Source organism: Eleutherodactylus coqui, chromosome 4 (assembly GCF_035609145.1).
Source record: "Eleutherodactylus coqui strain aEleCoq1 chromosome 4, aEleCoq1.hap1, whole genome shotgun sequence".
Lineage (NCBI taxonomy): Eukaryota > Metazoa > Chordata > Amphibia > Anura > Eleutherodactylidae > Eleutherodactylus > Eleutherodactylus coqui.
In genome coordinates, this window is record NC_089840.1 from 189,863,251 (window position 1) to 189,935,339 (window position 72,089).

Sequence of the window (72,089 nt, forward strand, 5' to 3'; positions counted from 1 at the left end):
GGGTATCTTCGATGAACCGGACCGAGTGGGGTTGGCGGTTTCGCGGTTGTTGGCGCTGCGGCAGGGGTCGGCTTGTGTGGAGGATTATTGCTCCAACTTCAGACGCTATGCGGGGGATACGGCATGGAACGATAGCGCGCTGAAAGACGTTTTTCTGCAGGGCCTCTCGGACGCAGTTAAAGACCTGTTAATTTCCCATCCCGTTCCCGGGTCCTTAAGGGAGGCTATGGAGCTAGCAGTGAAGGCAGACAGGAGGCTCAGGTCTAGGAAGCAGGACAGGCAAACCCGTAGAGTCAGGGAGGTCGGTTATCCCGGTCCCTCTTCCTCCTTACCAGTCCCTGTGTCCCAGCCGATGGAGGTGGATCCGCTGGACCCCAAAGAGCGACGCCGGATCCGTTTGTTGCACCGTCTCTGCCTCTACTGCGGGAAAGCTGGACACCGGGTGATAACCTGCCCACTGAGGGCTCAACGCTCGCAGCCGGAACCGGCGGAAAACTCCGAGTCCTAGGCGATTGCAGGGAGGATCGCCTAGGACTTCAGGTACTTCCTAAACTTTTGGTACCGTGTCATGTTAAATTCCGGGATTTTTCCCGATCAGGGCGGGCGTTTATTGATTCTGGAGCAGCCGCCAACTTGATAAGTCTGTGTTTTGTCCGTACTCTGATGGCGGAATTTGTGGCGCTGAAGACGCCAATTCATTTTACCAGTATTGATGCTACCCCCCTCTCTACAGGCCTGGTACGATGGAGGACCCCAAGATTACAGTTCACGGTGGGGATCCTCCACTCGGAAGAACTGTCCTTCCTGGTTATGGAGAAAATGTCGGTTGATGTGGTGCTTGGTATGCCCTGGTTGGCACTGCACAATCCCCAATTTGATTGGTCCACCCGGGAATTGACTCATTGGGGATCATCCTGTCATGACCACCTGTCTACCATAGCTGTGTGCTCCGCAGATACGGTGCTCATTCCGGAGTATTTGTCAGACTTCCAGGATGTATTCTCCAAAAAACTGTCTAAGGCTCTGCCTCCTCATAGGGAGTGGGACTGTGCTATTGATCTGATTCCCGACAGCCCCATCCCTAAGGGAGCCATTTTCAATCTGTCAGGCCGTGAGCATGAAGCCCTCAAGTCCTATGTCTCGGAGGCTCTGGCCAACCGGCATATCCGGCCGTCCAGGTCCCCTGCCGGGGCGGGTCTCTTCTTTGTAGAGAAGAAGGACGGGACACTAAGGCCTTGTGTGGATTATCGGGCCCTGAATAAAATCACTGTGAAGAACCAGTGCTCCTTGCCCCTAATTCCTGACTTGTTGAATCAGGTGGTAGGGGCCCACTGGTTTTCCAAACTGGACTTGCGGGGGGCTTACAATTTAATTCGCATTAGAGAGGGAGATGAATGGAAGACGGCGTTCAACACCCCGTTAGGACATTTTGAATGTCTGGTCATGCCTTTTGGACTTTGTAATGCCCCCGCTGTGTTTCAGGGTTTTATGAACGCGGTCTTCCACGACTTTCTGGGGGTATTTCTGGTCATCTATCTTGACGACATTCTGGTGTACTCGCCTGACTGGGACTCACATGTGCGGCACCTGAGGTTGGTCCTGACCCGTTTGCGCGAGTATCAACTTTTCGTCAAGTTAGAGAAATGTACGTTTGGTTCTAAACAAATATCCTTCCTTGGTTATGTAATCTCACCCACAGAGATTCAGATGGAGTCTGATAAAGTAGCAGCAATCTCCCAATGGGTCAGACCAGACAACCTCAAGGCTCTTCAGCGGTTCTTAGGTTTTGCAAATTTTTACCGCAAATTCATTAGGAATTACTCAGTTATTGCTCAACCTCTGACCGACCTGACTAAGAAGGGGGCCAACTTGGGTAAGTGGTCGCCTGCAGCCCTTGAGGCCTTTAGCCGTCTAAAAAAGGCATTCACGACTGCCCCGGTGCTAATACAGCCGGACGCACAACTACCCTTTTTTATTGAGGTAGACGCGTCTGAAGTGGGGACAGGAGCAGTATTGTCGCAGGAAGTCAGTGGGAGGTCTGGGTATAGCCCATGTGCGTTCTTTTCACGGAAGTTCAATTCAGCAGAGCGCAACTACGACGTGGGTAACCGCGAACTATTGGCTATCAAATGGGCCCTGGAAGAGTGGCGACACCATCTTGAGGGTGCTAGACACCCAATTACCGTATATACTGATCACAAGAATCTGGTATATCTCGCCAATGCTAAAAGACTCACAGCTCGTCAAGCCAGGTGGGCGCTGTTCTTCGCCAGGTTTAATTTCGTCGTGACATATATCCCAGGAGAGAAGAACGTGAAGGCGGACGCCCTGTCACGGAGTTTCGGGGTACCGGATAGTGAGACCATGACTCCCGAGAATATCTTAGCCCCCGGCGTGGTGGTGGCAGTTGTGGAGTCTAACTTCGTCCCTCAACTACAGGATGCTCAGCAGGACGCTCCTTCGGGGGTGCCGGAGGGCAGATGGTTTGTGCCTGAGACCCTACGCCCTAGAGTCATGGATGAGTCTCACTCGTCGGTTCTCGCCGGGCATCCAGGGTTCCAGGGGACCCTGGAGCTTTGTTCCAGACACTTCTGGTGGCCAGGCATGTCTCAGGAGATCCGCAACTTTGTGAGGGGTTGCTCGGTCTGTGCTCGCAATAAGAGTCGGCGGCGTCCTCCGGAGGGTCCTCTGAGACCGCTACCGGTTCCTTCCACCCCATGGTCGCACCTATCAGTAGATTTCATCACTGACCTTCCAGAATCCCAGAAGTGCACCACTATCTTAGTGGTGGTCGACCGGTTCTCCAAGATGGCACATTTTGTGGCGTTAAAAAAGCTACCCTCGGCAAAAGAATTCGCCACGATTTTTGTAAAGGAAATAATTCGCCTACATGGGGTTCCCCAAAATATTGTATCTGATCGCGGGGTTCAGTTTGTGTCGCAGTTTTGGCGTGCCTTCTGCAGAAACCTGGGAACGTCGCTTTCCTTCTCTTCAGCGTTCCACCCGCAGACTAATGGTCAGACTGAGCGGAAGAACCAAGATTTAGTGCAATATTTACGGTTGTTTGCCAGCGAAAAGGCTCATCAGTGGGCAGAGTTCCTGCCCTTGGCAGAGTTTGCACTAAACAACCGCCTTTGTTCTTCCATTGGGGTGTCTCCATTTTTTTGTGTATACGGTCAGCATCCTCGATTCCTTACAGCAGTCCCTACCCCGTCGGTCTGTCCTGCAGCGGATGTCGCCACAGATACGCTTCAGGGGGTATGGAAAGAGGTACAGAGGAACTTGGAGGCAGCGGGGGCCCGTATGCAGTTGCGTAGTGGGAAGAGTCTGTCTGTGTCTGAACCTTACAGGGTGGGACAGAAGGTATACCTGTCTTCTAAAAATCTCAAATTGCGGGTTCCGTCCTTGAAGCTGGCGCCACGTTACGTAGGGCCGTTTGCCATCACACGTGTGGTGAACCCTCTCGCCTACGAGCTGGGGCTGCCACCCACATGGAGGGTTCACAGGGTATTCCATAAGTCGCTATTGAAACCTTTTGTCCCTTCGGTGATGCCCACCTCCGGTCCCCCTCCGCCCACCCTGGTCCGGGATGAAGTTGAATACGAGGTCCAGGAGATACTGGATTCTCGTCGGTGTCGAGGAACCCTACAATATTTGGTGGCCTGGAAGGGGTTTCGACCAGAAGATCACTCCTGGGTGGCCGCACGTGATGTTCACGCTCCCGTGTTGGTACGGCGGTTCCACCGTCGTTTTCCGTATAAGCCTGGTCGAGTTTCCGGGGGCCCGGAGGTCCCCCGTCAGAGGGGGGGTAATGTTACCATGCAGGGCGGCGCTGGTTCCCACGGCCGGCGCGCGGCGCTCCGATGTCGGCTCCGGCGTCCCAGAGCTCTGCTGTCGGGGCTCTCCCGGCGGCGTGGAGCAGCCAGCGTGCAGCGGCGTGGGCGTGTCCGCCCGTAGGGTGCCGCCCGCTCTCCTCCACCTTCCTTATGCAACAGTGGGAGAGTCGGCTCCTCCCTCTCTCCGCCCCTGGGCGGAGGCTTTTAGTTAAAAGGCTGGCAGTGACCTGAGCTCACTGCCAGTTATTGGTTCTGCTAGCCTCTAGTCAGGTCTGTCCCAGTCTGTGCTAGTGGCTCGTCAGTAGCCTGTCTGTTTACCTGTGAGCTCCATCTCCAGACTTACTCTGCTTGTAAGTTTTGTTGGTTTGTTCCACCTGCCTCTTCTGTCGGCACTCTGTCCCCTGTTAGTAGTTCCATCTAGGTAGTCGCCAGGTCCCTAGCCAGCGCAGGGACCGCCGCCCAGTTGTCCGCCTGGGGTTAGCCAGGACCGAGGCAAGTAGGCAGGGACAGTGGGGTGTGGAAAGATCAGGGCACCCCACCTGGCGCTCTGGGGGGCAGAGTGCCGTAACAGTAAATTTTTTGACATGCGGAAAAAACGCACGTTAAAAACACCAGTGTGACTGAGCCCTTAGGGTCACTAAGGGTCATAAACAACTAAACGGCTAACAACAACACTTAGGATATACTATAAATGTTCTTGATGGGAATATACCTTGCGGCTCTTGGAAGTTGTTTAGTGTGGTAATGCGGTCCTCAGACCAGAAAAAACTTGTACATGCAAAAACATTTGTGTCAAATTCCACCATGTGAATTTACTAGAGATGAGCGAGCACCAAAATGCTCGGGTGCTCGTTACTCGGGACGAACTTTTCGCGATGCTCGAGGGTTCGTTTCGAGTAACGAACCCCATTGAAGTCAATGGGCGACCAGAGCATTTTTGTATTTCGCCGATGCTCGCTAAGGTTTCCTTGTGTGAAAATCTGGGCAATTCAAGAAAGTGATGGGAACGACACAGCAACGGATAGGGCAGGCGAGGGGCTACATGTTGGGCTGCATCTCAAGTTCACAGGTCCCACTATTAAGGCACAATAGCGGCAAGAGTGGGCCCCCCCCCCTCCCAAAAACTTTTACTTCTGAAAAGCCCTCATTAGCATGGCATACCTTAGCTAAGCACCACACTACCTCCAACAAAGCACAATCACTGCCTGCATGACACTCCACTGCCACTTCTCCTGGGTTACATGCTGCCCAACCGCCCCCCCTCCCCCCCCCCACAGCGCACACCAAAGTGTCCCTGCGCAGCCTTCAGCTGCCCTAATGCCACACCACCCTCATGTCTATTTAGAAGTGCGTCTGCCATGAGGAGGAACCGCAGGCACACACTGCAGAGGTTGGCACGGCTAGGCAGCGACCCTCTTTAAAAGGGGCGGGGCGATAGCCCACAATGCTGTACAGAAGCAATGAGAAATAGAATCCTGTGCCACCGCCATCAGGAGCTGCACACGTGGGCATAGCAATGGGGAACCTATGTGCCACACACTATTCATTCTGTCAAGGTGTCTCTGCATGCCCCAGTCAGACCGGGCTTTTTAATTCATAGACACAGGCAGGTACAACTCCCTATTGTGAAGTCCCTGTCGACCGACAGCATGGGTGGCTCCCTGGAACCCACCGGCGGTACATAAAAATATCCCATTGCAGTGCCCAACACAGCTGAGGTAGTAATGTCGTGCTTAATGCAGGTGGGCTTCGGCCCACACTGCATGCCCCAGTCAGACTGGGGTTCTTTACAAGTGGACAGATGTAGGTTAAACTCCGTGTGCACCTACAGCATGGGTGGCTCCCTGGAACCCACCGGCGATACACAAAAATATCCCATTGCATTGCCCAACACAGCTGAGGTAGTAATGTCGTGCTTAATGCAGGTGGGCTTCGGCCCACACTGCATGCCCCAGTCAGACTGGGGTTCTTTACAAGTGGAAACAGATGCATTTATAATTCCCTGTGGACCCACAGCATGGGTGGGTGCCAGGAAGCCACCGGCGGTACATAGAAATATCCCATTGCAGTGCCCAACACAGCTGAGGTAGTAATGTCGTGCTTAATGCAGGTGGGCTTCGGCCCACACTGCATGCCCCAGTCTGACTGGGGTTCTTTACAAGTGGACAGATGTAGGTTAAACTCCATGTGCACCTACAGCCTGGGTGGCTCCCTGGAACCCACCGGCGGTACATAGAAATATCCCATTGCATTGCCCAACACAGCTGAGGTAGTAATGTCGTGCTTAATGCAGGTGGGCTTTGGCCAACACTGCATGCCCCAGTCTGACTGGTAATATGTACCTTAACAGTAACAGCGTTGGTGGGAAATGGCCTCGCCGCCATCATGTCTTTGGGAAGCCTCTGTTTCCACACCCCAGAGACATACCATTAGCAGCGGTATAGGCAGAGCCCATAATTAGTAACATTTCAGTCGTAGCATTAGCGACAGGCCCCACTAACATATCACTAGCAGCATTATAGGGGGAGCACAGTCTTAGTTCCATTTCAGTAATAGTAGCAGCCTACACAGGCCCCAGTAACAATTCCGAAGCAGCAGTATAGGAGGAGCACAGTCTTAGTTCCATTTCAGTAATAGTAGCAGCCTACACAGGCCCCAGGAACAATTCCGAAGCAGCAGTATAGTGGGAGCGCAGTCTTCGTTCCATTTCAGTAATAGTAGCAGCCTACACAGGCCCCAGGAACAATTCCGAAGCAGCAGTATAGGAGGAGAGTAGTCTTAGTTCCATTTAAGTCATTGTAGCAGCCTACACAGGCCCCAGGAACAATTCCGAAGCAGCAGTTCAGTGGGAGCGCAGTCTTAGTTCCATTTCAGTAGCTGCAGTATAGCCAAGGCCCAAGTTACATTTATGTAGCTAAAGTGTAAGCCAACCCCACACACACTTCTGTACCATGAGTGCAGGCGAAGAACATACAAATTGCTATGATTACACTGTAGGTGAGGGCCCAAATAAATTGGTGTACCAACAGTACTAATGTACCTCAGTAAAAATTGGCCATGCCCAACCAAGATGGCAGGTGAAACCCATTAATCGCTTTGGTTAATGTGGCTTAAGTGGTAACTAGGCCTGGAGGCAGCCCAGTTTAACGAAAAATTGGTTCAAGTTAAAGTTTCAACGCTTTTAAGAGCATTCAAACATACAAAAATTGTTTAGAAGAATTAGATGAGTGAGCCTTGTGGCCCTAAGAAAAATTGCCCGTTCAGCGTGATTACGTGAGGTTTCAGGAGGAGGAGCAGGAGGAGGAGGAGGAATATTAGACACAGATTGATGAAGCAGAAATGTCCCCGTTTTGGATGGTGAGAGAGAACGTAGCTTCCATCCGCGGGTGCAGCCTACGTATTGCTTACGTATCGCTGCTGTCCGCTGGTGGAGAAGAGAAGTCTGGGGAAATCCAGGCTTTGTTCATCTTGATGAGTGTTAGCCTGTCGGCACTGTCGGTTGACAGGCGGGTACGCTTATCTGTGATGATTCCCCCAGCCGCACTAAACACCCTCTCCGACAAGACGCTAGCCGCAGGACAAGCAAGCACCTCCAGGGCATACAGCGCGAGTTCAGGCCACGTGTCCAGCTTCGACACCCAGTAGTTGTAGGTGGCAGAGGCGTCACGGAGGACGGTCGTGCGATCGGCTACGTACTCCCTCACCATCCTTTTACAGTGCTCCCGCCGACTCAGCCTTGACTGGGGAGCGGTGACACAGTCTTGGTGGGGAGCCATAAAGCTGTCCAGGCCCTTAAAGACTGTTGCACTGCCTGGGCTGTACATGCTGCTCGATCTCCGCAGCTCCCCTGCTACCTGGCCCTCGGAACTGCGCCTTCTGCCACTAGCGCTGTCGGATGGGAATTTTACCATCAGCTTGTCCGCCAGGGTCCTGTGGTATAGCAACACTCTCGAACCCCTTTCCTCTTCGGGAATGAGAGTGGGAAGGTTCTCCTTATAGCGTGGGTCGAGCAGTGTGTACACCCAGTAATCCGTAGTGGCCAGAATGCGTGTAACGCGAGGGTCACGAGAAAGGCATCCTAACATGAAGTCAGCCATGTGTGCCAGGGTACCTGTACGCAACACATGGCTGTCCGCACTAGGAAGATTACTTTCAGGATCCTCCTCCTCCTCCTCCTCCTCCTCCTCCGGCCATACACGCTGAAATGATGACAGGCAAGCAGCATGGGTACCGTCAGCAGTGGGCCAAGCTGTCTCTTCCCCCTCCTCCTCATCCTCCTCATGCTCCTCCTCCTCCTCCTGAACGCGCTGAGATATAGACAGGAGGGTGCTCTGACTATCCAGCGACATACTGTCTTCCCCCGGCTCTGTTTCCGAGCGCAAAGCGGCTGCCTTTATGGTTTGCAGGGAACTTCTCAAGATGCATAGCAGAGGAATGGTGACGCTAATGATTGCAGCATCGCCGCTCACCACCTGGGTAGACTGCTCAAAGTTTCGAAGGACCTGGCAGATGTCTGCCAACCAGGCCCACTCTTCTGAAAAGAATTGAGGAGGCTGACTCCCACTGCGCCGCCCATGTTGGAGTTGGTATTCCACTATAGCTCTACGCTGCTCATAGAGCCTAGCCAACATGTGGAGCGTAGAGTTCCACCATGTGGGCACGTCGCACAGCAGTCGGTGCACTGGCAGATTAAACCGATGTTGCAGGGTGCGCAGGGTGGCAGCGTCCGTGTGGGACTTGCGGAAATGTGCGCAGAGCCGGCGCACCTTTACGAGCAGGTCTGACAAGCGTGGGTAGCTTTTCAGAAACCGCTGAACCACCAAATTAAAGACGTGGGCCAGGCATGGCACGTGCGTGAGGCTGCCGAGCTGCAGAGCCGCCACCAGGTTACGGCCGTTGTCACACACGACCATGCCCAGTTGTAGGCTCAGCGGCGCAAGCCAGCGGTCGGTCTGCTCTGTCAGACCCTCCTGCAGCAGTTCGTGGGCCGTGTGCCTCCTATCTCCTAAGCTGAGTAGTTTCAGCACGGCCTGCTGACGCTTGCCCACCGCTGTGCTGCCACGCCGCGCGACACCGACTGCTGGCGACGTCCTGCTGCTGCTGACACATCTAGATTGCGAGACAGAGGTTGAGGAGGAGGAGGAGGAGGGTGCTTTAGTGGAAGAAGCATACACCGCCGAACATACCACCACCGAGCTGGGGCCCGCAATTCTGGGGGTGGGTAGGACGTGAGCGGTCCCAGGCTCTGACTCTGTCCCAGCCTCCACTAAATTCACCCAATGTGCCGTCAGGGAGATGTAGTGGCCCTGCCCGCCTGTGCTTGTCCACGTGTCCGTAGTTAAGTGGACCTTGCCATTAACCGCATTGGTGAGGGCGCGTACAATGTTGCGGGAGACGTGGTCGTGCAGGGCTGGGACGGCACATCGGGAAAAGTAGTGGCGACTGGGAACTGAGTAGCGCGGGGCCGCCGCCGCCATCATAGCTTTGAAAGCCTCCGTTTCCACAAGCCTATATGGCAGCATCTCCAGGCTGATCAATTTGGCAATGTGCACGTTTAACGCTTGAGCGTGCGGGTGCGTGGCGGCGTACTTGCGCTCACGCTCAAACAGTGGCGCTAGCGACGTCTGAACGCTGCGCTGAGAGACATTGCTGGATGGGGCCGAGGACAGCGGAGGTGAGGGTGTGGGTGCAGGCCGGGAGACGGTCGTGCCTGTGTCCTGAGAGGGGGTTGGATCTCAGTGGCAGGTTGGGGCACAGGGGGAGAGGCAGCGGTGCAAACCGGAGGCGGTGAACGGCCTTCGTCCCACCTTGTGGGGTGCTTGGCCATCATATGTCTGCGCATGCTGGTGGTGGTGAGGCTGTTGGTGGTGGCTCCCCGGCTGATCTTGGCGCGACAAAGGTTGCACACCACTGTTCGTCGGTCGTCAGGCGTCTCGGTGAAAAACTGCCAGACCTTAGAGCACCTCGGCCTCTGCAGGGTGGCATGGCGCGAGGGTGTGCTTTGGGAAACAGTTGGTGGATTATTTGGTCTGGCCCTGCCTCTACCCCTGGACACCGCACTGCCTCTTGCAACCTGCCCTGCTGCTGCCCGTGCCTCCCCCTCTGAAGACCTGTCCTGTGTAGGCGTTGCACACCAGGTGGGGTCAGTCACCTCATCGTCCTGCTGCTCTTCCTCCGAATCCTCTGTGCGCTCCTCCCTCGGACTTACTGCCCTTACTACTACCTCACTGCAAGACAACTGTGTCTCATCGTCATCGTCCTCCTCACCCACTGAAAGGTCTTGAGACAGTTGCCGGAAGTCCCCAGCCTCATCCCCCGGACCCCGGGAACTTTCCAATGGTTGTGCATCAGTGACGATAAACTCATCTGGTGGGAGAGGAACCACTGCTGCCCAATCTGAGCAGGGGCCCGAGAACAGTTCCTGGGAGTCTTCCCGCTCCTGAGCATGTGTCATTTTCATGGAGTGAGGAGGCTGGGAGGAAGGAGGAGCAGCAGACAGAGGATTCGGATTTGCAGCACTGGACGGCGCAGAACTCTGGGTGGATGATAGCTTGCTCGAAGCACTTTCTGCCATCCACGACAGGACCTGCTCACACTGCTCATTTTCTACTAAAGGTCTCCCGCGTGGACCCATTAATTGGGCGATGAATGTGGGGACGCCAGAAACGTGCCTCTCTCCTAATCGCGCAGCAGTCGGCTGCGACACACCTGGATCAGGAGCTCGGCCTTTGCCCACACCCTCACTTGGGCCTACGCGTCCTCAGCCGCGTCCACGTCCCCTCGGCCTACCCCTACCCCTCAGCATGCTGTATTACCAGTGATTTCCAAGCTAGGAAAGAAATTGGCGCAAGCCTGCAGCCAAAGTAGAATTTTTTCCCTTGTTTTTCAAAGGACAAGCCACACTGCGTGTATTCAATGAATACTACTAAGTTTAATAACTGTGTTGTGGCCCTGCAAATGTGTCAGAGAACTGCAGTGATGCAAAGTTATTGGCTCCAGCAGATCAGGGATTTCCCATGCAGGAAAAAAATTGGCGCAAGCCTGCAGTACAACGTATCTGGCTGCGTCTGATTTTTTTTAACGTTCTGCACGCAGCACACACGTACCCAGAGCCCTTAGGACTGACAGAGGCAGGGCAAATATACTTTTTCCCCTTTTGTTTAAAAGGAAAGGCCCACTGTGCCTATTCAATGACTAATATAACTGTGTTGCGGCCCTGCAAAAGTGTCACAGAACTTTACTGTTAGAGAGTTATTAACTGTGGCAGAGCAGGTATTTCCCAGGCAGGAAAGAAATTGGCGCAAGCCTGCACTCAACCGTAGCTGGTTGTGTCTGATTTTTTTACGTTCTCCACGCAGCACACACGTACACAGAGCCCTTAGGACTGTCAGAGGCAGGCGAAATAGAATTTTTTCCCTTGTTTTTCAAAGGACAAGCCACACTGCGTGTATTCAATGAATACTACTAAGTTTAATAACTGTGTTGTGGCCCTGCAAATGTGTCAGAGAACTGCAGTGATGCAAAGTTATTGGCTCCAGCAGATCAGGGATTTCCCATGCAGGAAAAAAATTGGCGCAAGCCTGCAGTAAAACGTAGCTGGCTGCGTCTGATTTTTTTTAACGTTCTGCTCGCAGCACACACGTACCCAGAGCCCTTAGGACTGACAGAGGCAGGGCAAATATACTTTTTCCCCTTTTGTTTAAAAGGAAAGGCCCACTGTGCCTATTCAATGACTAATATAACTGTGTTGCGGCCCTGCAAAAGTGTCACAGAACTTTACTGTTAGAGAGTTATTAACTGTGGCAGAGCAGGTATTTCCCAGGCAGGAAAGAAATTGGCGCAAGCCTGCACTCAACCGTAGCTGGTTGTGTCTGATTTTTTTACGTTCTCCACGCAGCACACACGTACACAGAGCCCTTAGGACTGACAGAGGCAGGGCAAATATACTTTTTTCCCTTTTGTTTAAAAGGAAAGGCCCACTGTGCCTATTCAATGACTAATATAACTGTGTTGCGGCCCTGCAAAAGTGTCACAGAACTTTACTGTTGCAGAGTTATTAACTGTGGCAGAGCAGGTATTTCCCAGGCAGGAAAGAAATTGGCGCAAGCCTGCACTCAACCGTAGCTGGTTGCGTCTGATTTTTTTACGTTCTCCACGCAGCACACACGTACACAGAGCCCTTAGGACTGACAGAGGCAGGGCAAATATACTTTTTTCCCTTTTGTTTAAAAGGAAAGGCCCACTGTGCCTATTCAATGACTAATATAACTGTGTTGCGGCCCTGCAAAAGTGTCACAGAACTTTACTGTTGCAGAGTTATTAACTGTGGCAGAGCAGGTATTTCCCAGGCAGGAAAGAAATTGGCGCAAGCCTGCACTCAACCGTAGCTGGTTGCGTCTGATTTTTTTACGTTCTCCACGCAGCACACACGTACACAGAGCCCTTAGGACTGACAGAGGCAGGGCAAATATACTTTTTTCCCTTTTGTTTAAAAGGAAAGGCCCACTGTGCCTATTCAATGACTAATAACTGTGTTGTGGCCCTGCCTACACAATTCTGTGCCTGTAGTATCAATGCAGGGTGCAATGCTCTGCACCGCCGATTTTGAGAAAAAAAAAAAAAAGCAACACAGCTAACAGCAGCCAGCACAGTACTCCACACGGTTAAATGTGGCCCTAGAAAGGACCGTTGAGGTTCTTGAAGGCTACACTCACTCCTAACACTCTCCCTGCCTAAGCACCACTTCTGTCCCTAATGCCGGGTGCAATGCTCTGCACTGCCGATTTTGAGAAAAAAAAAATTTCTCCACTGCTAACAGCAGCCTGCACACACGTAGATGTGGCCCTAAGAAGGACCGTTGGGGTTCTTGAAGCCTACACTCACTACAAACACTCTCCCTACAGCAACTCCAATAGAACAGCACTTTCCCTCAGCTAACTCACACGGCATCTGAGGCGAGCCGCGGGAGGGGCCGAGTTTTTATACTCGGGTGACATCTGATCTCCCCAGCCACTCACAGCAGGGGGGTGGTATAGGGCTGGAACAACACAGGAGGAAGTTGTAATGCCTTCCCTGTCTTTCAATTGGCCAGAAAAGTGCGCTAACGTCTCAGAGATGAAACTGAAAGTAACCCGAACACCGCGTGGTGCTCGTTACGAGTAACGAGCATCCCGAACACGCTAATATTCGCCCGAGCATCAAGCTCGGACGAGTACGTTCGCTCATCTCTAGAATTTACCTGAAATGATGCCTGTAAAATGTCCCAATAAAAGGAAAACTCCAAAATCTACAAGATGCACGTTCATATCTGAGGCTTCTAATTGAGTCATGCTGCACACTAGGGCCACATGTGGAATATTTCTAAAAAATTGCAGCTTCAGGGTAACTATTACTGAGATTTGTTTCTCTGAAAACTCCAGCTGTGATACAGGAAAAATTGTTTAAAATTGAAACTCTGCAAAAGAAAAAAATTGAAATGTTTACATTTTACCTCCACTTTGCTTTAATTCCTTTGCAACACTTAAAGTTTAACTAACTTCCAAAACGTGGTTTTGAATACTTTGAGGGTTTTAAAATAAGGTGATTTATAAGGGGTTTCTAATTTACAGTTCCCTCAAATCCACTTCTAAACTAAATTGGTCACTGAAAAAAATTGAGTTTGGGAATGTTCTTCCAAATTTGAAAAATTGCTGCTCTACTTCTAAGACTTGTAACATCCAGAAAGAATAAAAAGAAAGTAAAAAAAAATGATGGATACATGATGTGAACATATGGTAAATGTTATTTATTAACTATTTTGTGTGCTATAACTATCTGTATAAGGCCAGTTTCAGACAAATGTATTTTACCTCTCTATTTGGCAGACTAGAAAAGCTAATGTAAATCAAAAGGATTATTCCAATGGCCATATTTTTCACAGCCAGTTTTTAAAAATGTAGCATGAGCTATTTTTTGTGCATTTGCCTCCATATTTGTATTATTTTATATTGGGCAAATACAGATCCATACTTGCCCAGTAGAAATCAAAATATATGGAGGCAAGTACTAATCACATAGTAGTGAAATACTGATGACATACAGTCGTAATTAGAGTTGAGCAAACATACTCTACCGAGCTTGATGCTTGTTCGAGTATTAGCGCACTCGATAGTGCTCGTTACTCGAACAAGCATCAAGCCGTGTTCGACCCCGCCCCAGTTTTTGGCTCCTCCCCGCTGTAACATGCCTGTTTTGGACCCTCCCCGCCGTGACGCAGGGCACGTCATTGGCAAATATTGTGTCAGGCAGGAAGGAAAGAGAGAGAGAGAGACGAACCTAGAAAAAAAAAAAAAAGCTCGGCACGCGGCGCCCCACATACAAAAATGCTCGAGTCTCCCATTGTAGTCAATGGGGTTCATTACTCGAGTAGAGCTCTCGAATTTTATGAAAAGCTCGACTCGAATAACGCGGACTCGAGCATTTGGGTGCTCGCTCATCTCTAGTCGGAATATAATCTGAAACATGTCTGTGCTACTCATTCATATAACGGTTGTATGGCAATGTGCTTGTCTCTAGCCAGCTCTAAAAGCAGAAAATGAAAAATGCTAGTTTTTCTACATTTTCTCTAAATTTTGGATTTGTTTTTTGATCAAAAATCTTTTATTGAGACAGAGATGACAAGGCAGTAATGACATTAATGCATGGGTATGCAACACAAGAGGCTGTGCATTAGAAACCCAAATTCCTCTATAAATTATTTTAAATTAAACAGGAATATATCAAATCTTAAAAGAAACTAAAAACGTGGGCAAAGGGAAGGGAATAAGGAAAAGGATAAGACAAGGGGAAGGGTTGGATTCCGATGATGGGCCAATAAGCGCCACCCCCATATGGGAACGAGAGCAGAAGAAATGATACTTTTCAGCCTAGAGACCAGAAGGAAGAATAGCCATCAGACTGATAGAGTGGGAAGGTTAAAGTGCAAGTCCTATGCTGTGGCAGACTCCGAAGACACCCACTTTCCAAGTTAAGGGGATGACCTGGAATCTAACCAAAGCTGCCACAGCATGTAGAACCCTGTGATATCCATATCTTCATCTGTTCTCATCTCTTTGTACTGTATAAGGGTATTAATTGCTTCAACCCAATGAATTCTAGTTGGGGACACACTAGATTTCCAAAATCTGGGAATAATTTTCCTGTCCGCCTGGACGATAAACGTTTACAAATCCTTCTTTACACTAGCATTGTGAGAATAGTAGATGGGCCACATATGTGTCCAACCAGAGGGACGCTACTGGAGAACACTCCCATCAAGTATGAAACATGTTACCCCAACCCCTAGAGCATCTCCAACACATGAGGAAGAACTGAACAAACATTCTGTGTAAGCTCTTTGGGTTCTATACCAACATGACAGAATCTTAATAATTGAGTTCCTGAAGTCTGGAGAAGGGTGTCTTCTTATGTGATAATGTAAAAGCTTTCTGCTGGAACCTCCCAGGGGGATGCTGACCCAACTCGTCCTTCTAGGCCTCCACGAACTCTGGACGTCTGTCCCCCATCTCCCTGCAGCATCTTATATAAAAGAGAGTTTAGGTGATTGGGAGAGTCTCTGGTGATGCAAATTACCTCGAAAGGGGTGAGTGTTTTAATTATTCATGCACCAGGTGTCAGGGAGTCCATGGATACTCTCAGCCGGAAGTATTTCATCCAGACCCCAACAAAGAACTCCGCCAAGGTTCTCAGCCCCAACGTGTCCACTATGTCCCTCAAGTGTAAAGAAGGGATTATTAAGGTTGTTCGTCCAGGTCATCAGGCAAATTAATCCCAGATTTTGGAAATCTAATATGTCCCCAACTAGAATTCATTGGGTTGAAGTAATTAATGTGGCTAGATTGTGGTTAGATTCCAGGTCATCCCCTAAACTTGGAAAGTAGTTTTCTTCGGAGTCTGCCATGGCATAGGACTTGCACCTTACCCATCCCACTCCATCGGTCTGGTGGCTACTCTTCCTTCTGGTCTTTAAGCCAAAGAGTCACAATCAATTTAGCAAAGAGCTTTATATCTATGTTTATGAGCAAAATGGGATGATAATTGCCACAAACTGAAGCGTCTTTTCCTGATTTAGGTAATACCAACAAGTGAACCTGTAGGGCCTGAGCAGGGAAGACACATCTCCCGGGGATCACGTTAAAGGACTGGAGAAGAAATGGGGATATTTCATCTTTGAATAGTTTATACAATTTAGAGGTGAAGTCATCTGGTCCCAGGCTCTTGCCTGTTTTTAGGTTACCTATTAATTCCAATAGTTCAGTGGATTCAAAGTCCTCTTCTAAACTCTTGGACAATCCTGGATCTATAGGGTTAGGGGCAAAACTATTAAGATATTCACCTATCCTATCTTCATCTGACTCTCTGATTACTAAGAGGTTCTGTTTGATATTGTAAAGATTGTTGTAATAAGAGTGGAATTTTTTTAGGATCTCCAAAGCAGAATGAGCAACACTCCCTCTATGAGACTTAATCTTGGGAATGTGGGTCATAGGGGCTCTGGGATGTAGAGTCCTGGATAGCCACCTCCCACACCTATCCCCATGCTCAATAGAACTTCTCTACATTCTATTTCTAAACCCAAATGACCTCTGATCCAATATAGAAAGAATTTGTTGCCATTGTGTGAAAATTTAGGCCTTTGCTGTATCCAAAGGATGCCTTTTGTTTCAAGTTTTTTTGGTGTGGAGCTCATTATGGGGGCTATTTAGTTTCTGAGATCTAGCTTTTTTAAGGTGAGCCCCGTGGGAAATAAAAGGACCTTAAGACACATTTGAGAGCCTTCCATTTAACAGGAAAATCCTGTATTATCATCCTTGTGAGATTCCTCGAAATCTGATATCACCCTTTTGATGTCGCCGACACAAAGGGAGTCATTAAGGAGATTCTTATATAGTCTTCAGAGATTTATTTTGGGTTCTGCCTATCCTAGCAACTTCCCCAAAGATTGGAGTGTGGTCTGACCACATAAATAGGCCTATGGAACAAATCGGATAATGGTTTGGCAATTTATGGGAAACTAGGAGATGCTCTATGCGAGTGTAGCTATTATAGGCAGTAGAGTGGAAATTGAAGTCCCTGACACCCGGGTGAAGAATCCCCCACATTTTTACCAAATGCAACCTCTCCACCTTTTTTTTTAGAGAGCATAATGCTGAGTTGCAGATGGGAGACTTACACGACGAAGAGTCTACCTCAGTGTCCATCATCATTTTGTGATTAAGGTCACCTCCCAGGATTATACTGGATCTACCCAGAAAGTTGACCAGTTTTCTCAGAAGGGAGACCCGAATTAAATCTGCTCCTGAGTAGAAATATACATTAGCAAATGTTAAAGCGGAACCCATAACCTCATGCTTAAGAAAAATGAATCTACCATTTTGGTCGGTGATGTGGTCGATAACCTGGTGTTGTAAGGACTTCTGCAATGCTACAGAGAACCCTCCAACTTTCTTGGATGGATGGCAACTGTTGAACCGGAAGGTGTAAAATCTTCAGGCAATACCTGGAATGTTGTCCACACAAAAGTGGGTCTGCTGTATCATGGCCACCATAATTCCCTGATGATAAAGGATTTGGTTCCTCTTCTCCCGGGCATTCAGACGTTTCGCATTGTAGGTGCATAGGGTCACATTGGCCATTGAAGTGAGCGGATGGCATAAATGAGAGAGGGCCTGCAACCCAAGTCCCTATGTGGGAGGGCGGTGAGTAAAGACGGGGAAGGGAGAGAAAAAGTCAAACACTACCATTGATTTCAAAAGGGTTTCTCAAATATGTACTAAAATGCTAAGTTTTTAACTCTGCGTTTTTCAAGCGCTGTCTGTTCTATTTTCATGCATTTCTGCATTTTAAAACGCGATACCATGCACATTGAAATGAATGGGGTGCATTTTCAGTGCTGCTAAAAATGCGGTAGAATGTGGTTACCACATATTTGACTGCGTTTTTTCAGTTTTGGCATTATCAGCTTGCTTGGCTGCGTTTATAACTGTGCTGAAAACGCAGTCAAACACTGTCAAAAACGCATGTCAATGCAGCTGAAAATGCAGTAAATGCTGCGTTAAAAAATGCAGTGTATTTAGAAGCTCATGTGAGAGAATGGCATAAGATAGCTGCTGCTTCCTGTGTCTCATCTGCTCTCCTCCCTGTTGTGCTGAGCTCAAAATCTTCCACTCCTGACATCACTACTCCTCCTTTACTGCCACAGCTCCCTCCATCCCTCCCCCTCGCCGGCACCATCTTGGACTCTACACAGCCACTGGTCGGGACTGAAGGAGGACTGAAAAACTGCTCCAGCCGTCCTCTATTCACATCAGCAGGGTGCCTGGGGTGCTCTCCTGCGTCCCATGACTAAAATTTTGAGCTGATAAGAACATTGGTAAGTTAATTTAGTGCCATTGCCGCTGAAGCTCTCCCTCTTAGCGTCTTACATGGCCATCGGCTAGCTCCGCCTCCACATATTCACAAAAATTTACCATGGATATAAAGCGAAATGCATCATGAAAAAACAATCGCAGAATCACTTGAATAAGTAATAGTATACCAAAGTTGTTACCACACATGTCAGATTTGAAAAATTGGGCTTGGTCACAAAGGCCAAAACTGGTTTGGGTAGTAAGTGGTTAATATAGAATACAGGAGAAAAAGCTTTGTTTACCTCTACTGTATATAAAATCAGTAGTAAGTCCCCATAGAGCACTAAACAAGCCATATAAGCACTTTGTACAACTAGATGTACAGAGCCGCAATACGTCTTTATGCATGTGCTCTTATTTATGTGGTGTATGCACATATAAATACAGAGTGAGATTTTGGTTTTGTTGTAGTTTCAGAGGACAAGGATAGACAAATATATCAAGCAGATTTTCTGCACCAAGGCCCATGAGCCTTCAGTTATGCTTTGGCTCATCTAAGTCACTGTGTGTGTATACATACATACATCCTACTGAATTGGATTTTCTGCGACTGTCACACCACAGATGCTTTAGGTCACAGTTTGCAACGTGACACCACTGAAAATAATTAGTCGTAGTGTCAAATGTAATCGTAGCCTAAAGCCCCAATTTACATGGTACGAATGTCGGGCAAACGATGCCCAACACTCGTCCCCGCACATACTCACTCTCGTGCTGCTGCACGGGAGCTAGTATCATTAGCTCACAGTGGGAAGGCTGGAGAAGATTTCACTCCTCGCCCTCCCCTGCCCCTCTCCATTCACTTAACACAGCGGCTGTTCAGTACTGAACAGCTGCTATTTACACTGAACGATCAACGTTCATCTCATCTTTCTTTGTTTATGCAGCATAAAGAATGGACAATGAGCTGAATGATGATACCTTCATGAAAAATTCCCTCAACTCAGCGAGGCAAAGATTAAAAAGTTTTTGTGGGTCCTCAGATTTGAAATCTAAGATGTAGTCTATGACTTGATTTGTTACAGGTATTAGCTATAGGCCTATTACTATTGGCATGCATTTCGTGATGTAAACAATTATTGCAGATTACAAAAAAAAATAGTCGTGTTGAGCCCATAAAAATTGATAAGAATTGACTAATTTTATTTCAGTAACATGACTTTTGTAAACATTTGTTGACCAGTGAAATCATTAAAACCTAATAAATGCAATAAAAAAATAAAAGTAATATAATTAAATCTGTCAGTAGATCAACAATAAATATTTGAGAATAGTGTAAATAATAAAAAGTGGAGTGGATACAATTACATTGGTATACAAAAATATCAGTAGAGAATCAATAAAAATAGCATACAGAGACCTGGGTTGGGAATATATATATATGGACTTAAGAATAATGATGCCCAATATTAGACTAGTATAATGATAAAGGGGGCTGTGGGTATAATTGCTAGGATAAAATATAAGTAAATATAGAAGGATTGAATTTATTAAACCATGTAGGAAATTGTAGATCCAGTAGGGCAATCAGGAAACATCATGGGGAAATAAAGAAAGGGGAAAAAATAAAACTAAATGTTCTCCAATACCTCATTTAAACCATTTGGGAACCGGGTATTTAATAGGAAGATCCAAAACACCTTATTTGTTTTTAATCTAGAAAAATCCCCTTGTGAATTTTTTTTTCTAGCGGTGTATGACACATCTGTGAAGCTGATAACTGAAGCGAACTGGGACTGGAGGCATTTCAACCTTCTTAATAATAAGCTGTCTATACCAGGTGGGTCCTTTACCCCTATCGTTTTCTATATAGATTTTATTCTCCTCTCCTATCCAGTCTTTCATCTAACAATTTTTTCTTTCAGTTTTCATAAATCTGCCTCTATTGAGTGTTCACAAGACTTTTTACAAATATTGAGGAATTTTTATAATTCGTGTAGGCTGTTTGGACTGTTTTAACATGTCACACATTCTTAATAATGTATTTTTATTACAGTGCATGCTTTTTACATGTTTGTTTTGTTGCAAGGATTTCTCACATTGTGGTGCTTTTATGATTTTCACTCTTGGGGGTTACCAGTAGAGATGAGCGAACGTACTCGTCCGAGCTTGATATTCGTGCGAATATTAGGGTGTTCGGGATGCTCGTTACTCGTAACGAGTACCACGCGGTGTTCGGGTTACTTTCAGTTTCCTCTCTGAGACGTTAGCGCGCTTTTCTGGCCAATTGAAAGACAGGGAAGGCATTACAACTTCCCCCTGTGACGTTCAAGCCCTATACCACCCCCCTGCTGTGAGTGGCTGGGGAGATCAGATGTCACCCGAGTATAAAAATCGGCCCCTCCCGCGGCTCGCCTCAGATGCCTTGTGAGTTAGCTGAGGGACAGTGGTATCGTGCTGGAGCTGCTGTAGGGAGAGCGTTAGGAGTTAGTGTAGGCTTCAAGAACCCCAACGGTCCTTCTCAGGGCCACATCTAATAGTGTGCAGTACTGTGTTAGCACTGTATTTTTTTTTTTTTTTTCAAAATTGGATCTGCAGAGCATTGCGCCCTGCAATAGGGACAGATGTGGTGGTTAGGCAGGGAGAGTGTTAGCAGTGAGTGTAGGCTTCAAGAACCCCAACGGTCCTTTCTAGGGCCACATCTATCCATGTGCAGTACTGTCCAGGCTGCTGTTAGCAGTGTTGCATTTTTTTTTTTTTCTCAAAACCGGCTGTGCAGACCATTGCACCCGGCATTAATACTACAGGGATAGAATTGTGTAGGCAGGGCCAGAAGACATACATTATTCATTGAATAGATGCAGTGTGGCTTGTCCTTTGAAAAACAAGGGAAAAAATTCTATTTCGCCTGCCTCTGACAGTCCTCAGGGCTCTGGGTACGTGTGTGCTGCGTGCAGAACGTTAAAAAAAATCAGACGCAGCCAGCTACGTTTTACTGCAGGCTTGCGCCAATTTTTTTCCTGCATGGGAAATCCCTGATCTGCTGTAGCCAATAACTTTGCATCACTGCAGTTCTCTGACACATTTGCAGGGCCACAACACAGTTATTAAACTTAGTAGTATTCATTGAATAGACGCAGTGTGGCTTGTCCTTTGAAAAACAAGGGAAAAAATTCTATTTCGCCTGCCTCTGACAGTCCTCAGGGCTCTGGGTACGTGTGTGCTGCGTGCAGAACGTTAAAAAAATCAGGCGCAGCCAGCTACGTTTTACTGCAGGCTTGCGCCATTTTTTTTCCTGCATGGGAAATCCCTGATCTGCTGTAGCCAATAACTTTGCATCACTGCAGTTCTCTGACACATTTTCAGGGCCACAACACAGTTATTAAACTTAGTAGTATTCATTGAATAGACGCAGTGTGGCTTGTCCTTTGAAAAACAAGGGAAAAAATTCTATTTCGCCTGCCTCTGACAGTCCTCAGGGCTCTGGGTACGTGTGTGCTGCGTGCAGAACGTTAAAAAAAATCAGACGCAGCCAGCTACGTTTTACTGCAGGCTTGCGCCATTTTTTTTCCTGCATGGGAAATCCCTGATCTGCTGTAGCCAATAACTTTGCATCACTGCAGTTTTCTGACACATTTGCAGGGCCACAACACAGTTATTAAACTTAGTAGTATTCATTGAATACACGCAGTGTGGCTTGTCCTTTGAAAAACAAGGGAAAAAATTCTATTTCGCCTGCCTCTGACAGTCCTCAGGGCTCTGGGTACGTGTGTGCTGCGTGCAGAACGTTAAAAAAAATCAGACGCAGCCAGCTACGTTTTACTGCAGGCTTACGCCAATTTTTTTCCTGCATGGGAAATCCCTGATCTGCTGGAGCCAATAACTTTGCATCACTGCAGTTCTCTGACACATTTGCAGGGCCACAACACAGTTATTAAACTTAGTAGTATTCATTGAATACACGCAGTGTGGCTTGTCCTTTGAAAAACAAGGGAAAAAATTCTATTTCGCCTGCCTCTGACAGTCCTCAGGGCTCTGGGTACGTGTGTGCTGCGTGCAGAACGTTAAAAAAAATCAGACGCAGCCAGCTACGTTTTACTGCAGGCTTGCGCCAATTTTTTTCCTGCATGGGAAATCCCTGATCTGCTGTAGCCAATAACTTTGCATCACTGCAGTTCTCTGACACATTTGCAGGGCCACAACACAGTTATTAAACTTAGTAGTATTCATTGAATAGACGCAGTGTGGCTTGTCCTTTGAAAAACTAGGGAAAAAATTCTATTTTGGCTGCAGGCTTGCGCCAATTTCTTTCCTGGCTTGGAAATCACTGGTAATACAGCATGCTGAGGGGTAGGGGTAGGCCGAGAGGCCGTGGACGCGGCCGAGGACGCGTAGGCCCAAGTGAGGGTGTGGGCACAGGCCGAGCTCCTGATCCAGGTGTGTCGCAGCCGACTGCTGCGCGATTAGGAGAGAGGCACGTTTCTGGCGTCCCCACATTCATCGCCCAATTAATGGGTCCACGCGGGAGACGGTTATTAGAAAATGAGCAGTGTGAGCAGGTCCTGTCCTGGATGGCAGAAAGTGCTTCGAGCAAGCTATCATCCACCCAGAGTTCTGCGCCGTCCAGTGCTGCAAATCCGAATCCTCTGTCTGCTGCTCCTCCTTCCTCCCAGCCTCCTCACTCCACTACAATGACACATGCTCAGGAGCGGGAAGACTCCCAGGAACTGTTCTCGGGCCCCTGCTCAGATTGGGCAGCAGTGGTTCCTCTCCCACCAGATGAGTTTATCGTCACTGATGCACAACCATTGGAAAGTTCCCGGGGTCCGGGGGATGAGGCTGGGGACTTCCGCCAACTGTCTCAAGACCTTTCAGTGGGTGAGGAGGACGATGACGATGAGACACAGTTGTCTTGCAGTGAGGTAGTAGTAAGGGCAGTAAGTCCGAGGGAGGAGCGCACAGAGGATTCGGAGGAAGAGCAGCAGGACGATGAGGTGACTGACCTCACCTTGTGTGCAACGCCTACACAGGACAGGTCTTCAGAGGGGGAGGCACGGGCAGCAGCAGGGCAGGTTGCAAGAGGCAGTGCGGTGTCCAGGGGTAGAGGCAGGGCCAGACCAAATAATCCACCAACTGTTTCCCAAAGCACACCCTCGCGCCATTCCACCCTGCAGAGGCCGAGGTGCTCTAAGGTGTGGCAGTTTTTCACAGAGACGCCTGACGACCGACGAACAGTGGTGTGCAACTTTTGTTGCGCCAAGATCAGCCGGGGAGCCACCACCAACAGCCTCACCACCACCAGCATGCGCAGACATATGATGGCCAAGCACCCCACAAGGTGGGACGAAGGCCGTTCACCGCCTCCGGTTTGCACCGCTGCCTCTCCCCCTGTGCCCCAACCTGCCACTGAGATCCAACCCCCCTCTCAGGACACAGGCACTACCGTCTCATGGCCTGCACCCACACCCTCACCTCCGCTGTCCTCGGCCCCATCCACCAATGTCTCGCACCGCACAGTCCAGCCGTCGCTAGCGCAAGTGTTGGAGCGCAAGCGCAAGTACGCCGCCACGCACCCGCACGCTCAATCGTTAACCGTCCACATAGCCAAATTTATCAGCCTTGAGATGCTGCCGTATAGGGTTGTGGAAACGGAGGCTTTCAAAGCTATGATGGCGGCGGCGGCCCCGCGCTACTCAGTTCCCAGTCGCCACTACTTTTCCCGATGTGCCGTCCCAGCCCTGCACGACCACGTCTCCCGCAACATTGTACGCGCCCTCACCAATGCGGTTAGTAGCAAGGTCCACTTAACTACGGACACGTGGACAAGCACAGGCGGGCAGGGCCACTACATCTCCCTGACGGCACATTGGGTGAATTTAGTGGAGGCTGGGACAGAGTCAGAGCCTGGGACCGCTCACGTCCTACCCACCCCCAGAATTGCGGGCCCAAGCTCGGTGGTGGTATGTTCGGCGGTGTATGCTTCTTCCACTAAAGCACCCTCCTCCTCCTCCTCCTCCTCAACCTCTGTCTCGCAATCTAGATGTGTCAGCAGCAGCAGGACGTCGCGAGCAGTCGGTGTCGCGCGGCGTGGCAGCACAGCGGTGGGCAAGCGTCAGCAGGCCGTGCTGAAACTACTCAGCTTAGGAGATAGGAGGCACACGGCCCACGAACTGCAGCAGGGTCTGACAGAGCAGACCGACCGTTGGCTTGCGCCGCTGAGCCTCCAACAGGGCATGGTCGTGTGTGACAACGGCCGTAACCTGGTGGCGGCTCTGCAGCTCGGCAGCCTCACGCACGTGCCATGCCTGGCCCACGTCTTTAGTTTGGTGGTTCAGCGGTTTCTGAAAAGCTACCCACGCTTGTCAGACCTGCTCGTAAAGGTGCGCCGGCTCTGCGCACATTTCCGCAAGTCCCACACGGACGCTGCCACCCTGCGCACCCTGCAACATCGGTTTAATCTGCTAGTGCACCGACTGCTGTGCGACGTGCCCACACGGTGGAACTCTACGCTCCACATGTTGGCTAGGCTCTATGAGCAGCGTAGAGCTATAGTGGAATACCAACTCCAACATGGGCGGCGCAGTGGGAGTCAGCCTCTTCAATTCTTTTCAGAAGAGTGGGCCTGGTTGGCAGACATCTGCCAGGTCCTTCGAAACTTTGAGCAGTCTACCCAGGTGGTGAGCGGCGATGCTGCAATCATTAGCGTCACCATTCCTCTGCTATGCATCTTGAGAAGTTCCCTGCAAACCATAAAGGCAGCCGCTTTGCGCTCGGAAACAGAGCTGGGGGAAGACAGTATGTCGCTGGATAGTCAGAGCACCCTCCTGTCTATATCTCAGCGCGTTCAGGAGGAGGAGGAGGAGCATGAGGAGGATGAGGAGGAGGGGGAAGAGACAGCTTGGCCCACTGCTGACGGTACCCATGCTGCTTGCCTGTCATCATTTCAGCGTGTATGGCCTGAGGAGGAGGAGGAGGAGGAGGATCCTGAAAGTGATCTTCCTAGTGCGGACAGCCATGTGTTGCGTACAGGTACCCTGGCACACATGGCTGACTTCATGTTAGGATGCCTTTCTCGTGACCCTCGCGTTACACGCATTCTGGCCACTACGGATTACTGGGTGTACACACTGCTCGACCCACGCTATAAGGAGAACCTTCCCACTCTCATTCCCGAAGAGGAAAGGGGTTCGAGAGTGTTGCTATACCACAGGACCCTGGCGGACAAGCTGATGGTAAAATTTCCATCCGACAGCGCTAGTGGCAGAAGGCGCAGTTTCGAGGGCCAGGTAGCAGGGGAGGTGCGGAGATCGAGCAGCATGTACAGCCCAGGCAGTGCAACAGTCTTTAAGGGTCTGGACAGCTTTATGGCTCCCCAGCAAGACTGTGTCACCGCTCCCCAGTCAAGGCTGAGTCGGCGGGAGCACTGTAAAAGGATGGTGAGGGAGTACGTAGCGGATCGCACGACCGTCCTCCGTGACGCCTCTGCCACCTACAACTACTGGGTGTCGAAGCTGGACACGTGGCCTGAACTAGCGCTGTATGCCCTGGAGGTGCTTGCTTGTCCTGCGGCTAGCGTCTTGTCGGAAAGGGTGTTTAGTGCGGCTGGGGGAATCATCACAGATAAGCGTACCCGCCTGTCAACCGACAGTGCCGACAGGCTAACACTCATCAAGATGAACAAAGCCTGGATTTCCCCAGACTTTTCTTCTCCACCAGCGGACAGCAGCGATACGTAAGCAATACGTAGGCTGCACCCGCGGATGGAAGCTACGTTCTCTCTCACCATCCAAAACGGGGACATTTCTGCTTCATCAATCTGTGTCTAATATTCCTCCTCCTCCTCCTGATCCTCCTCCTGAAACCTCACGTAATCACGCTGAACAATTTTTCTTAGGGCCACAAGGCTCACTCATTTAATTTTTCTAAACAATTTTTATATGTTTCAATGCTCTTAAAAGTGTTGGAACTTTAACTTGAACCAATTTTTCGTTAAACTGGGCTGCCTCCAGGCCTAGTTACCACTTAAGCCACATTAACCAAAGCGATTAATGGGTTTCACCTGCCATCTTGGTTGGGCATGGCCAATTTTTACTGAGGTACATTAGTACTGTTGGTACACCAATGTTTTGGGGCCCTCACCTACAGTGTAATCATAGCAATTTGTATGTTCTTCGCCTGCACTCATGGTACAGAAGTGTGTGTGGGGTTGGCCTACACTTTAGCTACATAAATGTAACTTGGGCCTTTGATATACTGCAGCTACTGAAATGGAACTAAGACTGCGCTCCCACTATACTGCTGCTTCGGAATTGTTCCTGGGGCCTGTGTAGGCTGCTACAATGACTTAAATGGAACTAAGACTATGCTCCTCCTATACTGCTGCTTCGGAATTGTTCCTGGGGCCTGTGTAGGCTGCTACAATGACTTAAATGGAACTAAGACTATGCTCCTCTTATACTGCTGCTTCGGAATTGTTCCTGGGGCCTGTGTAGGCTGCTACTATTACTGAAATGGAACGAAGACTGCGCTCCCACTATACTGCTGCTTCGGAATTGTTACTGGGGCCTGTGTAGGCTGCTACTATTACTGAAATGGAACTAAGACTGTGCTCCCCCTATAATGCTGCTAGTGATATGTTAGTGGGGTCTGTCGCTAATGCTACGGCTGAAATGTTACTAATTCTGGGCTCTGCCTATACCGCTGCTAATGGTATGTCTCTGGGGTGTGGAAACAGAGGCTTCCCAAAGACATGATGGCGGCGAGGCCATTTCCCACCAACGCTGTTACTGTTAAGGTGCATATAACCACGGACACGTGGAGAGGACACGTAGTGCCTCCAAAACATCCCCCGCCACGGCCCACTTAATCCTGGCCACATTCCGAAAACCAACAAAATAAAACCACGCTACTAGGTCCGCAGTCACCACCACATTACCACCAACGCGGTTACTGTTAAGGTACATATTACCAGTCTGACTGGGGCATGCAGTGTTGGCCGGAGCCCACCTGCATTAAGCACGACATTACTACCTCAGCTGTGTTGGGCAATGCAATGGGATATTTCTATGTACCGCCGGTGGCTTCCTGGCACCCACCCATGCTGTGGGTCCACAGGGAATTATAAATGCATCTGTTTCCACTTGTAAAGAACCCCAGTCAGACTGGGGCATGCAGTGTGGGCCGAAGCCCACCTGCATTAAGCACGACATTACTACTTACTACTGATCTGTACATGAAATCCCCTATTGCCTGTGTTCCCCACCCCCTGCACCTCCTGTACCACCCTCAACCCATTTGTGTCTAACCCAATGTACCTTATATTGTAATTGTTGTATTGTTTTGCATTTATCCATGCCTGAAAGCGCTGCGGAATAAGTTGGCGCTATACAAATAAAGATTATTATTATTATTATTATTACTACTACCTCAGCTGTGTTGGGCAATGCAATGGGATATTTCTATGTACCGCCGGTGGCTTCCTGGCACCCACCCATGCTGTGGGTCCACAGGGAATTATAAATGCATCTGTTTCCACTTGTAAAGAACCCCAGTCAGACTGGGGCATGCAGTGTGGGCCGAAGCCCACCTGCATTAAGCACGACATTACTACCTCAGCTGTGTTGGGCAATGCAATGGGATATTTTTGTGTATCGCCGGTGGGTTCCAGGGAGCCACCCATGCTGTAGGTGCACACGGAGTTTAACCTACATGTGTCCACTTGTAAAGAACCCCAGTCTGACTGGGGCATGCAGTGTGGGCCGAAGCCCACCTGCATTAAGCACGACATTACTACCTCAGCTGTGTTGGGCAATGCAATGGGATATTTCTATGTACCTCCGGTGGCTTCCTGGCACCCACCCATGCTGTGGGTCCACAGGGAATTATAAATGCATCTGTTTCCACTTGTAAAGAACCCCAGTCTGACTGGGGCATGCAGTGTGGGCCGAAGCCCACCTGCATTAAGCACGACATTACTACCTCAGCTGTGTTGGGCAATGCAATGGGATATTTTTGTGTATCGCCGGTGGGTTCCAGGGAGCCACCCATGCTGTCGGTCGACAGGGACTTCACAATAGGGAGTTGTACCTGCCTGTGTCTATGAATTAAAAAGCCCGGTCTGACTGGGGCATGCAGAGACACCTTGACAGAATGAATAGTGTGTGGCACATAGGTTCCCCATTGCTATGCCCACGTGTGCAGCTCCTGATGGCGGTGGCACATGATTCTATTTCTCATTGCTTCTGTAAAGCATTGTGGGCTATCGCCCCGCCCCTTTTAAAGAGGGTCGCTGCCTAGCCGTGCCAACCCTCTGCAGTGTGTGCCTGCGGTTCCTCCTCATGGCAGACGCACTTCTAAATAGACATGAGGGTGGTGTAGCATGAGGGCAGCTCAAGGCTGCGCAGGGACACTTTGGTGTGCGCTGTGGGGGGGAGGGGGGGCGGTTGGGCAGCATGTAACCCAGGAGAAGTGGCAGTGGAGTGTCATGCAGGCAGTGATTGTGCTTTGTTGGAGGTAGTGTGGTGCTTAGCAAAGGTATGCCATGCTAATGAGGGCTTTTCAGAAGTAAAAGTTGTTGGGAGGGAGGGGCCCACTCTTGCCGCTATTTTGACTTAATAGTGGGACCTGTGAACTTGAGATGCAGCCCAACATGTAGCCCCTCGCCTGCCCTATCCGTTGCTGTGTCGTTTCCATCACTTTCTTGAATTGCCCAGATTTTCACACAAGGAAACCTTAGCGAGCATCGGCGAAATACAAAAATGCTCGGGTCGCCCATTGACTTCAATGGGGTTCGTTACTCGAAACGAACCCTCGAGCATCGCGAAAAGTTCGTCCCGAGTAACGAGCACCCGAGCATTTTGGTGCTCGCTCATCTCTAGTTACCAGGCATCACATCTGGAGAGCCAAAGGTAGTCTGTAGAGCTCTATGGATATGTCAATGGCGGTCTATGAAAATGCAGGAATACAGGATGACTTATTCCCAAGCTTCAGCAAAAGAAGATCCTTGGCTCCTGATCCATGGAGGTAGCTTTGGCTTAGAGAACTGAGGAATAGGTCAGAATCTCTTCTTCTTTTGTATGGAGCTTGCAGTGGACCACATCCATGGGCATTTTTTTTTGTAAAACCCGAGTGAGAGAAAGCACTCACTTGGGTTATCAAAAAAGAAAAATACCTTTCAAGGACAGCTGAACTGGCGGTGTCTAACAGATCCTTAAGACATTATGATCCTGTCACAAATGGTAGAAACTATTGGTAACAATTGATGGCATAGTGCTAAAAAGTTATGCAGGAATAGGAAAACATGTCTGTTTTCTTCCAGAAACCGTGTCACTCCCGCCCATCAGTTGTGTCAGGTATTGTAGCTCAGGTCCATGGAAGTTTTTTTCGAAGAAAGGCAGCCATTTCTTTTTAAACCTTTACAACTCCTTGAAGCGATAAACCCTAGCACCTGCTTCACTATGGTGAAAGGTAATTGTTCTGAATTGGAATATAAGCACAGTCTTAATAGTGACTGTAGATAATGACATGACTAAAAGTGGTGTATTATGTGAATCATACCAGATACACAAGATAATAATTAATACTCTACTTAATGGCACATTAAATGTTCTGTAGAATCGTTGTATACATAGTGCATATTACAAAGTGTTGGAGGAGAAATATAGAAAGCATCATTAATCCAGAGCTCTCTGTTTATTTCCCAGCAGATGTCCCTACTTTTTCTTCTGCCGCTGAGGACAGAGACTCTTCAATCCCTTGTGAGAAAGGCTCCTGCTCAGTGATTGTTCTAAAGAGTCTCCATTAAGTGTCCCTGGAGTACACAGGAAACAATTCTATGAAGGAAAAATGTACATTGCAAGACTGGGTACCTCATTTAACCCAAATTCCACTGAAGCTTAGCCTCATTTGTCTGCTGTCACTTTTTATTCTACCTTCATCTCTTCATATTTCAAAACTGCTGCACACTATTCCAGCCGGTATTGTATGTTCGAAGAGAGCTCCCATTAACCTGTCAAATAGAATGGGATCTGATTTTGCTTTATAATAGGAGGGGAACATTAAAATGAAACATATGTAACATCTAAAATATCTAAATAATAATAATTTGATTAGATTGTGGGATTTATGTTTATTGTGCCTTCTATGGCAATTGGATTTCTACTTTTTTTGTCTGAAAGATGTAGTTTGCAATTCCTATAGGGTGATTCCCTCGTGTCAGTCCTTTATGTATTACTCTATGTGTATGTATTTATGACAGTGGAGTGGGATATTTATCAATATATTGAATATAGTGAAGTAAAAATAATAAATGCCTTCTAAATAACACACACAATAAAAGTCTTACGTTATTGACAGATGTTATACAAATCATAATCCATGGGCATCTGGCAACCTCGAAGCTTTTGTATGGTACGCTGTATGTACTATACTTTCAAATGTTGAACTCTGATAATTGCTGCGTTCCTTGTCAATATGTTAGATTCCTTTTAAATCGGCAGATTCTCTGTCCATATTGACCATCGATCAATGATATGCAAGTCTATCTGTTCTGTTTATTTTTACTGGTCAGTGATTGTGTTGGGGGATAGGGCGGGGTGAGGGGCTATCATTAAAGGGAGTCTGTTAGCTTAAAGGGGTGGTCTCGCGAAACCAAGTGGGTCTATACACTTCCGTATGGCCATATTAATGCACTTTGTAATGTACATTGTGCATTAAATATGAGCCATACAGAAGTTATTCCACTTACCTGCTCCGTTGCTAGCGTCCTCGTCTCCATGGTTCCGTCTAAATTCGCTGGCAGCTTGCTTTTTTAGACGCGCTTGCGCAGTCCGGTCTTCTCCATTCAGCACGAGCCGCTTCAGTGTGCTCCCCGCTACAGCTCTTCTGCGCATGCGCAGACGAGCTGTCACTGCTCGGGAGCGCGCTGAAGCGGCCATTCTGCACCATCCTCTGTTAGAGGAAGGTGCAGAAACTGGAGCTGCCCAGCGGAGAAGACCAGCCCAGCCGCCCCGAGAAGCCTCCCAGGTAAGTGATGGGTCGGGGGGGGCTGCCGCTGCGCCGGGCTGCGCCGGGCTGCGCCGGGGGGGGGGGCTGCCGCTGCGCCGGGGGAGCTAGCGCTAGGCCGGGGGGGCTGTCGCTGCGATGGGGGGGGCTGTCGCTGCGATGGGGGGGGCTGTCGCTAGGCCGGGGGGGGGGCTGTCGCTAGGCCGGGGGGGGGCTGTCGCTAGGCCGGGGGGGCTGTCGCTGCGCCGGGGGAGCTAGCGCTAGGCCGGGGGGGCTGTCGCTGCGATGGGGGGGGCTGTCGCTAGGCCGGGGGGGCTGTCGCTAGGCCGGGGGAGCTAGCGCTAGGCCGGGGGGGGCTGTCGCTGCGCCGGGGGAGCTAGCGCTGGGGAGCCGGGGGGGCTGTCGCTGCGATGGGGGGGGCTGTCGCTAGGCCGGGGGGGCTGTCGCTAGGCCGGGGGAGCTAGCGCTAGGCCGGGGGGGGCTGTCGCTGCGCCGGGGGAGCTAGCGCTGGGGAGCCGGGGGCTAGCGCCGGTTACCTGCTGTCTGGTCGGCGGCTGCGGGGCGTCTGGTCGGCGGCTGCGATGCGTCCGGTTGCCATGGAGACACAGCTGGCGGCGTCTCGGGAGCGCGCACGTCGGGCTGCAGCGAGCGACTGGGAAAGAGCCGGCGGCCATCTTGAGGAAACTTTTATAACTTGCTGAAACGCTGGAACGGTAAGTACGAACCAGCTAGAAATGTCATTTACAGGGGGGCTTTGTAATGTGTGTTTAATGGGGGGGACTGGGCAAAAAAAAAAATTAACTGCTTCCTCGAGACATCTCCTTTAAATATGCTGTCCAAACTGTAGGCATTCTGCATAGCTGCTTGGTATATAGTTTTATGGGGAAGGATTCAGTATAATTTGTATTGTGTTCATTAATATCTCTGCTCATTCTGAGCTGAACAGTCCAGTGGGTGGAGCTATCAGTGATTGACAGCTACTTCTGTATGTACAGTCATACACAGACAGCTGTCAATCACTGATAGCTCCACCCACTGGACTGTTCAGCTCAAAATGAGCAGAGATATTAATGAATAATATACAATTTCTACTGAATATTTCGCCATAAAACTATATATCCATCTTTTCAGCTCCTCCTGCTCTGTAACATGATGACTGCAAAATAGACTACATATTCAATCTGACAGACCCCCTTTAAGGCTATGTAACCACAGCTAATATTTACTGCAGATTTTTCCACAGCAGAAAATGTACAGCATATCTGTATTGTAAATTTCACACCATTTGGTATGGAGTTTGATGCAGATTGTGGTAGGTGTTAGAGCGTTCTGCTGGGATCTGTTTTTCTACATAGTTTTTCAGCAGCACAGCTCCACAGGTGGTGGTAGATTGAGCTGGCTGGGTGTGGATTGCTTTAGGCAGCCAGTCCCCCAGTTCTGCTGCTCATATATACCCAGCATCTTTGCTGTGGCTGCTGGTCTTCCCTCTGTTTGCTCAGTGTGTCCAGTGTAAACAGTGTTATGTTCCTGTGTGTCCGTGCAGCTTTCAGTGTGACCAATGTTATGTTCCTGCATGTCTGTGCAGTTTGAATTTTGTGTACTGTGAACTCTGTCATGTTGTGGATTGTTCATCATCTAAGATGAGGTAGGTCCCTAGGTTCCAGTGTGAAATCATCCCTGTCGGGACAATCACCCTGCATGCAGGCAGGTTTCCAGTGACTAGTTGTCTCGTTAGAGTAGGGACCCGTGAGACAACAAGGACCCTTGAAGTGGACTCACAGGCTTAAGTATCTTGGTCAAAATACGAACGAATACCTCGTATATCCTATACTTACTCCATCTGGCTATATGTGCACGTATGCAGGTGAGTGTTTTGTGTGCTTTATGCCTGTCCACAAGTATGCAGTCCGTCTGTGAAGCCTGTTTAGCTATTCCTGTGTTCTGTCTGAGTTCACAGTGTGAAGTCTGTCTCTCAGTGTCTGTATTCTGTCTGAGTTCCTGAGTTCTGTCTATACCATCTGAGTTCTGTCTATAATGTCTGGGCTCTGTCTGAATTCCGGAGTTTGGTCATTTGAAAGATGTAACAGCACAGATTTTACCTCTTAATTTAAAGAAATGGAAACTGAACTGTTAATCCGCTATTCAAATTTGCATGCCGTGGATTTAAATTCCGCACATAAGTCAATATCCAGACTCAAGTACTCCGGAATTTTTCCACAGTGTGGGGATGAGATTCTGCAAATCTCAACCACATTGCTACTTCTGTTTTTCTGTGTGAAAAATACTGACAAAGAATCTACAGCAAATGCACCCCATGTGAACATGGCTTAATGCTGTTATTCATTCTGCCATCTCTCATACATGTAAAGGGATTGTACAAGAAATAACTTTATAACCTATCACCACTGATCCTGTGTCTCCTCCTTGCACAGTGAGGAGAATATTGAATGGTTGTGCATGCATAGTGCGCCTCCATTCATTTTTATTGGGACTGCTGGAGATAGCTGAGCACTTGTACTTGGTTATTTCCATCAGCCTCATTAATACAAATGGAGTGCCAGCTGCACATGCTCGACCAATGCTCCATTCAGTCTGACATCACTGAGCATGGGTGTAGTAATCCTGCAGTGATGAGAAGAAGGGGACATTGGCCCATTATTCTTAAGAGTAGTGGGGATTTCAGAAGTGTGAGTCCCTTCAATCAGACTTTTATCACCTATCCTGTAGATAGGTGATTAAAGTTTATTCTAGTATAACCCCTTTACCACTATGTCAGTAGCACATCCCTTGCTTACATGAGCAGATGTGCTGCCAACAACTGATCATTTCTGTATGTGGATAAAAGATGCAATGAATGACAAACAATTTTTAACTTGTCTTTGATTGCACTAAATAATGATTGGGAACAGGCATTTAAAAATATGATCCTTTGCCTGATAATCTGCCCTCATAAAAGGCCCATGTGAGCAATTATTTGTGAAGTAGCATGCAGTACATAGGTCTTGGGAAGAGAGCTGAACTATTGCTGCAGTACATGCAATGTATATAGTATTTTAACTTGCTTAAGCTGATTAATATGATTACAGAAGTTTCATTCCCATCATATAGTACTAATTATGTACTACTTCATTCTACTATTTTAATTTTAAATAAATTTATACCAAATACTGATGAGTAAACCTAATAGCCATAACATCCCTGTATAATACTCTTGGGTCACTTGGAGAAAAAAACAAAAAAAAAAGAAAGAAGAAAAAGGAGGAGAAAGAAGGATAAAGAAGGAAAAAGATTATTCTTCCTCCTTTTACATTTTTTTTTCTTTTGTTTTCTTTCTTCCTTTTTTCCTTCTCTCTTCTTTTTCCTTTTTCTACCTTTTTTTCCTTTGTACTTCTTCTTTTTCTTTTTCCTTCTCCTTCCTTCATCTCCATCTTTTTCCTTCTCATTTTTCCTTGTCCCTTCTCCTTTTTATTTTTTCCCTTCTCCTTCTTTTTCATTCTTCTCATTTTAGCAAATTCCGGGGAGATAGACCGTCCGAGTTTTGGGTTCCGACCAAACCAAAATTGTAGCAAAGTTTGATCTGAAACCGGGTTCTGTTGCTTCAGTGTGCTCAACATTATTCCCAACTTTGGAGGGGCAATAGAGAATGCCAGAAACAAAGATATTTATCTTTGCCACCTGCAAGAGTGTTAGATCTCCACAAGAGCAGATCAGGCACCCTCAGAGATAGTTGCACAAGACACATGACTTCCTTTATAACTTTTACTTATGAATTTGAGAACAACGTAAGTCAACCAACATTGGGAAGAGTCCAAGTCCTGTTTCAACCGTTTGTGGACAGTCTCAATGCCTGAAATACTTAGCAACTAGGGAACAATCACTTAGTGCAACAATATCCTATTCATTCATTTGCCATTCTTGTCCAGCAGGAGAGGCTTAATACTTGTTACATAGGTTGTACAATAAAGTAGTCCTCAGAATGATGGCTTTAATATAATCTCTTATCTTCTGCTACACCCAGGTACTCAGTGTTTGGTCAGTGGCTGCTTCCATCCATACTATCTCAGATATTTTATGTGCAGCTCTGGTTAAAGTCCCTAAAAACTGTTGCAAATCACCTCTGTCCAACATTCTCTTCTACACCAAGATACTTGTAGCAGTAACATACACCAACAGTGTTTTTGGCACCAACTAACTATCCTGATTAACTGTGTCATACTACTGTCTTGTCTTGTCAACTGCATATTCTCTCTCCAGTCCACAACCTACCTTTATCCTTGGTGGGAAACTACCTCTCTATGTAGACTAGCCACATGCCTACAGGACATGATCACACCCTTGCATTCTCACTGTGACTGAAGCCACATACTGTTTGGTTCCCCATCAATCATGGTATCTGGGTCCATTTCCCTAAGTGCCATATTAGTAAGAGTATAGTCTCATTACCCATTGACAGACATATGCAACAAAAGAAATACATAGGTTAAAAAAACATATTTTCCACACCTCCTATAAAATAAGAGCATGATGTACCTACAACGAAGCATGCTAAAACATGATAACAAAACTTAACCACACTTCATCATCCGATGGGAGGTCCTCCACTTCTTACAAGAAAAAATAAATAAATTGGGGAAGGGGGCAAAGAGAGAATAGGGATTATGTTTATTCTCTATAAATGAAAGATGAACACTCTAACTACATAGACATTATGGTAATAAAAGTATGCATATTGCAGTTCTACCATGATACTATTGCAATGTAGTCAGTTGTGACCATTTCAGTCTTATTATTTATGCATGACAATATACAATGGCATATGGGGAGTGCAGGAGGCCCTCAGAGAAATATGGCACTGGTGTTCTTTTTTGATCCTATGCTAGTTGTTGTATGTGTTTCTTTCTCTAGGAGTTATTCAGATGGGAGTAACATTTGTCGGTGTGCTGCCTGCCTGTGCAACGGACTGTACATAAACAGCACATTCACCTATTACAGTCATTAACGCTATTCAGACATGCATTTTTTACACGTTCCAATGGTCCATAAAAAAATTGCAGCATGCCGTATCTGATTTGATTTCTTGGATAACAGTTGGCCATTTAAGTTGACAGGTGCACATAAAAGAAACTTGCATACACAAAAAACGTAGCACACATGGATCGTATTCATATGGACTTTGTTTTATATGGATCAATGATAAATAATGCTAGAAAAACAATTAGGCTTCTTAAGGTGTTTTTTAACATGCAAGAAAAAGGGTATGGCACTTTGAAATAAAAGAACAGACAAATGCAATGCATGCAGATGCAACACGACGCACAAATGTGACATAAACACTAATTAAAATTGGTTTATTTTTCATAGACCAAAATTTGACACTCTTGTCTGAATTAGTCCAAGTTCACACAGGTATATTTGTGTGCATATTTACGCAGAGATTAGAACCCATAGATTTCAGTGGGTTTGTTCACATTTCTGTTATTTGCTTGCACATTTCGTGCTTGGTCCCACGGGCCCATCGGCGCCCGTGTTACTGCACAAAGAAGACGGTTGCACTTCAGGATGGACGTCCCTCTGCAGCGCCGGAGGAAAGAACACATAACCGACAATGGAGCCGGTCACATGTTCTTTCTTCCGGCACTGCTGAGATTCGTCCGCATCTGCAGTGCGGCCGTCTTTTAGTGCAGTAACACTGTCGCCGATGTGCCCGTGGGACTAAGCCCTTCTTTTGCGCAAAAAAAATACAGCAAGCTCTATTTTTCAGCATATTTGCACATCAAAGATCCTTATAGAAGTCAATGGGGGTATGTGCTAATGCACACATGATATACAAGGAGATGCGTGAAATACTGTATAATTGCACTGAAAAAGAACACATCTGGAATTCATTAGACTAATTAGCCATTTCAATCAGTGCATCTTTGTTTGCTGTGCTCAAATGAACGTGCCTTGTGGGAGCAAAAATGACTATAAAATACACCGATACGTGTGCAATAAGGCACCATTCATTCCACAAATACACAGTGCTTAGCAGCATGCAACTACACTTACTCTCGTGTGAAGCTTGACTAAGTTACAGGTGGAGTTTGGCAATAAACCTTATGTTTTCAACATATGTGTGCTACTTGCTGTAATATGTAATGTACAAGAACTGATGTCATGTTGTAGACTAAATTCCAGGAAGTTGACTGAAACAATCCGGTGGCACCGCAAGCGAAAGAATATTGTTCATTTTGACCATAAAAAAGATTATGTCCTTGTCTTGGTGGACTATATTGTAGAGATTTCTTCAAAGTCCAATAAAAGAGTACGAAAGAAATTAATAGTCACAAAAGTCACTTTCCATCCATCAAGGTCCAGCCATCGGAAGATATTCAGACACCCATGGTATAACATAGTTGCGAACAGTCCTGAGATATGACCACAAAGTGGGTAGAGTATGTGAAAATGTACCCCAAAGTTGGCAGTTTGTGGGCATTCCTGGTCATTTTCGGGACAGTTGCAGGCAGTCCTGGGAACCAGTATAAGGCGCGACTAGCAGCTTGGGTCCTGTCACTGTAATGAGGCTCTTTCAGCAGGCATGGATTTAAAATCCCTGCCTGCTAAAAGGGCTATATCTGATTGGCTGAGCGCTCAGCCAATTATAGGCAGTACTCAGCCATTCATTGAATGACAGCTGAGCGCTGCCTGTGATTGGTCACCGCGCTCAGGCAATGCTCGGCCATTCATTGGGCAAACATAAATGCGCAGACAGTAGTGTGACTTTAGCGTGTGTTTCCAATCAAGTGCGGAAGGAGAGGGATGCACAACCTAAACAGAAGCAATGAAGGTCCAGACAAAGGCTGCAGAATAGTTTTTTGTTTGAACTTCAAGTGTGCAGCATTCAAATGTTCAATTCCAGAATGTATTCTCAGCATTATGGTAACTATAGGAGAAGCTGTTCCTTCCAGTAAGATCCACACTATATGAAGTAATAGGATTACTGGTATTGCATACCACAAGAAACATTAATCACCTGTCATAACAGCCATTATGAATTACAATTCTCATTAACCGCGAATGCTTTACATGGAACCTCACTTGCTTAGAAGTGTAAATGCATGTATTTATAATCAGACAACATCTTTATGTGCAAGTATAGCTTATAGATTATTTATTACATTCTGCTGAATATATTTAATGTATTCAGATCCTGCTCAGTCTTGTGTCAGTTTTGCATCAGTTAAGATGTTAGTCAAGTTTCCTATAACTGTACATTAGGAATAAGAACAAGCATTCATGTATCAAAGTAACTTTAAAGGTATATTATCTTAGGATAAGAATATATCAACTATGTGGCCTATTAGCCTGCAAACATAGGTAGATGCTAGTTTGCCTGAAATTAAGACACTGTCTCACAAGGAAAGCCCATATACATACAAACGTCTCGAGAGATTGGGGTGGGGGTGTCATTCACTTGACCCCTCTACTATGCGCTAGAACACAAAACCATTCTGGACGACCACTGCGTTATATGGTCAGCTATTCATTTAACTAAATACATCCATGTGATTACATTTGATTTACAATCACCTGTGGCAGCCACTTTTTTCTGGCAGCAAGCATAAGATCCTTTGGGTTCCATGTGTATGGGGATATTCTCCAGTGAAAGCATTGCATATTACCTCTGGATATGCAAAGTGTGATGGAGCACGCCACAAAGTCAACAGAACATAATAGTACAGAAGAGTGCTCATGAAACTCTTTGGAAGCCCAATTAGGGCTCTGCACCAAGATGCATATGCAATCTAAATGTAATCTGCCAGGTCTGCCACTATCATACTGAGCTGCACAGACTATAATAGAATGGGCTCAGGTTTTTTTTTAACCTTCAATTTGTAATTTCTCTGCAGCCCTCAGGTATGGGTACGTAAACACAGAAACAATTATGTGGGCACGTAATATGGTAAAATATCAGGGGACTGATTACATGTATTCCATTTAACTCAACTCTACTGGGAGCAGAAATACTGATGGTGAAAAATAGGCTTCCAAAATTAGGATGTTAATATTACATTAATCTCCTTGCAGGTCCTGACTTCTCGGATTTAATTTTATATTAAAGTAGAAATGCTTATGCTGTGAGTAAAAAAATAAAACACAAAAGCTGTGAAGTACTAATGATAGCTAGCTATAAGATAGATAGATAGATAGATAGATAGATAGATAGATAGATAGATAGATAGATAGATAGATAGATAGATAGATAGATAGATAGGAGATAGATAGATAGATAGATAGATAGATAGATAGATAGATAGATAGATAGATAGATAGATAGATAGATAGGCGATAGATAGATAGATAGGCGATAGATAGATAGGAGATAGATAGATAGATAGATAGATAGATAGGAGATAGATAGATAGATAGATAGATAGATAGATAGGAGATAGATAGATAGATAGGAGATAGATAGATAAATAGATAGATAGGAGATAGATAGATAGATAGATAAATAGATAGATATGAGATAGATAGATAGATAGATAGATAGATAGATAGATAGATAGATAGATACGAGATGGATAGATAGATAGATATGACATAGATAGATAGATAGATAGATAGATAGATAGATAGATAGATAGATAGATAGATATGGAGCCTTTTCTCCAGTGTATTATATAAAATGTCAGATGAGATGCAGTGATAATGTAAACTCTCCACTAAATGCCACCAGGAAGAAGTGCAGAGTTGTTTTAAAAAGATTAAAATAGACATATCGTCGGTCGAGATGACATACACCCACAGCATTTAGGGGAATTGAGGTGATACACAGACCTTTGTTTCTTATATTTAAGGACTCGATAGTGATGGGGCCTCTTCCACTGCTTGGGGGAAATCCAATGTGGTGTTGATATTCTAAAAGGGTCAAAAAGTGAACCTGGAAATTACAGGTCGGTAAGTTTTACTTCTATTGTGGGTAAAATGTTTAAAGGGTTTCTAAGAGATGCTATCCTGGAGTACCTTAAGGAAAATGGCTGTATAAGGGCGCCTGCAGACGGGCGGGTCGGATCCGGCGGCGAGGATTCTCGCTGCGGGACCCGGTCAGAGCACCTGCATGGACCAGCGCATACTCACCCACGCCCGCGGCTCCGGCTGTTTGATGTGCCGGCTTGCCGCGCAGCCGGCGCATGTGCAGACCAGAGCTGGCGGCGGGTGAGTGACGTTTCTGTGTGGGGCTCTGCGAACCCTGCACAGAAATAGGACATGCCGCAGTTTGTTTTCCGCGAGAGATTTCGCGCGGCCAAACCGTGGCCATCTGCATAGGATTGCGTTTGTTAATGCAATCCTATGCAGGCTTTCAGCGGCGGAAATTCCGCAGGAAATCCCGCCGCAGAATTTCCGCTCGTGTGCAGGCTCCCTAACTTTGTATCAGCAATAGGTTTATGAGAGATCACTCCTGTCAAGCCAACCTATCAGATTCTACAAGGAGGTAAGCTCTAGGCTGGACCAGGGAGAGTCACTGGATCCTGTATATCTGGACTTTTCCAAAGTGTTTGATACTGTGCCGCATAAAAGGTTGGTATATAAACGGAGAATGCTTGGTTTGGGCGAGAATGTGTGTAAGTGGGTAAGTAACTGGTCAGTGATAGAAACTAGAGAGTTATTACAAATGGTACATACTCTGACTGGGTCACCGTTACTAGCGGGGTACTACAGGGTCGGTTTTGGGCCCTTATTTTTTTAATATATTCATTGATAACCTGGTAGAAGGATTATGTAGTAAAAGAGCAACATTTAAAATGGATTGCACAATAAAATATCAAAATTTGCAGATGACGCAAAATTATGTAAAGAAATGAACACAAGAGTGGATGCAAGGCGGTTGCAAGAGGATCAAGATAAGTTGGGGGCAGAAAAGTGCCAAAGGAGGTTTAACACTGATAAATGTAAAGTTCTGCACATGGTCAGGGAAATAAATGTCACCATTACACACTAAATGGGAAACTACTGGGAAACACTGATTTTTAAAGGGGTTTTCCAGTCATAAATACTAAGGATGGGTCATTAATAGTTGATCAGCTGGGGTCCTCCACTCAGGAACTTGGCTGATCAGCTGAGCTGGTGCATACTTTCAGCACCACAATACACTGGGATCAGAGTGGAAGCTGCTGCTGCTCCTGTGCAGTGGCTGGTGCTTGTAACTGCAGGTCAGGGTCACATTGTAATTACAAGCGCCAGTCACTACACAGGGATCGGAGCAGTAAAAGAAGAAAGCTAGGTGCAGTTTACTTACTGAGCAACAGAAATGTGTGCTGTGAATTTTAAACATGACAAGTTACGTGTGTGAATTCTATACATGTTTTCAGTATGGTGTTTGAATGAATGCAATAAGAGTTAATTTTGAAGCTCATGTGGGTAAGTGCCAGGTACAGACAGGGGGGCACACTCTAGCCTGAGAAGCAGAAACTACATTCTTGCATATTAAGAATATATAATGGCATCATATTATTGACTTAGCAGGCTGAATGGAGATAATTTGACCACCCATACATAAATGTGATCTTGCTTCAAAAAGATCGGATATAAGTTTTGTTTTAGTCTACTACATCTGATTTTTATTTGATCATTAATAATTGTTACAACCAGCGGGTGTGGAACCATCTACGTCAACTAAGTGGTTTGACTTTGGGCTAAACATAAGGGTGTTATCCCATTGGTTCCCTGGTATTCACCCTTTAAGCCCTGTACAGGGCTCTAACCTTCGCTATGGTTCAATGTCGGGGCTGGCGGCATACAAGCAAGAGCCGGGTCACAAGTGTGAAGGTTGGGGCAGGCAGAGTTCAATCAAATCCAGGTAATGATTCCAAGGATCAGGTAGGCAGAGTTCAAACAAATCCAAATAAGTCCAAGGGACGGTGCATGGAAATCAGAAGCCGAATACCTTTGCTGGAAAGAAATAACACCAAAGCTCAGGCAAGGGAGAGCATCTGTAGACCAGTTAAATAGGAGAGCTCATTAGCTTGCAGCTGGGCTAGGGGCACTGGGAGGATTAACTCCCACAGTGCTGAAGGGTAATACAGGTATAAGGATACACTATACAGGGAGAGCTGAGTGACGCCTAACCATAAAGTAAATTTATTTTGTGATTTTTTTTTTTATTTTTTTTTTGTGAGTGTGAAGGGCCCGTGTGTCTGTCGTTAATTACGAGTCATTGTTTGTGAGGGATTAAAAACATGGACATGGTTTTCTCCCATTGTGCAGCCGTGAAAATCACAGCCGCAGAATGGGACAAAACAGAACCATTGATTTCAGTGGTTCCGTTTTCACTATCGGGATTCTCACCTGTTAATTGTATGGGCAAGAAAAGATAGGATTTGCCCTATCTTTCCCACACATAGAATTAACTACGTTCGGAAAAGGTAGGGCAGGCCCTATCTTCCCGCATGTTTTTTTCAAACTCCTGCCCTGTGGTGCTGAGTTTGAACGTCCGGCGAAAAAAACCTCATTCATGCGCAAATATTCTCGGTGAGCATAGTTGCACATACGGACATCTGAAACCGCCCTTATACGAATATATTATGCATGTGTATCATTCATCAGCTTAATATGAACTAACAGTAGAATGCCATCACAATCCACCAGTCTACAGGGGGTGGAAGTAAGCAATGTAGAGGGGGAAGGAGACATAGATGGGTTCTTTGACCTGATAGGTTTCCCCTTGAACAAACACCACATTCCAGAAGAAAAGAAAGTATCTTGTCTTCTTCTTTCAGTTTGATGTATACTGTATATATACTTTTTATGTGTGCATATACTTGGTGCATTTCAATTGATGGCTTTTGCCTATTTGAATACTTACTGAGCTGTGATGTTAAAGGAGTAATGATATAATTGTGTACTTGACAAGCCGGATTAGTGTTTTGCAAATAGAATTAACAATGGTTTATTTAAAGTGTGTTGCATTTTCAGTCTGGGTTCCAAATGAAGGTGTGATGATGAAACAAACATGAGTCTTTAAAAGTTTATAGTAACTAGATGCCAATAAGGATATTCATACATACTGTACTACACATCACATTAGGTGTAAGTGACTAACACTACTTGATTGAATTGAATGTCAATAAATGATGAACTATGTTATGCTTTTCAAGCATGATGCATGCACTCAATTGCCAAAGTAATCTGTTCTAACTGCAACATACAGTATTGTTATTTTGAAGATGTTATGTCTCAAGCGATGAATTGGTGGGCTATTGCTCAGTACATTTAGATGCTAACCCCTTTCTTGCATTAGAGCCATAGCAGTTGCTGCATCTCTCAAGCATGAAGCCACAGACATGTTCCTGAATTATAATTTAATTCTACTGATCCTAAACAGGGTTCTGGAAATTCTTCATCAGACACCAACTAAACACCTTTCTATTGCCAGGCTCAATAAATACAAAATTGCTCTCTAAGAGTTCTTTCACACGAGCGTATGCGGTTCTACGTTTTCTTGCTGGAACCATAAAATCGCATGAAAGGACGTTTTTTTGCCAGGATAATTAGCGTTTTCTTGCCCATCCACAGTACCGTTGAACATGGTTTTTAGTGAAAAAATATGTCACACTCCAGAAAACTCTCGCTCGGCTTTATTCCTCTGAATGAATTCTAATGCCTACATAGAGGCACCTGTAAGCTTTTCGCAGCCTCCTCTTCCTTTTTTTCTCCTGCTCCCATAGGAGTCTATGGGAGACGCCGGCATATATTAGCCAAAACATTTGCCCAACATATATGCGTTGGCGCATATTTCGGTCACGTATGTTCCATTTTTCACGGTTTGTCGCTTTTACGCGCTGTATACTCACCCATGTGAACAGATGCAATGTCACAGATGGTCGTGTATATTGGTCACCCGTAAAAATGCGCCATTTATGCGCCTGAGTGAAAGAGCCCTTAGGCTCATTCTCACAAGCGTTTTTATGCGGCCATTTAGTCGCGATAAAACGTTGGCCAGAAAATCGTGAACATGTGAAGCATTGGAAACGATGAATTCATTCACATGGGCGATTTTCGGGTGTGTGAAAAAATTGAGCTGTCAAAACGTCAAATTACCAACCTTTTTCAATCGCTGATTTTTCTCGCTGTGTCAAAAGAGAGGTCTTGACCTCTCTTTTGACGAAAAACGCACAAAGCTCCCATACACTCCGATGGGAGCTGAGAAAAAAGTGAGGGGGGGGGAGTTTACCTGCATTCGGCGCTCTGGAAAGAAGACAGTTGCCTCTATTTAAAGGGGTTGTCCCGCGCCGAAACGGGTTTTTTTTTTTTTTAAACCCCCCCCCCGTTCGGCGCGAGACAACCCCGATGCAGGGGTTAAAAAAACCACCCGCACAGCGCTTACCTGAATCCCGGCGGTCCGGCGTCTTCATACTCACCTGCTGAAGATGGCCGCCGGGATCCTCTGTCTTCATGGACCGCAGGGCTTCTGTGCGGTCCATTGCCAATTCCAGCCTCCTGATTGGCTGGAATCGGCACGTGACGGGGCGGAGCTACACGGAGCCGGCATCCTGCACGAGCGATCCCATTCATAAAAGAAGAAGACCCGGACTGCGCAAGCGCGGCTAATTTGGCCATCGGAGGGCGAAAATTAGTCGGCACCATGGAGACGAGGACGCCAGCAACGGAGCAGGTAAGTATAAAACTTTTTATAACTTCTGTATGGCTCATAATTAATGCACAATGTACATTACAAAGTGCATTATTATGGCCATGCAGAAGTGTATAGACCCACTTGCTGCCTCGGGACAACCCCTTTAAGCTATTAAAGCTAGTAGAAAGATTTCTGCTGACATAATACGCTGCAGCGTATTTTTCATGTGATGTGCATGGATGATAAAAAGCTAATTAATCTTGGGACTGTGGTTATTCTCCATAATTGCGATTTTTGGGCGCATGTGGCCAGCGTGAAAATGCACACGCTTGTATAAATTAGGCCTTAACCCCATCTAATCTCCCCATTAGGAGATGTTCTGTTTGAACCCAGCTATTTGGGTCCAAAGGAGGGGAAGGGAAGACTAGAGCAAGCAGAAAAATAGTCAAGAGCACAACTGCCTTAGGCTTCAATCACAGGAGTATGAAACACATGCCGTATTACCCGCGCAAAAAAATCACGGCTACTAGAACCAATACATTGCTTTGGATTTAAAGCGTATAAAAAAATATTGCACCTAAAATAATAGGACGTGAGCGACTGAAATCCTGCAACTGATGTTCCCTGCTGCATGAAAAGGTAGGACCTGACTAGAGATGAGCGAACGCACTCGTCCGAGCTTGATATTCGTGCGAATATTAGGGTGTTCGGGATGCTCGTTACTCGTAACGAGTACCACGTGGTGTTCCGGTTACTTTCAGTTTCCTCTCTGAGACGTTAGCGCGCTTTTCTGGCCAATTGAAAGACAGGGAAGGCATTACAACTTCCCCCTGTGACGTTCAAGCCCTATACCACCCCCCTGCTGTGAGTGGCTGGGGCGATCAGATGTCACCCGAGTATAAAAGTCGGCCCCTCCCGCGGCTCGCCACACATGCCTTGTGAGTTAGCTGAGGGACAGTGCTGTTCTATTGGAGTTGCTGTAGGGAGAGTGTTTGTAGTGAGTGTAGGCTTCAAGAACCCCAACGGTCCTTCTTAGGGCCACATCTATGTGTGTGCAGGCTGCTGTTAGCAGTGGAGAAATTTTTTTTTCTCTCAAAATCGGCAGTGCAGAGCATTGCACCCGGCATTAGGGACAGAAGTGGTGCTTAGGCAGGGAGAGTGTTAGGAGTGAGTGTAGCCTTCAAGAACCTCAACGGTCCTTTCTAGGGCCACATTTAACTGTGTGGAGTACTGTGCAGGCTGCTGTTAGCTGTGTTGCTTTTTTTTTTCTTTCTCAAAATCGGCGGTGCAGAGCATTGCACCCTGCATTGATACTACAGGCACAGAATTGTGTAGGCAGGGCCACAACACAGTTATTAGTCATTGAATAGGCACAGTGGGCCTTTCCTTTTAAACAAAAGGGAAAAAAGTATATTTGCCCTGCCTCTGTCAGTCCTAAGGGCTCTGTGTACGTGTGTGCTGCGTGGAGAACGTAAAAAAATCAGACGCAACCAGCTACGGTTGAGTGCAGCCTTGCGCCAATTTCTTTCCTGCCTGGGAAATACCTGCTCTGCCACAGTTAATAACTCTGCAACAGTAAAGTTCTGTGACACTTTTGCAGGGCCGCAACACAGTTATTAAACTTATTATTCATTCACTAGAGGCAGTGGGCCTTTCCTTTTAAACAAAAGGGAAAAAAGTATATTTGCCCTGCCTCTGACAGCCGTCAGGGCTCTGGGTACGTGTGTGCTGCGTGGAGAACGTAAAAAAATCAGACGCAACCAGCTACGGTTGAGTGCAGCCTTGCGCCAATTTCTTTCCTGCCTGGGAAATACCTGCTCTGCCACAGTTAATAACTCTGCAACAATAAAGTTCTGTGACACTTTTGCAGGGCCGCAACACAGTTATATTAGTCATTGAATAGGCACAGTGGGCCTTTCCTTTTAAACAAAAGGGAAAAATTATATTTGCCCTGCCTCTGTCAGTCCTAAGGGCTCTGGGTACGTGTGTGCTGCGTGGAGAACGTAAAAAAATCAGACGCAACCAGCTACGGTTGAGTGCAGCCTTGCGCCAATTTCTTTCCTGCCTGGGAAATACCTGCTCTGCCACAGTTAATAACTCTGCAACAGTAAAGTTCTGTGACACTTTTGCAGGGCCGCAACACAGTTATTAAACTTATTATTCATTCACTAGAGGCAGTGGGCCTTTCCTTTTAAACAAAAGGGAAAAAAGTATATTTGCCCTGCCTCTAACAGCCGTCAGGGCTCTGGGTACGTGTGTGCTGCGTGAAGAACGTAAAAAAATCAGACGCAACCAGCTACGGTTGAGTGCAGCCTTGCGCCAATTTCTTTCCTGCCTGGGAAATACCTGCTCTGCCACAGTTAATAACTCTGCAACAGTAAAGTTCTGTGACACTTTTGCAGGGCCGCAACACAGTTATTAAACTTATTATTCAATCACTAGAGGCAGTGGGCCTTTCCTTTTAAACAAAAGGGAAAAAAGTATATTTGCCCTGCCTCTGACAGCCGTCAGGGCTCTGGGTACGTGTGTGCTGCGTGGAGAACGTAAAAAAATCAGACGCAACCAGCTACGGTTGAGTGCAGCCTTGCGCCAATTTCTTTCCTGCCTGGGAAATACCTGCTCTGCCACAGTTAATAACTCTGCAACAGTAAAGTTCTGTGACACTTTTGCAGGGCCGCAACACAGTTATTAAACTTATTATTCATTCACTAGAGGCAGTGGGCCTTTCCTTTTAAACAAAAGGGAAAAAAGTATATTTGCCCTGCCTCTGACAGCCGTCAGGGCTCTGGGTACGTGTGTGCTGCGTGGAGAACGTAAAAAAATCAGACGCAACCAGCTACGGTTGAGTGCAGCCTTGCGCCAATTTCTTTCCTGCCTGGGAAATACCTGCTCTGCCACAGTTAATAACTCTGCAACAGTAAAGTTCTGTGACACTTTTGCAGGGCCGCAACACAGTTATTAAACTTATTATTCATTCACTAGAGGCAGTGGGCCTTTCCTTTTAAACAAAAGTGAAAAAAGTATATTTGCCCTGCCTCTGACAGCCGTCAGGGCTCTGGGTACGTGTGTGCTGCGTGGAGAACGTAAAAAAATCAGACGCAACCAGCTACGGTTGAGTGCAGCCTTGCGCCAATTTCTTTCCTACCTGGGAAATACCTGCTCTGCCACAGTTAATAACTCTGTAACAGTAAAGTTCTGTGACACTTTTGCAGGGCCGCAACACAGTTATTAAACTTATTATTCATTCACTAGAGGCAGTGGGCCTTTCCTTTTTAAAAACAGTTAAAAAATTATATTTGGCCTGCAGGCTTGCGCCAATTTATTTCCTGCCTGTGAAATCAAATCACTGGTAATACAGCATGCTGAGGGGTAGGGGTAGGCCTAGAGGACGTGGACGCGGCCGAGGACGCGGAGGGCCAAGTCAGGGTGTGGGCACAGGCCGAGCTCCTGATCCAGGTGTGTCGCAGCCGACTGCTGCGCGATTAGGAGAGAGGCACGTTTCTGGCGTCCCCACATTCATCGCCCAATTAATGGGTCCACGCGGGAGACCTTTATTAGAAAATGAGCAGTGTGAGCAGGTCCTGTCCTGGATGGCAGAAAGTGCTTCGAGCAACCTATCGTCCAGCCACAGTTCTGCGCCGTCCACTGCTGCAAATCCGAATCCTCTGTCTGCTGCTCCTCCTTCCTCCCAGCCTCCTCACTCCACTACAATGACACATGCTCAGGAGCGGGAAGACTCCCAGGAACTGTTCTCGGGCCCCTGCTCAGATTGGGCAGCAGTGGTTCCTCTCCCACCAGAGGAGTTTATCGTCACTGATGCACAACCATTGGAAAGTTCCCGGGGTCCGGGGGATGAGGCTGGGGACTTCCGCCAACTATCTCAAGAACTTTCTGTGGGTGAGGAGGACGATGACGATGAGACACAGTTGTCTTGCAGTGAGGTAGTAGTAAGGGCAGTAAGTCCGAGGGAGGAGCGCACAGAGGATTCGGAGGAAGAGCAGCAGGACGATGAGGTGACTGACCCCACCTGGTGTGCAACGCCTACACAGGACAGGTCTTCAGAGGGGGAGGCACGGGCAGCAGCAGGGCAGGTTGCAAGGGGAAGTGCGGTGGCCAGGGGTAGAGGCAGGGCCAGACCGAATAATCCACCAACTGTTTCCCAAAGCGCACCCTCGCGCCATGCCACCCTGCAGAGGCCGAGGTGCTCTAAGGTCTGGCAGTTTTTCACAGAGACGCCTGACGACCGACGACAGTGGTGTGCAACCTTTGTCGCGCCAAGATCAGCCGGGGAGCCACCACCAACAGCCTCACCACCACCAGCATGCGCAGACATATGATGGCCAAGCACCCCACAAGGTGGGACGAAGGCCGTTCACCGCCTCCGGTTTGCACCGCTGCCTCTCCCCCTGTGCCCCAACCTGCCACTGAGATACAACCCCCCTCTCAGGACACAGGCACTACCGTCTCCTGGCCTGCACCCACACCCTCACCTCCGCTGTCCTCGGCCCCATCCAGCAATGTCTCGCACCGCACAGTCCAGCCGTCACTAGCGCAAGTGTTGGAGCGCAAGCGCAAGTACGCCGCCACGCACCCGCACGCTCAATCGTTAACCGTCCACATAGCCAAATTTATCAGCCTTGAGATGCTGCCGTATAGGGTTGTGGAAAAGGAGGCTTTCAAAGCTATGATGGCGGCAGCGGCCCCGCGCTACTCAGTTCCCAGTCGCCACTACTTTTCCCGATGTGCCGTCCCAGCCCTGCACGACCACGTCTCCCGCAACATTGTACGCGCCCTCACCAATGCGGTTAGTGGCAAGGTCCACTTAACTACGGACACGTGGACAAGCACAGGCGGGCAGGGCCACTACATCTCCCTGACGGCACATTGGGTGAATTTAGTGGAGGCTGGGACAGAGTCAGGGCCTGGGACCGCTCACGTCCTACCCACCCCCAGAATTGCGGGCCCCAGCTCGGTGCTGGTATCTGCGGCGGTGTATGCTTCCTCCACTAAAGCACCCTCCTCCTCCTCCTCCTCCTCCTCAACCTCTGTCTCGCAATCTAGATGTGTCAGCAGCAGCAGGACGTCGCCAGCAGTCGGTGTCGCACAGCGTGGCAGCACAGCGGTGGGCAAGCGTCAGCAGGCCGTGCTGAAACTACTCAGATTAGGAGATAGGAGGCACACAGCCCACGAACTGCTGCAGGGTCTGACAGAGCAGACCGACCGCTGGCTTGCGCCGCTGAGCCTCCAACCGGGCATGGTCGTGTGTAACAACGGCCGTAACCTGGTGGCGGCTCTGCAGCTCGGCAGCCTCACGCACGTGCCATGCCTGGCCCACGTCTTTAATTTGGTGGTTCAGCGCTTTCTGAAAAGCTACCCACACTTGTCAGACCTGCTCGTAAAGGTGCGCCGGCTCTGCGCTCATTTCCGCAAGTCCCACACGGACGCTGCCACCCTGCGCACCCTGCAACATCGCTTTAATCTGCCAGTGCCCCGACTGCTGTGCGACGTGCCCACACGGTGGAACTCTACGCTCCACATGTTGGCCAGGCTCTATGAGCAGCGTAGAGCTATCGTGGAATACCAACTCCAACATGGGCGGCGCAGTGGGAGTCAGCCTCCTCAATTATTTTCAGAAGAGTGGGCCTGGTTGGCAGCCATCTGCCAGGTCCTTGGAAACTTTGAGCAGTCTACCCAGGTGGTGAGCGGCGATGCTGCAATCATTAGCGTCACCATTCCTCTGCTATGCATCTTGAGAAGTTCCCTGCAAACCATAAAGGCAGCCGCTTTGCGCTTGGAAACGGAGGCGGGGGAAGACAGTATGTCGCTGGATAGTCAGAGCACCCTCCTGTCTATATCTCAGCGCATTCAGGAGGAGGAGGAGGAGCATGAGGAGGATGAGGAGGAGGGGGAAGAGACAGCTTGGCCCACTGCTGACGGTGCCCCTGCTGCTTGCCTGTCATCCTTTCAGCGTGTATGGCCTGAGAAGGAGGAGGAGGAGGATCCTGAAAGTGATCTTCCTAGTGAAGACAGCCATGTGTTGCGTACGGGTACCCTGGCACACATGGCTGACTTCATGTTAGGATGCCTTTCTCGTGACCCTCGCGTTGCACGCATTCTGGCCACTACGGATTACTGGGTGTACACACTGCTCGACCCACGCTATAAGGAGAACCTTCCCAGTCTCATTCCCGAAGAGGAAAGGGGTTCGAGAGTGTTGCTATACCACAGGACCCTGGCGGACAAGCTGATGGTAAAATTCCCATCCGACAGTGCTAGTGGCAGAAGGCACAGTTCCGAGGGCCAGGTAGCAGGGGAGGTGCGGAGATCGAGCAGCATGTACAGCCCAGGCAGTGCAACAGTCTTTAAGGGCCTGGACAGCTTTATGGCTCCCCACCAAGACTGTGTCACCGCTCCCCAGTCAAGGCTGAGTCGGCGGGAGCACTGTAAAAGGATGGTGAGGGAGTACGTAGCCGATCGCACGACCGTCCTCCGTGACGCCTCTGCCACCTACAACTACTGGGTGTCGAAGCTGGACACGTGGCCTGAACTAGCGCTGTATGCCCTGGAGGTGCTTGCTTGTCCTGCGGCTAGCGTCTTGTCGGAGAGGGTGTTTAGTGCAGCTGGGGGAATCATCACAGATAAGCGTACCCGCCTGTCAACCGACAGTGCCGACAGGCTAACACTCATCAAGATGAACAAAGCCTGGATTTCCCCAGACTTCTCTTCTCCTCCAGCGGACAGCAGCGATACGTAAGCAATACGTAGGCTGCACCCGCTGATGGAAGCTACGTTCTCTCTCACCATCCAAAACGGGGACATTTCTACTTCATCAATCTGTGTCTAATATTCCTCCTCCTCCTCCTGCTCCTCCTCCTGAAACCTCACGTAATCACTCTGAACGGTCAATTTTTCTTAGGGCCACAAGGCTCACTCATCTAATTTTTCTAAACAATTTTTATATGTTTCAATGCTCTTAAAAGCGTTGAAACTTTAACTTGAACCAATTTTTCGTTAAACTGGGCTGCCTCCAGGCCTAGTTACCACTTAAGCCACATTAACCAAAGCGATTAATGGGTTTCACCTGCCATCTTGGTTGGGCATGGCCAATTTTTACTGAGGTACATTAGTACTGTTGGTACACCAATTTTTTGGGGCCCTCACCTACAGTGTAATCATAGCAATTTGTATGTTCTTCGCCTGCACTCATGGTACAGAAGTGTGTGTGGGGTTGGCCTACACTTTAGCTACATAAATGTAACTTGGGCCTTGGCTATACTGCAGCTACTGAAATGGAACGAAGACTGCGCTCCCACTATACTGCTGCTTCGGAATTGTTACTGGGGCCTGTCTTGAGTGCTACTATTGCTGACATGGAACGAAGACTGCGCTCCTGCTATACTGCTGCTTCGGAATTGTTACTGGGGCCTGTCTTGAGTGCTACTATTACTGACATGGAACGAAGACTGCGCTCCCACTATACTGCTGCTTCGGAATTGTTACTGGGGCCTGTCTTGAGTGCTACTATTGCTGACATGGAACGAAGACTGCGCTCCCGCTATACTGCTGCTTCGGAATTGTTACTGGGGCCTGAATTGAGTGCTACTATTGCTGACATGGAACGAAGACTGCGCTCCTCCTATAATGCTGCTAGTGATATGTTAGTGGGGCCTGTCCTAATGCTACGGCTGAAATGTTACGAATTATGGGCTCTGCCTATACCGCTGCTAATGGTATGTCTCTGGGGTGTGGAAACAGAGGCTTCCCAAAGACATGATGGCGGCGAGGCCATTTCCCACCAACGCGGTTACTGTTAAGGTGCATATAACCACGGACACGTGGAGAGGACACGTAGGGCCTCAAAAACATCCCCCTCCTCCTCCAACAGGGAAAACATTCTTGCCAAATGCCTTTGCATTGGTTCGTCTGGTGGCAGTCCAAGAATTTCACCTTTACCGACACTACAAGAGAGCCCCCCCACCATCCCCCCGCCACGGCCCACTTAATCCTGGCCACATTCCGAAAACCAACAAAATAAAACCGCGCTACTAGGTCCGCAGTCACCACCACATTACCACCAACGCGGTTACTGTTAAGGTGCATATAACCACGGACACGTGGAGAGGACACGTAGTGCCTCAAAAACATCCCCCCGCCACGGCCCACTTAATCCGGGCCACATTCCGAAAACCAACAAAATAAAACCGCGCTACTAGGTCCGCAGTCACCACCACATTACCACCAATGCGGTTACTGTTAAGGTGCATATAACCACGGACACGTGGAGAGGACATGTAGTGCCTCAAAAACATCCCCCCGCCACGGCCCACTTAATCCAGGCCACATGCCGAAAACCAACAAAATAAAACTGCGCTACTAGGTCCGCAGTCACCACCACATTACCACCAACGCGGTTACTGTTAAGGTGCATATAACCACGGACACATGGAGAGGACACGTAGTGCCTCAAAAACATCCCCCTCCTCCTCCAACAGGGAAAACATTCTTGCCAAATGCCTTTGCATTGGTTCGTCTGGTGGCAGTCCAAGAATTTCACCTTTACCGACACTACAAGAGAGCCCCCCCACCATCCCCCCGCCACGGCCCACTTAATCCTGGCCACATTCCGAAAACCAACAAAATAAAACCGCGCTACTAGGTCCGCAGTCACCACCACATTACCACCAACGCGGTTACTGTTAAGGTGCATATAACCACGGACACGTGGAGAGGACACGTAGTGCCTCAAAAACATCCCCCCGCCACGGCCCACTTAATCCGGGCCACATTCCGAAAACCAACAAAATAAAACCGCGCTACTAGGTCCGCAGTCACCACCACATTACCACCAATGCGGTTACTGTTAAGGTGCATATAACCACGGACACGTGGAGAGGACATGTAGTGCCTCAAAAACATCCCCCCGCCACGGCCCACTTAATCCAGGCCACATGCCGAAAACCAACAAAATAAAACCGCGCTACTAGGTCCGCAGTCACCACCACATTACCACCAACGCGGTTACTGTTAAGGTACATATTACCAGTCTGACTGGGGCATGCAGACACCTTTACAGAATGAATAGTGTGTGGCACATAGGTTCCCCATTGCTATGCCCACGTGTGCAGCTCCTGATGGCGGTGACACAGGATTGGCTTTCTCATTGCTTCTGTACAGCATTGTGGGCTATCGCCCCACCACTTTTAAAGAGGGTCGCTGCCTAGCCGTGCCAACCCCTCTGCAGTGTGTGCCTGCGGTTCCTCCTCATGGCAGACGCACTTATAAATAGACATGAGGGTGGTGTGGCATGAGGGCAGCTGAAGGCTGCGCAGGGACAGTTTGTTGTGCGCTGTGGACACTGCGTCGTGCGGGGGGGGGGGGGGGGGGTTGGGCAGCATGTAACCCAGGAGAAGTGGCAGCGGAGTGTCATCCAGGCAGTGATTGTGCTTTGTTGTAGCTAGTGTGGTGCTTAGCAAAGGTATGCCATGCTAATGAGGGCTTTTCAGAAGTAAAAGTTTTTGGGAGGGGGGGGGGCCCACTCTTGCCGCTATTGTGGCTTAATAGTGGGACCTGTGAACTTGAGATGCAGCCCAACATGTAGCCCCTCACCTGCCCTATCCGTTGCTGTGTCGTTCCCATCACTTTCTTGAATTGCCCAGATTTTCACACATGAAAACCTTAGCGAGCATCGGCGAAATACAAAAATGCTCTGGTCGCCCATTGACTTCAATGGGTTTCGTTATTCGAAACGAACCCTCAAGCATCGCGAAAAGTTCGTCCCGAGTAACGAGCACCCGAGCATTTTGGTGCTCGCTCATCTCTAGACCTGACCTATCTTTGGTGTGCGAGGTGCAGGAGTTTCCATAGACTCCTTTGAGAGCAGGATAACAAGGTGGAGGGGGGAGGTTGATTAGGTAAACATTGTTTAGTTTATACTTTTCTACTAAACAATTGAAATTAAGGATGCAAGAAGTTAAGGGGGCAGGAAGTGCTGCCTCATTGCATTTTAAATGTCCCGCTGTAAGCTCCTGTTAGTCCCCATGGGGATGAGGGGACTAGTAGGATTTTACAGCGAGACATTTAAAATGTGCTGCTCAGTTGTCACTGAGCGAGGAATTGCCCACAGGGGGGAGAGAAGGAGTTCATTTGCATGGGAAGCTCTCTCTCCCTGCAGCGGGGAGAGAGAGGGATAAAGAAAAGCCCTGGGGGAACTCCCTTCTCTGCAGGGATTTCCTTCATTTCAGCCGGGGTTCCCCTGCAGGTGAAAATAAGGAAATCCCTGTAGTGAGGAGAGAGAGGGGGGCAGGGCTAGAGGGCTTCCCTGAGTGCAGGGGCAGAGAGGGGAAGGGCTAAAGTGAACAACTCTCTAGCCCCGCTCCCTTTATGTTTGCTATGGGAGAAACCCTGAGAGAATCCCTCTAGCCCTTCCCTCTCTCTAGCCCCACCCCCACTCTGTCCTTGCTATGGGGGAATCTCGAAAAGCCGGGGTTCACCTGTAGGGGAAAATAAGGAAATCCCCAGCTGCACAAGATTTCTTTTTCTCCCCTACAGGTGAACCCCGACATTGTGCTGCTGGGAATTTCCTTATTCACCCCTGCAGGCGAACCCCGGCATTGCCGCAGTGGGGATTTCCCAGGTGCCTGGCTGAGATGAAGGGAAGCCCCATGGAGAAGGGGATTCCCTTTGGGCTTTCCTTTATCTCTCTCTGTCTCCTCTCAGAGCTGCAGCGCTTGTTTTAAGTGACATGCAGTTCCCGATCATGTGAATGGGCAATTTCACTGCTATTTTTTTTGCACGTGTAAGTTCTGCGTGAATTTCGCGCTCGTGTGAATAAGTCCTAAAACTCATGAAATTAGAAATGCAGAAATTAAGAAATGTTACAGAGGATTAAATTGCAAGTGTAGTTTTTGAGGTTTTACAGATGGCGTGAGCTTTTACAAAGATGGGTCATGCAAGACAGAATATGCACTGACTGTGTGAAATGAAGTGCTGCTACAAAAACTACTCCCACCTAGGATGCCAGCCTAGGGGCTGGAGCTAAAGGCATTCACTGAGGCATGTCATGGGATGGTTATCATTCAGAATCGTTCAAATTCTTACGCTCCCACGAGAATTTAAATGGTAATCGTACAATGTAAATGCATGCAGCGACTAAATGAGAATTGTTCAGGCGTTCAGTTTCTGCATGCAGAAATCAGAGCCATTCAGTGCAAATCTTTTAATAATCATGCAAATATCTCACACTTCATATTGCACACAAAGAAGTGATGAGGTAGATAGACTCAATGGGAGCCTCAACCTTAAGATTAGGAAGGAAAAGGAGTGGAGCAAACCATTTAATGTGGTTAGAGTATTTATTATAGGTATGTATACTTCCGATAGTAAATGTATTTTGAGTGCTGTTACTGCTTTTTGGTTTCTGACTCGATAGAATGATGTCACTTAACCCTTTTGAGATTTTGTTTGGACAGGCCGCTTGAACAGAGGGCATTGCAAGATAGTTTTCTGGAATTGTACATATATTAGTTCAGACACTGATAATAGAGCAAGTGTATTTCCTGGTTATTGTTACATTGTTTATCAGATGTACACTGGAAATATTTTCACCATGTTTTGCTTTTCATAGCAGAAGACCTGTCAATGATATCAATCTGTTACTTACAAGCACCTCTCATCTTTGCAAGACAACACATCTCCAATACAGAGACACATCGAAAACGACATTATATCTTAAGACACAAGCTAAAGGCCCTTTTACACACAAAGATAATATTTCAAACAACTGAAAGATTGAAAGTTTTACCGCAAGGAGAACATTGTGCAGTCTATTGAAAAAATAAGGAAAATACATTCAAATGGAATGTATTTTGCTCAGTCTTTCAGCAGATAAATGATGGATTTTAAGTGAACTTACATCCATCATTCAAATAAAAAGAGCCTGATGCCCGAGTTTACATGTAATGATTATCACTCATTTTCGGCCATTTGGAGGAATTTTGAGCGATAAATGTTGCATGTAAAAGGGCCTTAAGATGGGCCAAGAGAGTGTCCTATTTGGCAATCTTCTTGAGCAAAGTAATTGTCATGGTCTGAATCTAGTAGGGTTAACTCGAAGGAAAATATCGGATTAGTTCTGGCTGTGGTGGTTGTCCCCCAATACACACCCAAGCACCGACACCTCTAACGGATATACAAGGCATATGATGAAGATTGAGAATGAATAAATTTGTGATGTCAATGTCTCATGTCAGTATCAAAGAAATACATGTACATGTAAAGGAAAAATAACACCAAGAAACAATTCTAGTAAACCAGAGACACAGAGTTTACTTAGAAGTGATAAAGAAATTATATGCCAGTACAGATGATTCAAAAGGAATAAAAAAACAGTTTGTATTGAATTTACAAAATATTGCAAGAAATACGAAGCAAGATAAAGATAACATTTGTCAGTCACATAGATAAAATAAAGGTGGTTAGCAACGCTTAAGACTACGTATATGGGACCCGTTGTTATAGAGGGGAAGATTTTAAATTACCCTGGGGAACTGGAGGATTCCTAGTCTCAACTGGAAATGTATGGAGGGGATGAAGGCACTGTACCACACCAGTAGTCTTCCTTTATATTCATTGACTGCACTGTGAATGGACCTATAAGTAGTTTCACCTCGCTGCCGGCCACCACCTGACTTCCTGTCATCACTCCAATGCATTAACAGTCTTCTTCTTAGCTGACGCCTTTATTGAGCCCCACTGCAGGCCAACATCTGACATCCTCTCACAATATTTGACGACTTCTCTGCTCCCTCCCGTACCTCTTCTCCTTCTTTTTCTCTGAGCTGTCACTCTCTGACTCCTTTTCTTCTTCTTCTTCTCTTCTTCTTCTCTGTCAGCTGTTCCTCTCAATGCCTCTGGCACTTCTCTTCTCCTGTCAGCTGTTTCTTTCTCTCTGCCTCCAGCACTTATCTTCTCCTGTCAGATGTTTCTCTCTCTCTGCCTCTGGCACTTCTCTTCTCCTGTCAGATGTTTCTCTCTCTCTCTGCCTCTGGCACTTCTCCTCTCCTGTCAGATGTTTCTCTCTCTCTGCCTCTGGCACTTCTCTTCTCCTGTCAGCTGTTTCTCTCTCTCTGCCTCCGGCACTTCTCTTTTCCTGTCAGCTGTTTCTCTCTCTCTGCCTCCGGCACTTCTCTTCTCCTGTTAGCTGTCACACTCTTCCCCCCTTCTACGGTTATCTCCTACTCTTCAATTTCTCCTGCACACTTCCACTCTCGCTCCGCCTGACCCTGATGTCACCAGACACCGCCCCTGACTCTGACATTACCAGACTCTGCCTCCTGACTCTGACATCACCAGACTCGGCGCTCTCCTGCTTTAAAACAGCCACAGAGCCTAAGAAAACCTAATAGTGGGAAAAACCAGAGGTTTTTTTTCCCACAGGGCACCTCCACTGACCCCAGAGGAATATAGAGGAGGATCCCCAGGGACTTACTGACCCCCCAAAATACCCTGTACGACCTTTGGGTGCACTACAAAGTCTTTTCCAATGAATGACCATAAAACCTTTCTCCAGAGACTAAGGGCCATTGCCTATCCTTACTCACCAGAGCGTATGTGCAGCTGGAAGAATGATTGCACAAGGGCTTAAGTATTAGCATTATAAGTTGGAAAACAATGTTAAAATATACTTGCTTTTATACTGTATTTCTTTCTCAATTCTATCAAATGATTGTAGTTTGTAATTGTGTTTAATTCTATATGAACTTAATATAGAGATGAGCGAGCACCAAAATGCTCGGGTGCTCGTTACTCGAGATGAATTTTTCGCGATGCTCGAGGGTTCGTTTCGAGTAACGAACCCCATTGAAGTCAATGGGCGACTCGAGCATTTTTGTATATCGCCGATGCTCGCTAAGGTTTTCATTTGTGAAAATCTGGGCAATTCAAGAAAGTGATGGGAACGACACAGAAACGGATAGGGCAGGCGAGGGGCTACATGTTGGGCTGCATCTCAAGTTCACAGGTCCCACTATTAAGCCACAATAGCGGCAAGAGTGGGCCCCCCCCCAACAACTTTAACATCTGAAAAGCCCTCATTAGCAATGCATACCTTAGCTAAGCACCACACTACCTCCAACAAAGCACAATCACTGCCTGCATGACACTCCGCTGCCACTTCTCCTGGGTTACATGCTGCCCAACCCCCCCTGCACGACCCAGTGTCCACAGCGCACACCAAACTGTCCCTGCCCAGCCTTCAGCTGCCCTCATGCCACGCCGCCCTCATGCCACGCCACCCTCATGTCTATTTATAAGTGCGTCTGCCACAGGAAAAGCAGGCACACACTGCAGAGGGTTGGCACGGCTAGGCAGCGACCCTCTTTAAAAGGGGCGGGGCGATAGTCCACAATGCTGTACAGAAGCAATGAGAAATCCAATCCTGTGCCACCTCCATCTGGAGCTGCACACGTGGGCATAGCAATGGGGAACCTATGTGCCACACACTATTCATTCTGTCAAGGTGTCTGCATGCCCCAGTCAGACCGCGTTTTTTTTATATATAGTCACAGGCAGGTACAACTCCGCAATGGGAATTCCGTGTGCACCCACAGCATGGGTGGCTCCCTGGAACCCACCGGCGGTACATAAAAATATCCCATTGCAGTGCCCAACACAGCTGAGGTAGTAATGTCATGTTTAATGCAGGTGGGCTTCGGCCCACACTGCATGCCCCAGTCAGACTGGGGTTCTTTTGAAGTAGACACATGTAGTTACAACTCCCTGTGGACCCACAGCATGGGTGGGTGCCAGGAAGCCACCGGCGGTACATAAAAATATCCCATTGCATTGCCCAACATAGCTGAGGTAGTAATGTCGTGCTTAATGCAGGTGGGCTTCGGCCCACACTGCATGCCCCAGTCAGACTGGGGTTCTTTAGAAGTGGACACATGTAGTTACAACTCCCTGTGGACCCACAGCATGGGTGGGTGCCAGGAAGCCACCGGCGGTACATAAATATATCCCATTGCATTGCCCAACACAGCTGAGGTAGTAATGTCGTGCTTAATGCAGGTGGGCTTCGGCCCACACTGCATGCCCCAGTCAGACTGGGGTTCTTTAGAAGTGGACACATGTAGTTACAACTCCCTGTGCACCCACAGCATGGGTGGCTCCCTGGAACCCACCGGCGGTACATAAATATATCCCATTGCATTGCCCAACACAGCTGAGGTAGTAATGTCGTGCTTAATGCAGGTGAGCTTCGGCCCACACTGCATGCCCCAGTCAGACTGGGGTTCTTTAGAAGTGGACACATGTAGTTACAACTCCCTGTGGACCCACAGCATGGGTGGGTGCCAGGAAGCCACCGGCGGTACATAAATATATCCCATTGTATTGCCCAACACAGCTGAGGTAGTAATGTCGTGCTTAATGCAGGTGAGCTTCGGCCCACACTGCATGCCCCAGTCAGACTAGGGTTCTTTAGAAGTGGAAACAGATGCATTTACAACTCCCTGTGGACCCACAGCATGGGTTGCTCCCTGGAACCCACCGGCGGTACATATAAATATCCCATTGCATTGCCCAACACAGCGGATCTAACGTCAGCTGTAATGCAGGTGGGCTAAAAATTCATTTGATTACAGTGTAGGCGAGGGCCCACAAAAATTGCTGTATCAGCAGTACTAATGTACATCAGAAAAATTGGCCATGGCCAACCAAGAGGGCAGGTGAAACCCATTAATCGCTTTGGTTAATGTGGCTTAATTGGTAACTAGGCCAGGAGGCAGCCCAGTTAAAATAAAAATTAGTGGAGGTGAAAGTTTCAACGCTTTAATGAGCATTGAAACGTATAAAAATTGTTTAGAAAAATTATATGACTGAGCCTTGTGGGTCTAAGAAAAATTGCCCGTTCGGCGTGATTATGTGAGGTTTCAGGAGGAGGAGCAGGAGGAGGAGGAGGAGGAGGAATATTATACACAGATTGATGAAGCGAAAAGGTCCCCGTTTTTGATGGGGATACAGAACGATGCTTCCATCCGCGGGTGCAGCCTACCTATTGCTTAGGTATCGCTGCTGTCCGCTGGTGGAGAAGAGAAATCTGGGGAAATCCAGGCTTTGTTCATCTTGATGAGTGTTAGCCTGTCGGCACTGTCGGTTGACAGGCGGGTACGCTTATCTGTGATGATTCCCCAAGCTGCACTAAACACCCTCTCTGACAAGACGCTAGCCGCAGGACAAGCAAGCACCTCCAGGGCATACAGCGCGAGTTCAGGCCACGTGTCCAGCTTCGACACCCAGTAGTTGTAGGGGGCAGAGGCGTCACGGAGGACGGTCGTGCGATCGGCTACGTACTCCCTCACCATCCTTTTACAGTGCTCCCACGACTCAGCCGTGACTGGGGAGCGGTGACACAGTCTTGCTGGGGAGCCATAAAGCTGTCAAGGGCCTTAAAGAGTGTTGGCCTGCCTGTGCTGTACATGCTGCATGATCTCCGCGCTTCCCCTGCTACCTGGCCCTCGGAACTGCGCCTTCTGCCACTAGCACTGTCGGATGGGAATTTTACCATCAGTTTGTCCGCCAGGGTCCTGTGGTATAGCAACACTCTTGAACCCCTTTCCTCTTCGGGTATGAGAGTGGAAAGGTTCTCCTTATACCGTGGGTCGAGCAGTGTGTACACCCAGTAATCCGTAGTGGCCAGAATGCGTGTAACGTGAGGGTCACGAGAAAGGCATCCTAACATGAAGTCAGCCATGTGTGCCAGGGTACCTGTACGCAACACATGGCTGTCCTCACTAGGAAGATCACTTTCAGGATCCTCCTCCTCAGGCCATACACGCTGAAAGGATGACAGGCCAGCAGCATGTGTACCCTCACCAGTGGGCCAAGCTGTCTCTTCCCCCTCCTCCTCATCTTCCTCCTCCTCCTCCTTCTCCTCACCGCGCTGAGATATAGACAGGAGGGTGCTCTGACTATCCAGCGACATACTGTCTTCCCCCGGCTCTGTTTCCGAGTGCAAAGCGTCTGCCTTTATGCTTTGCAGGGAACTTCTCAAGAGGCATAGCAGAGGAATGGTGACGCTAATGATTGCAGCATCGCCGCTCACCACCTGGGTAGATTCCTCAAACTTTCCAAGGACCTGGCATATGTCTGCCAACCAGGCCCACTCTTCTGAAAATAATTGAGGAGGCTGACTCCCACTGTGCCGCCCATGTTGGAGTTGGTATTCCACTATAGCTCTACGCTGCTCATAGAGCCTGGCCAACATGTGGAGCGTAGAGTTCCACCGTGTGGGCACGTCGCACAGCAGTCGGTGTACTGGCAGATTAAACCGATGTTGCAGGGTGGCAGCGTCCGTGTGGGACTTGCGGAAATGTGCGCAGAGCCGGCGCACCTTTCCGAGCAGGTCTGACAAGCGTGGGTAGCTTTTCAGAAAGCGCTGAACCACCAAATTAAAGACGTGGGCCAGGCATAGCACGTGCGTGAGGCTGCCGAGCTGCAGAGCCGCCACCAGGTTACGGCCGTTGTCACACACGACCATGCCCGGTTGGAGGCTCAGCGGCGCAAGCCAGCGGTCGGTCTGCTCTGTCAGACTCTGCAGCACTTCGTGGGCCGTGTGCCTCCTATCTCCTAAGCTGAGTAGTTTCAGCACGGCCTGCTGACGCTTGCCCACCGCTGTGCTGCCACGACGCGCGACACCGACTGCTGCCGACGTGCTGCTGCTGCTCACACATCTTGATTGCGAGACAGAGGTTGCGTTGGAGGAGGAGGAGGAGGGTGCTTTAGTGGAGGAAGCATACACCGCCGCAGATACCACCACCGAGCTGTGGCCCGCAATTCTGGGGGTGGGTAGGACGTGAGCGGTCCCAGGCTCTGACTCTGTCCCAGCCTCCACTAAATTCACCAAATGTGCCGTCAGGGAAATATAGTGGCCCTGCCCGCGTATGCTTGTCCACGTGTCCGTTGTTAAGTGGACCTTGGCAGTAACCGCGTTGGTGAAGGCGCGTACAATGTTGCGGGAGACGTGGTCGTGCAGGGCTGGGACAGCACATCGGGAAAAGTAGTGGCGACTGGGAACTGAGTAGCGCGGGGCCGCCGCCGCCATCATACTTTTGAAGGACTCCGTTTCCACAACCCTATATGGCAGCATCTCCAGGCTGATAAATTTGGCTATGTGCACGTTTAACGCTTGAGCGTGCGGGTGCGTGGCGGCGTACTTGCGCTTGCGCTCAAACACTTGCGCTAGCGACGGCTGGACGCTGCGCTGACAGACCTTGCTGGATGGGGCCGAGGACAGCGGAGGTGAGGGTGTGGGTGCAGGCCAGGAGACGGTAGTGCCTGTGTCCTCAGAGCGGGCTTGGATCTCAGTGGCAGGTTGGGGCACAGGGGGAGAGGCAGCGGTGCAAACCGGAGGCGGTGAACGGCCTTCGTCCCACCTTGTGGGGTGCTTGGCCATCATATGTCTGCGCATGCTGGTGGTGGTGAGGCTGCTGGTGGTGGCTCCCCGGCTGATCTTGGCGCGACAAAGGTTGCACACCACTGTTCGTCGGTCGTCTGCACTCTCAGTGAAAAACTGCCAGACCTTTGAGCACCTCGGCCTCTGCAGGGTGGCATGGCGCGAGGGGGCGCTTTGGGAAACAGTTGGTGGATTATTCGGTCTGGCCCTGCCTCTACCCCTGGACCTCGCACTGCCTCTTGCAACCTGCCCTGCTGCTGCCCTTGCTTCCCCCTCTGAAGATCTGTCCTCAGTAGGCGTAGCAAACCAGGTGGGGTCAGTCACCTCATCGTCCTCCTGCTGCTCTTCCTCAGAATCCTCGGTGCGCTCCTCCCTCGGACTTAATGCCCTTACTACTACATCACTGATAGACAACTGTGTCTCATCGTCATCGTCCTCCTCACCCACTGAAAGTTCTTGAGACAGTTGCCGGAAGTCCCCAGCCTCATCCCCCGGACCCCGGGAACTTTGCAATGGTTGGGCATCAGTCACGATAAACTCCTCTGGTGGGAGAGGAACCACTGCTGCCCAATCTGAGCAGCGGCCCGAGAACAGTTCCTGGGAGTCTGCCCACTCCTCAGAATGTCTCATTTTCATGAAGTGAGGAGGCTGGGAGGAAGGAGGAGCAGCAGCCAGAGGATTCTGAGTTGCAGCAGTGGACGGCGCAGAACTCTGGGTGGACGATAGGTTGCTCGAAGCACTTTCTGCTATCCACGACAGGACCTGCTCACACTGCTCATTTTCTAATAAGGGTCTACCGCGTGGACCCATTAAATGTGCTATGAATGTGGGGACGCCAGAAACGTGCCTCTCTCCTAATCCCGCAGCAGTCGGCTGCGATACACCAGGATCAGGAGCTCGGCCTGTGCCCACACCCGGACTAGGGCCTCCGCGTCCTCGGCCGCGCCCACGTCCTCTAGGCCTACCCCTACCCCTCAGCATGCTGTATTACCAGGAATGCAGAAACACAACACTGTAATTAAATGTGCCGCTTATTGGCCTGTGGTTTGAGGCTGAGTTCGCTTACGGAACGCCAGGAAATAATTTGGCGCAAGCCTGCTGTAACACTTAGCTGGCTGCGTATTTATTTGGAGAAATTTTACCCCCAGCACACATGGACCCACAACACTGAGCAGAGTGACAGGCAGGCCAAATAGATTTTTTTCAAATCTTTTTTTGCAAAAGGACCACTGCGTATATTCAATCTATAAGATGTCTTCTGGCCCTGCCTACACAATTCTGTCCCTGATGTGTGTGACGGAACTGCTGAGTGTTGCACTGTTATTAAGTGCAACAGAGCGGTGATTTCAGAGGCAGGAAATAATTTGGCGCAAGCCTGCTGTAACACTTAGCTGGCTGCGTATTTATTTGGAGAAATTTTACCCCCAGCACACACGGACCCACAACACTGAGCAGAGTGACAGGCAGGCCAAATAGATTTTTTTCAAATCTTTTTTTGCAAAAGGACCACTGCGTATATTCAATCTATAAGATGTCTTCTGGCCCTGCCTACACAATTCTGTCCCTGATGTGTGTGACGGAACTGCAGTGTTGCACTGTTATTAAGTGCAACAGAGTGGTGATTTCAGAGGCAGGAAATAATTTGGCGCAAGCCTGCTGTAACACTTAGCTGGCTGCGTATTTATTTGGAGAAATTTTACCCCCAGCACACACGGACCCACAACACTGAGCAGAGTGACAGGCAGGCCAAATAGATTTTTTTCAAATCTTTTTTTTCAAAAGGACCACTGCGTATATTCAATCTATAAGATGTCTTCTGGCCCTGCCTACACAATTCTGTCCCTGATGTGTGTGACGGAACTGCAGTGTTGCACTGTTATTAAGTGCAACAGAGCGGTGATTTCAGAGGCAGGAAATAATTTGGCGCAAGCCTGCTGTAACACTTAGCTGGCTGCGTATTTATTTGGAGAAATTTTACCCCCAGCACACACGGACCCACAACACTGAGCAGAGTGACAGGCAGGCCAAATAGATTTTTTTCAAATCTTTTTTTGCAAAAGGACCACTGCGTATATTCAATCTATAAGATGTCTTCTGGCCCTGCCTACACAATTCTGTCCCTGGACTGTGTGACGGAACTGCAGTGTTGCACTGTTATTAAGTGCAACAGAGCGGTGATTTCAGAGCCAGGAAATAATTTGGCGCAAGCTTGCTGTAACACTTAGCTGGCTGCGTATTTATTTGGAGAAATGTTACCCCCAGCACACACGGACCCACAACACTGAGCAGAGTGACAGGCAGGCCAAATAGATTTTTTTCAAATCTTTTTTTGGAAAAAGGACCACTGTGTATATTCAATCTATAAGATGTCTTCTGGCCCTGCCTACACAATTCTGTCCCTGTAGTATTACTGCAGGGCGCAATGCTCTGCACGGCCGATATACCAAAAAAAAAAAAAAAGTGCAACACTGCTAACAGCAGCCTCCACAGTACTGCACACGGTTAGATGTGGCCCTAAGAAGGACCGTTGGGGTTCTTGAAGCCTACACTAACTCCTAACACTCTCCCTGCCTAACCACCACTTCTGTTCCTGTAGTATTACTGCAGGGCGCAATGCTCTGCACGGCCGATATACCAAAAAAAAAAAAAAATGTGCAACACTGCTAACAGCAGCCTCCACAGTACTGCACACTGTTAGATGTGGCCCTAAGAAGGACCGTTGGGGTTCTTGAAGCCTACACTAACTCCTAACACTCTCCCTATAGCAGCTCCGGCACCAATAGCACTGTCCCTCAGCTATCTCACAACGCATCTGAGGCGAGCCGCGGGAGGGGCCGATTTTTATACTCGGGTGACACCTGATCTCCCCAGCCACTCACTGCAGGGGGGTGGTATAGGGCTTAAACGTCGCAGGGGGAAGTTGTAATGCCTTCCCTGTCTTTCAATTGGCCAGAAAAGCGCGCTAACGTCTCAGAGAGGAAAGTGAAAGTAACTCGAACATCGCGTGGTACTCGTTACAAGTAACGAGCATTTTGAACACGCTAATACTCGAACGAGTATCAAGCTCGGACGAGTACGTTCGCTCATCTCTAACTTAATACTCTGTGTTGATCAGTCAACAAAACTTCACTCTTAAGAAGTATTTGAATGCAAGGACTATTCGGTAATTTCTTCTTGGCTAAAATGTACTTCTAGTATTAATTGGGACTCACAAGCAATTTATGTTTAAATGCTGGCATCAGTCTCAGAATTAAATAAGAGAAATAGGTATATTGCTTTGACAAATATTTCAGAAAATACTTTTCACACACCAATTAAACATTAGCAGATGTGGATAGACCTAATTAGAGGAATTTTCCATACATATTCTCTTTTACATTTAATATTGTTGATGTGAGCAAGTGAAATAGGATAGCAGTTTAGTTCAAGGAAACGTGAATAGTTTAGTGGAATCCTGCATGTAGATTTGCAAATTTTGTTATATGTGCTATTGATCTACTGTTTGTTAACCCTTACTTGTGTCCTTAAAAGGATACCGTGCCTAGTCCCAGTGCAGCACTTCCAATTTCCATTTGTAGTCAGCAGCACACAATTCACATTAGCCTAAATCACTGGGTTTAAAAACATAAATGCCAAGCCACCAGGAAGCCAGAGCCAGTGCCTCCAAACAGCTGCATTACAGAGCCCAGTCAGTGTGCACCAACAAGAGGGGATATAATAAATTTTCTCCAGGATGATGGTGCTTCAGGAACCTCCACATTATTCTAATATACCAAGGTGGATGCTGAGAGAATACTGTCCGCAACAGGAATTGAAGGTACTTTTCTGAGCACTCCTCCTAAACACCTTTTATTAAGAAAGTGGGAAACAGAAAGTAGACAGAATATTACATTAACCCTACATTTAATCACCTTGAAAGAATACTCCAAGGACAAGAGGATACCGAGGGGTTTGAGACCCCACATTGTACTGGATCATATTTTTCTCCAGCAGGTTTCAGGGTATTCTGTAGCTTCCAAGTTGTATAGTGTGCACACATAATGAAAGAAACCAATCAGACACAAGTCATCAGCCTTCAATCTCAACCAGCTCTCTGGAGTTACAATCCCCAGAGCCCTAATTTATTGAAACACATAATACCTGCCCTTTATGGGCGTATAACAGATTACATCAGTAACGTACACATATTCTTATTCGCTGGGTCATATAGAATTCCCTGCCTCCCTCCCCACCTTCTCTCAAGTCCAGTGTACGTGTGGACTTTGTCCTCTCAGCATGCGGTCAGTTAAAGTAATTCTTTGTTGGAGAAATTGGAGGTGGGGGAAGGTGGGAGGAGAACGCCCAAAATGCATACAAGTAAAACACACAGTATAGGAATGTGATTTAACTCTTTCCTTATGCAATGGAGCTTTATATTAGGATGAAGTTATAAAACACACGTCTTTCACCATGCCATTATCCAGCAATTACCATAATGAAATTATGCAGCCATTAGCCTCTACAGAGTTAAATCACTACAGTTGCGCAATACTTCTAGTTTATTACAAATCAATAGACATTTTACGCTAACTAATCTTCATGTCTACTACAACATCAGACCCACACTGATGGAGGAGAATGCGTTTTTTTTGCAAGAAATTTGAATCTATTATGAACAAGATCGCCTTTGACGTACTTTTGCTCAATATAGAGTATTTGAGAATAGCAAGAGACGCTTGACTGAAATGGGAAAAGAGATATTACCTAAAATGTCTAAACAGGAATGGGAGGCGGAGCATATGAGGCTTGAAACAACTTTAAAACAGTATAGAAGAGGGGGCGTGGCCTGGACGCTGAGCGAGATGGAGGTGTAGGAGAAGCGCTCCGTCTAAGCGGCACCGCTCAGGACCTTTATCAGCAGCAATAAGCAGCAGCGATGGGGAAGATAACGAGAGACAGGAGTGCACAGCATCAGGGAACCCCCCAGCCGGTGAAAACACAGTCGGACATGCAGCGCTTCCTCAGAAAAAAGAGCGCTCACTCACCGAGACCCCCCACCAAGATGGTGCCGGCGCGGGAACTCATCACCTCACACAGCAGGAGGGAGGAGGAGGGAGACTCTTCGGACGGAGATGACTGTGAGTCCATATCTAAAGGCTTTATGAGGAGTCTAATCTCCCAAGCCCTGAGTCCTATTAGCTCAGATCTTGCCAAGATAAAAGAGGAGTTCAAGCAGATGAGTCACAGAATAGAGGACTTAGAATCCTCCTCCTCTGCAGTTATATCTCATTCTCAACAGCTAGAACAGGCACTGAAAGAGCAACAGCTACAATTAAATAGAGCTGTATTAATGCAGGAGGACCTCGAGAACAGAAACAGGCGCAATAATTTGCATATTAAAGGCCTCCCCGAATCCTTCGCAGGTGATTCCCTATCTAAAGTCGCCAAAGAAATTTCGAGTCCCTCCTAGGAGCCGAGAGAGCAGCCTCCATCTCGATTGAGAGAATCCACAGGGCTCTCAGACCCCCGCCGGGCCCAACAGAACCCCCCAGGAACATAATATGCAAGCTCCTTGCTTTTCCGGACACCGTCGCCCTCTTAAGAGCTGCCCGAGCCCGCAGGAGCTTGCCCTATGCCGACACTTCTTTGCTATTATTTCAGGACTTAGCTCCATCTACATTGGCAAAACGTCGCCTCTTGCGCCCCCTACTGGAGGTCCTCAAGGAGAAAGAGATAAAATATGCATGGCTCTTTCCCTTCGGACTAGGATTCTCATTCAAGGGCAAGAAAATTAATGTCCGCTCACCGGAAGATTTGGAAAAAGTGTGGTGGATGTTGGAGATCGAACCTATTGACCTCCCCTGCTGGCAACCGCTTCCAGGCCTTCCCAGCTTCCAATCGCTAGAAGCACCTGAAAGGTGGCAAGTAGCTAGCAACACCAAATCCGCCAGGGGGAAAAAGAAAAAGGCAAAAGAAGATTTCCCATAAGGGCATTGATGAAACTACCTCAATTTGATGGTCTCCCCCTCCAGGTACGGCTTTGTCCAAGAGGGATCGAGACTTGTTTCGTCTCGGGCCAGGGGATTTGAGAGACACTTGAACATAAAAGCCTCATCACGTCGAACCCTGCCGAGACTTTCATCAGGAGACGAACCCCACCACCGAGATGCAGACCGCTTCTGCGGACCGCCTTTGCCTCCACTTCCCCTGAGGGGGCTCCACTGTTCGACGTTCAAGTTCTGAAGACGTCTCGAGTCTTGTCTGTTCTCCAGACTCAACCTTTCCGTAAACCGTAATGTTGCATTTTTGATGCATTTTGTTTTGTTAAGATAAAATGATCTTATACCCCACGCACAGACTAAAGGGTCCGTGAAAAGTGCCTGCCAGACCAGGCTGTGTTAATCTTTTTTATATCGTTAGAGTCATTGACTCTGCGTACCCTTTCAGTCTGCCCTCATCTTTGTGAGGAGATATAGGATCAATAATCCTCCTATCTCCTCCCAAAGCGACTTTGCTTCCTTAATAGCAGACCTAACCGTCTGTCTCTTTATCTTACTCATTTCTATCCCCCCCCCCTCCTACCCCCCCCCATCCCGCCTTCTTGCCCTTTGACCCACACTCCCTACATTTTCTTCCTCTTCCTATTTCTGTCCTCCAGACACCACTGCATACTCCGGGAATCTTAACTGGACACCATTTATTAGGCCTACATTGTTGTATAAGTAAAGGTTTCTTCTGTGTGTTCACTTATTACCTCTTCTCTTTATCAAATAGGAAAGCTACCATGAGGGACCTCCGACTCACATCCTTCAACGTCAGAGGCCTAAATTCTCCTTCCAAAAGACATAACGTCTCCCTCCTCATCAAAAGGTATGACCCCAAAATTCTTTTCATCCAAGAATCTCACTTTAAGGGAGACAGATGTTTTAACCCACTAAGAAAGTATTTCCCCCAAGCATTTCATAGTACCCACCCCACATCTGCATCAAAAGGAGTCTCAATCTTTGTACACAAAGATATTAAATTCATTGTGGAAACCGAATATAGAGATGGAGAGGGCAGAGTCTTATTCTTGAAAGGAACATTAAATAATGTAAAAATGACCCTAGCCAATCTCTACTCTCCCAACTCGAACCAAATCCAGTGGCTCCTGAAACAATTAGAAACTCTAAAACACTTTGCGGAGGGCCAGTTAGTGATCGCGGGAGATCTTAATGTCACTCTTAACCCTCTTTTGGACTCTTCCTCGGGCCGCTCACAGATCTCCCAAGTCAAATTAAAAAGATTGGGGAGATGCCTGCATGACTTGGGGATGGTTGATGCTTGGCGCTTTCTACACCCCTCGACCAAGGATTTCTCATATTACTCATCGGTTCACTCCTCGTATCAGAGGCTGGACTATCTTTTTGTCTCCTCTGCTCTCCTTGCGACTCTTGAGAAGGCGGAGATAGAAGCGATAACGATCTCAGATCATGCACCGATCCACATAGTTCTCCGCTTCCCCCGCGGAGCCTCGAGGGAATGGAGATGGAGGCTCAATGCCTCAATACTAGAATCACTAGAAGACAGAGACCTGCTAAATAAAGCTTTGGAGGAATATTTTCTCCTAAACAGCAAAGGGGATACCTCCGTTCCTATAACTTGGGAGGCACACAAAGCCTACATTCGGGGCCACCTGATAGCTTTAGGGACCCGTATTAAAAAACGCCTCCAAAAAGAAATAGATGAAAAGTTGATAGCGATAGCTAAACTGGAACTGACAACCAAACTCTCACAAAATAAACTAAATCTCGAGAATTTAACAACTCTCAGAACAGAATTAAGACGCTGCCTAGATGCCAGGTTCAACAAGAAACAGCTACATCTAAAGCACGTAGTCTATGCACAAGGAAACAGAGGGAGCAAATATATGTCTTCAGTTATTAAAAAAGCCAGAACGAAAAATTCTATCAAATCCATAAAAAACTAAAATGGCACCTCTGTAACCTCCTCAGAAGAGATTGCTAAGGAGTTCCAGACTTTCTACTCTAGTCTTTACAACTTAAAAGCCAAACCCACCTCATTAGGACACGAAAATCCCTCCTCAACGATAGACCAGTTCTTGCACCAGATAAAGATGCCCAAATTAAACGCCACTGAAACACTCTCCTTGACCACCCCAGTCACCACACAGGAAATCCAGAAACTGATAGCTTCATGCCCCCCAAATAAAAGCCCCGGCCCTGATGGTCTAACTATACAATATTACAAGACCTTCCACACCACCCTGACACCCAGACTCGCCGGCCTATTCAACAACCTATTGAAGGGGGCATCACTGCCAAAACAGTCCCTAGAGGCCCACATTACCCTAATCCATAAAGAGAACAAGGACCCCGAAATGTGTGGCAGCTATCGCCCAATATCCCTGATTAATTTAGACTTGAAGCTCTGGGCTAAATTCCTTGCGGAGAGACTGGGTGTTTTTATGCCATCGCAGATCGGTGATGAACAGGCGGGCTTCTCTAAAGGAAGGGAGGGGAGAGATAACTGCCTCAGACTATTGCATGCCGCCCGCTACGCCCTGTTACACAGGAGCGAGTATCAATGGCATCATTTACAGCGCTGCCGGAATAGGGGCGGAGCAGACTGGGGAGCATTTTCCTACAACTATTCACAGTAAACGGACAGTCGTTCAAAAGTGAACCACTGCTGTTTATACTGTTTATACTACGTGATTTAGTTTTCTGCATGCAGAGACCGAACAATTCTCATTCAGTCGCTGCATGCATTTACATGGGACAATTTTGAAAGATAATCATCAGTGAATGGTAAATGGC

General features: G+C 47.9%; 1 long non-coding RNA gene across 1 annotated transcript; it reads left to right on the forward strand.

Annotated features, from left to right (window-relative positions):
- Positions 1-18,176: 18,176 nt before the first annotated feature.
- On the forward strand, positions 18,177-29,988 carry LOC136624823 (uncharacterized). The gene is made up of 3 exons (XR_010792450.1): positions 18,177-18,246; positions 19,974-20,063; positions 29,929-29,988. It is a non-coding gene; the product is annotated as an uncharacterized lncRNA (long non-coding RNA).
- Positions 29,989-72,089: the final 42,101 nt, after the last annotated feature.